Source organism: Balaenoptera ricei, chromosome 20 (genome assembly GCF_028023285.1).
Source record: "Balaenoptera ricei isolate mBalRic1 chromosome 20, mBalRic1.hap2, whole genome shotgun sequence".
Taxonomy (NCBI): Eukaryota; Metazoa; Chordata; class Mammalia; order Artiodactyla; family Balaenopteridae; genus Balaenoptera; species Balaenoptera ricei.
In genome coordinates this window covers 120,906-192,784 of record NC_082658.1, presented here as the reverse complement: position 1 = coordinate 192,784, position 71,879 = coordinate 120,906, and the positions used below count along the sequence as shown (strand labels likewise).

At 45.9% G+C, this 71,879-nt stretch overlaps 1 long non-coding RNA gene and 1 pseudogene across 2 annotated transcripts; one reads left to right on the top strand and one right to left on the bottom strand.

Moving 5' to 3' along the window:
• The first annotated feature begins 14,650 nt into the window (after positions 1-14,650).
• LOC132355557 (uncharacterized) lies at positions 14,651-50,573 on the top strand. Of its 2 annotated transcripts, none has more exons than XR_009499657.1 (4): positions 14,651-14,841; positions 36,385-36,504; positions 39,512-39,648; positions 45,663-50,573. It is a non-coding gene; the product is annotated as an uncharacterized LOC132355557 (long non-coding RNA). The 2 variants fall into 2 exon arrangements; XR_009499656.1 differs by having other exon boundaries at positions 39,512-39,657.
• Positions 50,574-50,736: 163 nt separating this feature from the next.
• Positions 50,737-66,264, bottom strand: LOC132355828 (transcription factor COE1-like; annotated as a pseudogene).
• Positions 66,265-71,879: the final 5,615 nt, after the last annotated feature.

Below are 71,879 nucleotides of genomic sequence, written 5' to 3'. Positions count from 1 at the left end.
AAAAAAGTAGACCTTACACTTTCTTTATTTAAACATATTTAAAATATCCTAACATTGGTTCCTTTTCTATTTTCTTTGAAATCAAAATTTAAAATTTCTAAAATTTGCTCATAGTAAGTGATCTCAGATGTTTCTTTTGACAGAGAAACTACTTTTGTTTAATTCTGTTTGAAAAAAATGTCAACACTATACCATTTACGGAGAGGGTGGCCTGAAGTCTCTTTTTTTGGTCATTTTTAATGCATCTTAGGTTGTTATCTAGCACGCATTATAATGGAACTAAAGTTCCTATAGGGAGGAAATGAATTTGGAGCGTTAATGGCGTAATTCGACATGGAAGTTAAAGCCACAAAGGAGTCTTATTAAAATGACTTGGTGTATTAAACTGTGTCAACACAATGTCAGTTGATTTAGTTTAACGACTGGTCAAGTCAAGGAAAGGGGGTAAAAATAAGCTACTGTGATTGAAACTAGTTTGACTCAAAAAAAAAAAAAGTCTGTAGCCTACTTGATAGCTCTGTACACCATCTAGAGACTTTCTGACACGATACTAAAATACAAATTCTTCACAAATCACAGCTTTATCCCAAATGTTCTTATAGATTCTGAGTTGCTTTTTAAATTCTACTAAATAATCAATAGCTTTAAACAAAATTTATTTACTTAAAAAACACTTAAATCACTATCCCACAAAATGTTTAGAAACACAGGTAACCCTAGAAAGTAAATATGCATATACTGCTTTTCTTTTTCTGTTAAGTAATTCAAACTTTAATGCAGAAAAAAATACATTACAGTCAAAATAAACCAATGAAAGTGATACAAATCATCTCACACTCACTGAATAAGTAGACATGAGAAGGACCATGCCCCATAATATATTCCTGGCAAAAACAAGATGACTGCTCTGAAGGGAGAAATTTGTACAATTCACAACAAATAGAGAACTGCAAGGACGAAAACGTGGTGACCCCTTCTCAAGGCACTCATGCTCACATACTGCTTTTATTATTATAATTTGGGTTGTTAGCTGAATGAAAACAAATAATAGGTAAAAAAAGGTTTCAAATGATAGAAAAACATATTTAGGTAAGGTTTGACAATTTTTTGAGTCCTCAGACAATAGAAATGTATTATATATTTTTGCACCAACTGCAAATGCAAAGTTAACAATGAAATCGAGGAATAGAAAGATTGAAAGGGGCCTCAAATATATTGACTATCTTTTAAATTTCAGACAAAAGAGCTGAGAATAGAAAAAAAAACAACCCCAACATATACATCATAAAAGCCTTTTTTAATATACGACTTCTGATTTTAAATCTTTTCTAAAAGCATTAAGGGCATGGAGACCCTTATTGTAGATTATGTATCATCTCCTCTTTGGCAATGAGGTGTGTAGTTTTGTTAACTAGAGACATCAGTGAGTTCAGTTTCTGAGACCATTAGTTTATTTTAATTTTTATTTATTTGATCATTTAATTTTTTTTAAAAAACTTTTTGTTTTATATTGGAGTATAGCCAATTAACAATGTTGTGATAGTTTCAGGTGCACAGCAAAGCGACTCAGCCATACATATACATGTATCCATTCTCCCCCAGACTCCCCTCCCATCCAGGCTGCCACATAACATTGAGCAGGGTTCCCTGTGCTATACAGTAGCTTCTTGTTGGTTATCCGTTTTGAATATAGCAGTGTGTACATGTCAATCCCAAACTCCCTAACTATCCCTTCCCTCCTCACTTCCCCCCTGGTAACCATAAGTTCGTTGAGACCAGTCATTTAAAAAATTATTTAAATCCTTGGGTCCCTGGAAATTGATGATTTCTGCTAACCTGTCTACTTTAGCAAAGATGGTCTTGCTAACTACTAGATTTAAGAGAAAAGCCTCTGAATCCTGCAAGAAAAACAAATTAAGACAAGATAATTTTAGACAATAAAATTTTAGAAAAGCATTTTCTAAACTGTTTATTCAAGAATACGCAAGGCTAAAATTCATTATTAATGTTAGAAAGGGCTGATTTCCTGCATTAATGTACTTATTTTATTGTGAGTCTAGGGAATGATTAAAATGAGTACACTCAGAGTCAAGGATCAGTTTGAATCTCCCCACAAACTTAATACTGTGGGTAAAGGACAAGAACCTGTTGCTAACAGCAACTTGGTCTGCCTTCTACAATGTTTCCCCCTAAAAGGAAGAATTATACAGGTTAGGGTTAGGGTTAGGGTTAGGGGTTTTTTTGGAAGTTGAGTTGTGTGAGTTCTTGGTCTGTTTTTGATATGAACCCCTTATCAGATACACTATTTGCAAATATTTTTGCACATTCAGTATGCTTTCTTTTGGTTTTGTGCATGGTTGGCTTTGCTGTTGAAAACCTTTTCGGTTGGATGGAGTCCTTTTGGTTTAGTTTGCTTTTGTTTCCCTTGCTTGAGGCGACCAATCCAAAAATATATTGCTAAGATTGATGTCAAAGAGTGTACTTCCTATGTTTTCTAATAGAAGTTTTATGGCTTCAGGATTGAAGTATTTGCAGTGTTGGATTTATTTTGAGGTTGTTTTTGTAGATGGTATGAGAAAGGAATCCAATGGTGATTCTTGTGTATGTAGCTGTCCAGTTTTCCCAACACCGTTTATTGAAGAGGCTGTCTTTTCCCCACAGTATATTCTCACCTCTTTTGTCATAGATGAATTGATCATATAAGCGTGGGTTTATTTCTGTGTTTTCAGTTCTGTTCCTTGTATCTATGTTTATTTCTTTTGTGCCAATACCATGCTGTCTTGATGATTCTAGGTTTGCAGTATAGTTTGAAATCAGGCAGTATGATATGTCCAAATTTGTGCTTCTTCTTAAGATTTTATTGACTCTTTAGGTTCTTTTGTGTTTCCATACACATTTTGAAATTTTTTGTTGTAGTTTTCTGAGAAAATCCACTGATATTTTGAGAGGAATGGCATCATATCTCTTGATTGCCTTGGTGGTGTGGAAGCATTTTAATGAATTCTTTCGTTCCATGAGCACAGCATATCATTCCATTTGTTTGCGTCATCTTCATTTTCTTTCATCAATGCCTTCCAGTTTTCTGAGTATAGGTCTTTTACCTCCTGGCTTAGATGTACCCCTAGGTATTTTACTTTTGTTAATGTCTTTGTCCATGGGATTGTTTTCTTAATTTCTCATTCTGATAGTTTGTTGTGAGTGTATAGAAATGCAACCAGTTTCTGTAGATTAATCTTGTATCCTGCAACTTAACTGTGTTTCCTGATGAGTTCTATTTGGTTTTGGGTATTGCCTTCAGCATTTTCTACATAGAGTGTCATGTCATCTACAAAGAGTGACAGTTTTACTTTTTCCTCTACCATCAGATTTCTCTTATTTCTTTTTATTTAATTATGTTGAATGAAAGTGGGGAGTGTGGTCAGGGTTAGAGTTATGTGTCAGCATATTGGCCCTCTTCCCCTTCCTCCCTCTCTATCTCTCTGACGCCTCCAGGAAGAACAGGACTAGTCCAGGGTCACACATTATTCAGGGAGTTGAGCTGGACCATTGTTTTTCTGCCCCTCAGTCCTGCGCATAATTTTGCGTGCTATCTGGGTAACTTTGGCCAGGTGTCCCTTCAGATCTTTTCCTATTTTTAAAGGGATTGTTTTTGTTAGCGTTCTTTGTCTATTTGGAGACAAATCCTTTATTACGTGTGTTTGCAAATATTTGTCTCCTAGTTCTTGACTTGTCTTTTGCTTTTCTGAATAAGATCTTTCACAGAGTAGAAATCTTTAATTTTATCAATCCACAGTATTCCTTGTTTTTTCTTTGTGGATTGCCTATTTGTATTGTGTGTTAAGACTCAAAGCTCATGTCAATTTTCTGCTATATTTTCTTCTATAATATTGAGAAGTTTGCATTTAAAATGTGTCTCTGAATAATTTTGAGTGATCTGGTGTAAGTTGCAAAGTTTGCATCTACATTCATTTCACCCTGTAGGGTTTCCAATTCATTGTTCCTTAACTGTTTTGGCGACCATATGGGATACTGGGTTCCATTTCAGATTGAATTTCCACAGTTTAATGGATTCAGCAGTTCTGCCAGCAGGGGGCGCTGTGTCCAGTGAACTGGAAATGAGGTGTGGCCTGCACTTCCCGCAGTGAACACAGGGGGCGCTGAGCCCACCTCTCTGACCCCCAGCACGTCCGCCCTCCGTGGTGGACTTGGCCGTGTGCACACCTGAAAGGAGTTCTGTCTCCTCAGGTACCACCAGGGCTGCAGCTTTGGGATGCTGAGGGTTGGCATCTAAGCTGACAGGAAAAATTGTGCAAGAATTGGAGTGGGATCCCCTCCAAGGATCCGCACTGCTAGTAAAGGGATGCACCTGCGGCACTGTGATGGGTCCTGCACACTGTTCCTCTGGGGAGGAGTGTCTGTTCACTCTTCCCTTTGGGGGATCTGCTGGGGCCTGTGGTCCCCAGGGCTGGTGGTCACCAGACTAAACACCTACCTCTGTGATGATGACCAGTGCCGTTTCCCCAGTGTTTACATTTGCGTGTGTCCTCGTCTGAGAGGTCAAGCAGTCTCTAAGCTACACTGGCCATGTGCATAGCCCCTCATTGCAACTGCATGTGTTTTTCTGTTTCTTTTCAGAACATTTGATTTTCGAGAGGGTTTTGGGGCCACAGGGATGTTAGGTCTTTCTCTGGCTCTGCGTTACGAGGAATGCTTTTCCAGTCTGTGTTGGGGTTTGTCTTTCCAGCTGTCTTTCTCGGTTTCATTTTGTTAGTTATTTTTGGGCCACAGGAAGAGCTCAGTGCTTCCCTTCTGTCTTCTGGCTGGGGTGTCACACTTAGAACAGCAGCGTGGACCCTGAGACTATGCACATATTTACTAAACGGGCTTCGTTTTGTACGTGACATCCTTAATCCACCTGGATTTCCCTTTCAAATACCAAAATGCTATTTCAGATGAAAAAAAAAAATACAAGAATTCACCAGTCCCCTCTTAAAATATGTGGGCAGAAACAAAAAGCCACCTTTTGTATGATATCATTGATAGGAAACACCCAAAATAGGTAAAGAAACAGAGAAAGAAAGAGGATTAAGGGTTGTCAGGGACTGGGGGAGAGAGGAACGGGGAGGGCATGATTTCAATACAGGGTTTTACTGGGGGGAGGGGGAATGAAAGGGTCCGAAACTAGACAGTGGTGATGGTTGCACAGCATTGTGAATGTACTTAATGCTCCTGAATTGCACAATTTAAAATGGAAAGAACATGAATTTTATTATTTTAAACTTAAAAAGAGAAGTGCAAAATGCCATAAACCATGTGAAAGAAAACAACAAAACTACAAAAAATAAAAAATAAAAATAACAACAGGGCAAGGGAAGTAAATTTCGGGTTGGGGAGCATATTGGTGGTGTACATCGGGAGCAGACCATCACCATCGGGTGATGATGGCTGCAGGGCCGGCTCCGCCCCTGGGGGTGATGTTTCCAGAAATGGCTCTGGGTCTCCTGCAGGCGCATGTGCCGGCTCTTCCTGCTGGGCTGGTAAATCCTCCCCTGGCGCGGGGTCTTTCGCAAGCTATTCCTTAGGCTGGGATTTCCCTTTCGTTGGTCCCTGGTCCTGCACCTGCGGCTAACACCTCCGGATAGACAGGTCTGGGAGTTGGAGCCAGGTTTAAGGTCCGGGGAAGTGGTGGAGCTGAGAGAGAAGGAAAGATGACCCACACGCCTGCCTTTCCATGTGCCCTTCCGAGGACAGAACTCTTCCCAGAGCTTCCCAGAGAATTCCCGGTCCAGGAACTCACAGCAGGATGTCCTCTCTGACGGCAGTCCATGAGATGGGCGGCCTCAGGCCAGCCTTGGCTCCGGGCCCAACCCCAGCCTCTGGGGACTCCCCCCCCCCCGTGTGGCCCAGCACTCACCCCTCCCCATGCCCTCACATGCACCCACTCCCGGCCTTCTCACCCTTGTGCTCTGCCTGGGTGGGCTCCGGGTCCTGCAGCTGACTCGGGGGAAGGTGCACGTGGTGCGCCAGGTCAGAGCCGGGTGTGCTGAGCTCCGTGGGAGCCCGGGGCTGGAGCCTGGGGAGTGGCCTGGGGGGCGTCTGGGCAGGAGGCCTTCCCCGCTTACCTCTGGGCCCCGGTTCCGCGGAACCCTCCACGGCCACACTCACCCGAGGCTGCGCCGGCCCTCGCGGGCAGCGTGGCGCCCCGGCCCCTCACTCGGGGAGATGGTGGGTCGGGTGTCCCCCTGGATGAGCTCGTCGCCGATCTCCAACGTGAGGCTCTGCCATGACAGGGACCAGCGGCCGGCCTGGCCCGGAGGTACCAGAGCCCCGCCCGGCCGTGATCGCCGCTGCCCCCGCCGCCCACTCGAACTTCTGCTCCCAGATCAGGCACAGACCTGTCTGCTCTCCCCCTACCCGGGAGGAGAGAGATCCACCTAGACGGCTTGGGGTGGACCTCGAGCAGAGGGCGCTGCCCTGGCTTTCCACATCCCGCCCAGCCAGCTTTGACTGGAGGTGTGGACATGACCGGCGCCCCTGGCCTCTGACCCCTCATCAGCCTGCTCTAGCGGCAGGCAGACCCAGCCCACAGAAGCCCCGACCTCCACACGTCCAGGGAGGGGGACATAGGGCTACTTGGATGGGATCAGAGCGGTGGCCTGGCCTGGGCTGGCCTGCCCTGGGCCTCCCAGTGTTACCTTTGGGTCCCTCTGGGCAGATGGCCAAAGGCGTCTGGGGTGAGACCTGACGCAAGGCCTGCAGCATCGGAAAATGCTCTTTCTGGGGCCGTTCCTGAGGCCACGGCCTCGGGATATCAGGACACAGCACAACATGTCCATTCGAATATTGCCAACCAAGTGAGCTGGGTAGGGAGCTCCTCTAGAAGTGGGCACCTGGTCACCCAGGTTCCAATTCTGCTTGGCTCTATGGCCAGGGAAGTGAGGTCCCTTCCTGGGGTCCCCTTACCCGGGCTTCCTCCTTACACACAGCTCCCCAAGGGCACCTCTGGGCTGCTGACCGCTCACCCCCACCCCGTGCCATGTCTAGGCACTGTGACACCAACACAACCCACCCCATAGCCTGAGGAGGCTTGGGTGCCGCCAGGGCCCCAGCTCTGAGGACACAGCTGGTTTCAGACCTGGCTCCTCCTCCTCACCAGTGATGCGGCCCTGGACAAGCCATGTGCCTCTCAGGGTCCCCCCAGTCCCCCATCTGCACAGTGGGGGTCATTCTGGCATCTACTTCCCAGGGAGGCCATCAGGTGTACAGACCCAGAAACACCCACAGTGCCTGTAAAACCCGTGGGCTGGTATCACGTGGAGCTCACGCACAGGCTTAGCAAAGGAAGGATTCCATGAAGGGCTGGCGTAGCACAGAACAGAACTGAACAGGCCTGGCTCTGCTCGGGATCTAGGGAGAGTCACTCCCTTTCCTGCCTGTTTCTGAGTCCCCCCATTGGGAGGATTGAAAGTAAATAAAATTCAGACATCGCCCCCTCCGGCAACAACCTTCCAGGTCCTCCTGCTGCGTTTAGACTCGGGTCCCCGAGTCTCATCTTGGCCCTGGGGTGGGCCGCCCCCACCATGGCTCCCGGCATTCATGCCTCCTGCTCACCTGTCCTTGTGCCATCCCCGCCCCTCCAAGGTGGGTGGACCTTGCGCCTGGGTTCTAACGTGCGGACTGATTGATGAAAATTGTGTGACTTCTACTCATTCCCTGTCTCCTGTGTTCATTGTCTCTCTGTCTATTTCTCTCTGCCTCTTTATGTTTCTGTCTGTCTCTATTTCTCTGTCCCTTCTCTCTCTGTCTCTTCTTTCTCTCTCTCTTTCTTGTATGTATGCATGTATATATTGTTAGGCTCCAGGGCAGGTCACTTCTAAATAGGCCTTAATGACATATTGATTATTTTGAATTAATGTTACTTAAGAAAAGACCCATGCAAAAGATCTCCTCTCTGTCTCCCTGCAAGGAGGAAATAAATCTCTCCTGTGAAAGGTACACCACCTGGGGGCTGAGGCCTGAGGTCTGAGGGGGGAGGGCTGCAGGTGTGCTGGCCCCTTCAAATCAGTTCATTCTGGGAACCCTCTGTTGTGACTACTGAGGTGCCAGCTAGCTTTGCCATGACCAAAGCCAACTCCTGTCTCTGCTTGTTTATGAGAAAAGGCCTGAGTCTGAACCACTCTAGATTCTCTAGATTTCATGGCACATGGACCCCCTCCCTCCCATCCTGCCAGACCCCTTGTACAAATGCCTGCACTTTAAGAGTTCTTTCGCTTTGTCCAGAAAATAAACAACACCCACCCGCCCCCACCCCCATATCCAACAAACAAGCAGACAGATATCCGGCTGCTCTCCTACCTCAGCCACTTCAGAGAGTCACTCTCTTGGAAATACCTTAAGTTCAATGACATACCGCCGTCTCCCTTTCTCTGGCACCATGCCATCCCTGGGTGAGCCCCGTCTTATGTGGGCACGACAGCACCACTCAGGTGAGCTGGAGACAGTACCCCAAAGTGGCCTGATGGTACCACCGTACATTGAAAATGACCTACACACCAAATCGGCCTTAAACACGGTGGTCCAGAGACCAGGGATGTGCATGCACCTCTGATGAAATCGTTGCTCAGGAGACCCCAGCATCTATATTCCATCTTCTCTACATTCTTCTGACCTCTGCTCTTCCTCTTTTCAGCTGATATCTTGCTAGATCGTTCATGGAGAAATTAGATCCCACCTGGCAAGAGCAGAATCATCTTCCCAACACATGAGAAGAGAACAGTCATGGGCCCGCACCCATCTTATCCTCCTCTGCCTGCCCAGCCCGTCATGTCAGAAACATGTGTCCCTCCTCCTGTCAGAAGCCTAACCCCAGGTAAAGGACTTAGATGTAAAGGGAACCAGAATATTGTCTTGAGCTACAGACACTTCAAAAAACAAAGCAAAACCAAAACAAACAAATAAACACCCCCCCGCCCCCCAGTAAAGCAGGTCCAAGAAGGGCGTGCTGAGCCTTCCCCTTCTTCTTCCTGGAAGCAGCAGGTAACATGTCCCCCCCCCGCCACTGCCCCACCCCTCCCCCCAGGAAGACGTCCCCCCTCTGCTGGAAGGAGAGTGACATTGTGATCATCAAGGGCAGAGAGTGGAGAATGAGAGAATTCTGTACAAACAGACCTTGTGCAGCAGAATTCTCACCCTCCTTAGCCTCCCCACATAGTGTGGTTCCTTTCCGCAATCGCCTCTCTGTTCAACCCAACAGAAAAGAATTTAGGTTTCGCCACTTCTCTGGGTCTTTCTTCATTTCCTTAGAGGGCACCCTGGGTCAGGTAAAACTTGTGGGAAATAAATGTGTATGGTTCCCTCCTGTGAGTCTGTTTCGTGTCCATTTAATTCTCAGGACCAGCCTTCAGCTCTAAGAGGGTGGAGGTCAGGTTCTGTCTCGGCCACATCTTCCTCGCCGGCATCTTTGAATTCTACCTCCTTCCTTGGCTTGATTCCTCAGCATGCTGACATGCTCTCAGCGACCATCTTCAGAAACTCTGTGAACGTGGGCTGTGTCTTTCAAAATGAAACACATTCTTACTATACGATCCAGCCCTCAAACTCCTTGGTATCAATGGACTCAAATGAGTCGAATGCTTACATCTACACAGAAGCCTGCACCCGGACGTTTACGGCAGCTTTATTCATAACTGCCAGAACTTGGAAGCAACCAAGATGTCCTTCAAGAGGTGATTGGACACATAGACTGGGCTCCATCCATGCAACAGAATGTTCTTTGCACTGAAAAGAAATAAGAGAGAAAGAGCCATGGGAGATGGGAGGGGCACCTTAAGTGCATATCAGTCACTGAAAGAAGCCAGTCTGGAAAGGTGGCATAGCTTAGGGTACCAACTACATATGACATTTGGGAAAAGGCAAACCACGGAGAGGGTGGGTTGCTAGGGGTTTGTGGCGGGGTTAAGGGGTGGGGTATGATAAATAGGTCAAGCACAGAGGATTTTTAAGGCAGTGAAACTATTCAGTGTGATACATTCACGGCGAGATACATTTGTCAAAACCCATAGACTGTGCAACACCAGGAGTGAACCCTAGTGTAAACTCTGGACTCTGGTGATCATGATGTGTCCATGTAGATTCATCGATAATGACCAACACCCAGAATGTTGATAGGATAGTTGGGGAGAGGGAAACTCTGAACACCTGTGTGGGTGGGAGGGAGGGGGTAGATGGGGAGAGCAGTAACAGCAGAGCAGGGGGCACGTGGCACCTCTCTGTACTCTGCCCAATTTTGCTGTGAACTCAAAACTTCTTTAAAAAAAAATAAACCCTATTTAAACAAAGAAACAAATGAACATTCCGGTAGCATCACATGGCTGCTTCTCTTCAAGTCCTGTTTGTCTGGGCCACTTGAGAGTCAAACTTCAGCAGACACTTTCGCAGATGGCCTTTCAACCCGCATCCTTTCATAGTTTCATCTGACATCCCCTCTTTATCTCACTACACTCTTTTTTTTTTTTGCCAGAGCCACACAGCTTGTGGGATCTTAGTTCCCTGACCAGGGATCGAATCTGCTCCCTCGGCAGTGAAAGCGCGGAGTCCTAACTACTGGACCGCTGGGGAATTCCCCAACACTCTTTTTTTTTTTTTTTTTTTTTAAGATAGTACCTTTTCTTCTTTTTAAAAATTGATGTATACTTGATGGCAATTATTATATATTAGTCTTCTGGTATACAACATAGTGACTTGATATTTTTATATACTACAAAATAATCACCAAGTCTAGCTACCGTTTGTCACCATACTGTGTTCTTACAGTATTATGGACTCTGTTCCCTATGCTGTACATCACACACAATGACGTTTGTTTTATAACTGGAATTTGGAACCTTTCAATCTTTCTCACCTATTGCACTCATCCCTCCACCCACCACCCATCTGGCAACCACCAGCATGTTCTTGGCATCTATGAGTCCATTTCTGTTTTGTTGTGTTTCTTCGTTTGTTTTGTTTTATAGATTCTACAAATAAGTGACATCATAAGGTAATTCTCTTTCTCTGTCTGCTATATCTCATTTAGCATAATGCCCTCTAGGTCCATTCATGTTCTTGCAAGATTTCATCTTTTTTTAAAAAATTTATTTGTTTTTATTTTTGGCTGTGTTGGGTCTTCGTTGCTGCGCGCAGGCTTTCTCTAGTTGTGGCGAGCAGGGGCTACTCTTCGTTGCGGTGGGTGGGCTTCTCATTGCGGTGGCTTCTCCTGTTGTGGAGCACGGGCTCTAGGCACACGGGCTTCAGTAGTTGTGGCACGTGGGCTCAGTAGTTATGGCTCACGGGCTCTAGAGCGCAGGCTCAGTAGTTGTGGCACACGGGCTTAGTTGCTCCGTGGCATGTGGTATCTCCCCGTGCCAGGGATCGAACTGTGTCCCCTGCATTGGCAGGTGGATACTTAACCACTGCGCCACCAGAGAAGCCCAAGATTTCATTCTTTTTTTATGGCTGAGTCATATTTCAGTGTGTGTATGTGTGTGTGTCCAGTTTTCATATATATATGTGTGTGTATATATATATATATATATATATATACATATATATATACATATATATAGGAAAGCTTCTTTATCCATTTGCCTATTGATGGATAGTTTGGTGGCTTCCATAACTTGACTATTGTCAATAAAGGCTTCATGAACATAAGGGTACGTATATATTTTTGAAGTCGTGTTTTTGTTTCCTTCAGAAAGATACCCCCAAGTATAATTCCTGCATCATATGGTAGTTCTATTTTTAATTTCTTGAGGAGCCTCCATACTGTTTTCCATAGTGGCTGTACCGATGAACATTCCCAACAAAAGTGAATGAGAGTTCCCTTTTCTCCACATCCTTGGCAATACTTGTTATGTGTTGTCTTTTGGATGATAGCCATTCTTTCAGGTGTGAGGTGATACTCTCATTGTGGTTTGAACGTGCATTTCCCTGATGATGAGTGATGTTGACCATCTTTTCATGTGTCTTTTGGCCATCTGTATATATTCTTTGGAAACATGTTCCATCTTCTGCCAATTTTTTAATTGGGTTTTTGTTTTTTTGGAGGTTGACTTGTGTGAATGAGTTCTTGGTCTATTTTGTGTATGAACCACTTACCAGATATATTGTTTGCAAATATTTCTCACATTCAGTAGGCTGCCTTTTCTTTTGTGGATGGTTTCCTCTGCTGCTGGAAAGCCTTTCAGTTGGATGGAGTCCCATTGATTTATTTTGCTTGAGGAGGCAGATCCAAAAATTATTGCTAAGACTGATGTCAAAGAGTGTACTGCCTATGTTTTCTTCTAGGAGTTTTATGGCTTCAGGTCTTACACTGAAGTATTTGATTCATTTTGAGGTTATTTTGTAGATGGTATAAGAAAGGATTCCAGGGCTTCCCTGGTGGCGCAGTGGTTGGGAGTCTGCCTGCCGATGCAGGAGACACGGGTTCGAGCCCTGGTCTGGGAGGATCCCACATGCTGCGGAGCGACTGGGCCCGTGGGCCACGACTGCTGGGCCTGCGCGTCTGGAGCCTGTGCTCCGCAGCAAGAGAGGCCGCGACGGTGAGAGGCCCGTGCACCGCGATGGGGAGTGGCCCCCACTTGCCACAACTGGAGAGGGCCCTAGTAGAGAGGCGAAGACCCAACACAGCCATAAATAAATAAATAAATAAATCAAATTTAAGAAGGGATTCCAGTTTGATTCTTGTGCATGTAGCTGTCCAGTTTTCTCAACACTATTTATCAAAGAGGCTATATTTTCCCCATTGTATATTCTCACCTCCTTTGTCATAGATAAATTGACTGTATAAGTGTGGGTTTATTTCTGGGCTCTCAATTCTGTTCCATGGCTCTATGCGTATTTCTTTTGTACCAATACCATACTGTCTTAATGATTCTAGATGTGCAGTATAGTTTGAAATCAGGGAGCGTGATATGTCCAGGTTTGTGCTTCTTTCTTAAGATTGTATTGACTATTCAGGTTCTTTCGTGTTTCTATACACATTTTAGAATTCTTTGTTCTAGTTCTCCAAAAAAATTCCATTGGTATTTTGATAGAAATGGCATCCAATCTCTAGATTGCCTTGGGGTGTGGAATCATTTTAACAATAAGGATTCTTTCAATCCATGAGCACGGTATATATTTCCATTTGTTTGTGTCATCTTCATTTCTTTCATCAATGTCTTCCAGTTTTCTGAGTATAGGTCTTTTACCTCCTGGGTTAGGTGTATTCCTAGGTATTTTATCTTTGTTAATGTCATTGCCCATGGGGTTGTTTCCTTAATTTCTCATTCTGACAGTTTGTTGTGAGTGTATAGAAATGCAACCAATTTCTGTAGATTAATTTTGTATCCTGCAACTTTACTGAATTTTCTGATGAGTTCTATTTGGTTTCGGGTGTCATCTTCAAGATTTTCTGTATAGAGTATCATGTCATCTACAAACAGTGACGGTTTTACTTTTTCCTCTGCCATGAGATTCCTTTTATTTCTTTTTAAAATCTAATTACTATGGCTAGGACTTCTTAGACCATGTCAAATGAAAGTGGTGAGAATGGGCAGGGTTAGAGTTAGGTTTAAGCATAACTGGCCCTCTTCCCCTTCCTCCTTCTCCATCCCTCTGAGGCCTCCAGGAAGGACAGGAGTAGTCCACCGTCACAAATGGCTCAGAAAGTTGAGCTGGACCATTGTTTTTCTGCCCCCTAGTCCTGGGCATAGTTTTGTGTACTGTCTGTGTATCTTCTTTGGCCAGGTGTCCAGTCAGATCTTTCCCTATTTTTCATGGGGTTGTTTGTGTTAGCGTTCTTTGTATGTTTTGAGACAAATCCTTCATTGGATGTGTGTTGGCAAACATTTTTCTCCCAGTTTGTGACTTGTCTTTTGATTTTCTGAATAAGGTCTTTCATGGAGTAGATATCTTTAATTTTATAAAGTCCAGAGTATTCCTTGTTTTTCTTTGTAGATTGCCTTTTTGTGTTGTGTGTTAAAACTCCAAAGCTCATGATCTACATGACCAAACTCAAGCTCATGTCAATTGTCTTCTACGTTTGCTTCCATAATTTTGAATAGTTTTGTATTTAAATTTTGTCTGTGAATAACTTTGAGTGAATTTGGTGTAAGTTGTAAAGTTTGCATCTATGTTCATTGCATTCCAAATGGTTTCCAACTTGTTGGAGTTATGGGGTGTCCAGTTTTCCCAGCACTGCTTACGTGGGGACTGTCCTTCCCCTCGGTGTGTCCTTGGCCCCTTTGTCATAAATTAACTGACCCCATCCGTGCGTGTTGAATTCTGGGCTCTCTGTCCGGTTCCTCTGGTCCCTGCGCCTGTTTCTGTTCCAATTCCACACTGTTTCGGCGACTGTAGCTTTTCAACAGTGTGTGAAGTCAAGTAGGGAGATGCCTCCAGCCTCTCCTCCTTTCTCAGTTAATTGTTCCCTGTTTTCTGAAAACTTTTGGGATATTTGTCTCCATTTCAGTTTGAATTTCCACGGTTTAACAGATTCAGCAGTTCCGCCAGCAGGGGGCGCTGTCTCCAGTGACCGACCACTTCCCGCACCGACCACAGGGTGGCGCTGAGCCCGCCTCTCTGACCCACAGCGCACGCGCGTTCCCCGCCGACTCGGCTCTGAGCGCAGCTGAGGGGAGTTGTGTCTCCTCAGGTACCGCTGGGGCTGCGGCTGGGACGCTGGGCTCAGCGTCTCTGCTGACAGGAGCTCGGTCTCCTCAGGACTCGTTGGGGTTTCGGCTTCAGGACAACGTGGGGCTGCTTCCTCGCTGACGGGAGCTGGGTTTCCTGAGGACGCAGGCGACGCCGGCGGATAAGGTGAGGAGACGGTGAGGAAAAGTGGGGAGAAGTTTCCTGGGGGCGACTGACGGCTGAGGGGGCCCGTCTTCGTGCGACCCGGAAGGGCTTGGCGTGCAAAGCTGGGTTTTCGGTCAGGCTGGTGCGCGGTGGAGCCGCGTGGGTTGTGGGGTGTGCAGTCTTCCCCGCACCGTTTACCGTGGGGCTGCCCTTCCGCTCGGTGTGTCCGTGGCCCCCTCGTCGTGAATTAACGGCGCCCCCGTGCGGGGTGGGTTCTGGGCTCTGCGTCCCGTCCCTCTGGTCTGTGCGCCTGTTTTGAGCCCGTTCCGCACTGTTTTGGTGGCTGTAGCTTCGCCATGTAGTGTGAAGTCAGGGAGGGAGGTGCCTCCGGCCCGTTCTCCTTCCTCAGGGTCGCCTTGGCTCTTCGGGGTCCTTTGTGGCTCCACACGCGCCTTAGGAGGATTTGCTCTGTTTCTGTGGAAAATACCATGGCGTTTCGGGAGGGCCTGCGCTCACCGCGCACCGCTCTGGGTAGAAGGCGTATTCTAACAACGTTCATTCTTCCGTTCCCTGAGAACAGGGTATCTTTCCATTTATTCGTGTGTCTTGTTCAATTTCTGCATCAACGTCTTAAAGTTTTCAGTGTGCAGGTCTTTCACCTCCTTGGTTAACTCTATTCCCAGGTATTTTGTTCTTTTTGATGCATTTGTAAATAGGGTTGCTTTCTTTCTCTTTCTGATGGTTCATTATTAGTGTTTAGAAATGCAACTGATTTCTGTGTATTGATTTTGCAACTTTACTGAATTGATTTATTAGTTCTAATAGCTTTTTTGTGGAATGAAGTGGAAAATTGGAATTCCAAAATCCCACTGTTTCTACCATATCCAGGTCGTCCACAACACGGAGGACAGCGGCTCCTAATGTAACCTTCCCACAGTGCCTCTAAGTGACATGTGGACTTTGGGTGAACTGGACCTGGGTAAAGCTTGGCTGCTCTATGGAAGCTTGATGTTTTCTCTGCTTTTCGGACATGCTATCGACATGGTGTTTTGAAAAGTAATTTACTTTCCAGTAATTTCAAACAGACAAATTTACACACATAAAACAAGTCTTGTATCTTGACTAAGTATATTCCTAAATATTGACGTTGACATTATTTACAGTGGAATTGTTACCATAAATGCTTTTTCAGGTTATTTATTGCTAGTGTATACATATATAAGATAGATTTTTGTGAATTGATATTTTGTTCTATAACTTTGCTGCATTAGTTGACTAGCTCAAATAATTTTTTGTTCATTATAGGTAGTTATATATATAAAATGATGTGATCTGTGTTCTGTGAAGAGACACAGTTTGAATTTTTCCATTCACACGTGGATGCTTTTTATTTCTTTCCTCAAGATTCTGGGTAGGACTTCCGGCATCCTATTGAGTAACAATGATGAAGACCAGCTTCCTGGCCTCGTTCCTGATTTCAGGAGTAAATCTTTCAGTCTTTAACATTGAGCATGGTGTTTGCTGTGGCTTTTTGTACTACTCTTTTCCATATTGAGCAAATTTCCTTTTACTCCTGCTTTCTTGAGTGTTTGTATCATGAAATAACACTGGTTTTTTATTTTTCTAATTTTTTAAATTTATTTATTTTTGGCTGTGTTGGGTCTTCGTTGCTAAGCACGGGCTTTGTCTAGTTGCGGCGAGCGGGGGGCCACTCTTCGTTGCGGTGCGCGCGCTTCTCACTGTGGTGGCCTCTCTTGTTGCGGAGCACGGGCCCTAGGCACGCAGGCTTCAGCAGTTGTGGCACACGGGCTTCAGCAGTTGTGGTGCGCAGGCTTAGTTGCTCCGCGGCATGTGGGATCTTCCCAGACCAGGGCTCGAACCCGTGTCCCCTGCATTGGCAGGCGGATTCTTAACCACTGCGCCACCAGGGAAGCCCCTAACACTGGTTTTTGATTGTAGCTTTTTCTGCATTAATTGATATGATCATGTGTTTTACTTCACACTTTTATTGTGGTTTATTACATTGCTTAAATTTAATATGTTGAACAACCTGAAATTTCTGGTGTAGAGATACTTGCTTATGGCATTATCCATTTAATGTTTTTCTGGTTTCATGTTGCTATTATTTTGTGATAGATGTTTACATTCATCTTTATAAGGTATCCTGGGGTAGTTTTCTTTTTCAAGATGTAGTTGTATAATCTGATTAGACTTGGCTTGGTGTAAGTGGTTTGGAGGGTTAGCATTAGGGCTGGGGCTGTGTTATGGCTTATGGCTACTGTTATGGTTTACGTCTTATGGTTATGTTTACAGTTATGACTTATTTATGCCTGTGGTTAATGAATACATTTTATGGTTTATGGTTTTGGTTATGGTTGTGGTTTTGTTTATTGCTTGAGGTTTATGGTTTTGGTCTCAGTGTGTTAGGGTCCTGTGTTAGAGTGGGTGTTAGGACATGGGCGAGAATTAGGGTACAGGTAGGATACGGGTAGAGTATGGGTTAGGGTAAGGTACAGGTTTAGGGTACGGGTTAGGGCTAAGGTTAGGTCAGGGCTTAGGGTCAGGATCAGAGTTTAGGGTTAGAGTCAATGTCAGGATTAGCATCAAGGTTGAGCTAGGCCATTGTTTTCTGCTCCTCCAGTCCTGGATTCTGATTGATAGATGAATGAAATGTCTGCTCTTGTCCCTCGCTGTTTCAAATTGAACTCAACCTCAGTCCAGTGTTCTTAGGGCCTCAGAGGTCATGCAGGGTTTCCCTACACCCTCCCTCCTGGGAAGGGTAATGCAGGGCTCACGTGGGCAGGCCCCTCCCCGGGTATGGAGCTCACCTGGGCAGGCACCCAGCAGCCCACGGGGCTCACGTGGGCAGGCCCCTCCCCGGGTATGGAGCTCACCTGGGCAGGCACCCAGCAGCCCACGGGGCTCACGTGGTCAGGCCCCTCCCCGGGTATGGAGCTCACCTGGGCAGGCACCCAGCAGCCCCCGGGGCTCTCGTGGTCAGGCCCCTCCCTGGATATGGAGCTCACGTGGGCAGGCACCCGGCAGGGCTGGGCACACAGGAACCGTGCACGTAGCCCTCATTGCAGAGCACCCCCAGCCCACCTGTTGGTCAGAGCTGACACAGAGCACCTCAGAGCAGGATCCGAACTAACAAACAGCAGCTCCGACAGGTCTGTGATCCTGGGCTTCACTCTGTGTGGCCTCCCTCCACTGGGTCTTCCAGAGGCTTCCATTGCAGCCGGGGCACCAGGCCTCTGTCTCCACCCAACACCCCTCATCTCCCTGACTTCTGGATTCCTCTTGTGAGGAGAGGGTCTTTTTGAAATTGTCTCCCACTCATGGACCAGACAAAATGATTAGAAAACAAGCCAGGGCTGCCGCCCCTTATCTATCCTGACTCTCGGGACCCCACACCTGTTCCTTGGACCTGGCGGGTGCAGCAAGGCCCATGTTCTGCACCTCTGAGTCCCTGATGGGCACGGATTGGCTGAGCTGGGAAGCCTGACCCTGCCGGCCAGCCCTCCCCAGGTGTGCCTGGGTTGAGGTCAATATAAACACCCCCTCCAGGCAGCAAGAGCCCCTGCAGCTGTGCCTGACGCCATATGCTCTGCCCCGTCAGCAGTCTCGGGGCTGGGCTGGTGGGAGGGAGTAGGGCCCACGGCTTTGTGGGTGGCCGGGTCTGAGCGGGGTTCTGCTGGACTTTCTGCAGGAGTTGCTGGGCTGCCACCTGCTAAAGAAGAGGATGTGTCACTAGTACCTGCCGTTGGAATTTCTCCCTGGTAGAGGTGAGGAAAGAAAAAAGCAGTGGGGGCCGGGACAGAAGGGGTACCTCAGGCAGGGAAATGGAACGCTTCCAGAAGAGTGCCTGGGGCCAGGACCATCCTGGCTGGCCTGCAGGCACCAAGTCGGCCTGCGTGTTGTCACTGGTGTGATTCCAAGCCCCTTCCTCTAGGCTTTCAAGTCCTTGCACACATTCAGGTGTTTTACCTGGGAAGGGTGGGAAAAGTTCAGCAGCAGCTGGCCTGGGGCTCAGCTCACGTTTACTCGGAGACGCCTGGGCACGGTCCCCCAGCTTTGCAATGACGACGCTCCTGGCGGGGGGGCTGCTGGCTGCATGGGAGACGATTCCCCACCTGTGACCAACTTCAGAATTGTTTACCACTGGAGCAAGTGTCCTGATAGGGTTTTCCTCTGTGTAACTAGTGGGTCCTTAATTAGCAATGTGAACAGTGATATCAGAAGTCCTGAATCAGGATGGAAATACTTATCCCCAACATGCACAGGCGTAAAAACCTGGGGAGGCCGTGTGCAGCCGGCACCCTTAGGGACGGGCTTCCGACTGACCCCTCAACGTTCTGGTGTCCAGCCACTGCTTTAGGATTTCTGGGGCCCAATGCTGACTCTAAGGGTTCTGCAATCCAGCCTCTGTCGGCCTTTAGTGAGACCCCCACTTCTAGCATCCTACAGAGCAGGGTCTGTGTGACTGTTCTGTGGCTTCTGTAACAAATGACCACAAGGTGGGTGGTTTAAAACAACAGGAATTGATCCTCCTCCAGTCCTGGAGACCAGACATCTGAGATCAAGGTGTTGCAGGGCGAAAGTCTCTCCAAAGGCTCCAGGATAGGGTTCTTCCTGCCTTTTCCAGCTTCTGGGGGCTCCAGGCGTCCCCAGGCTTGAGGCTGCATCCCTCCCGTCTCTGCCTTCGTCGTCACATGGCTTCTGCTCTGTGTCTGTGCCTCTCCTCTGTTGTCTCTCATAAGGACCCTCTCAATTGGATTGGGGGCCACCCTAACCCAAGATGACCTCACCTCGAGATCCTTAACTGCATATACAAAGACCCTTTTCCCGGACATGGTCCTGTTCACGTGTTCTGGGGGGACACATCTTTTGGGGCCAGTGTTCAACCCATTACCTGTGTATAAAATAACCCTCATTTTAGGAGATTACCAAGGTCCCGTATAGACTGGCACAGACAGCAGCCATGTGGGTGAGGGTCTGGGGAGAATGAGGGCCCTGGAATCACCTGGAAGGGATGAAGTCCTGGCTGCATTAGGTGAGCTCTTCCACCACGGGCCCCGTGGAAACAGCCACTCCAGTCTGTCCGTGGAAAGGGACCCAGTGCCGAGTCCAGAAGTGGTTACCTTGCAAAGCTGGCTCTTTTGGGATTTCGTCATCAGTAGCATCATGTAACCAGTAACTACGGGCTTGGAGGAGTCACTCTCTGGCACATGATGACAGCACTAGTCACTTTAGGCTCATCAAGCCTAGAATAGGAATGTTTGAAGGAGAAGAGTTTGGGAGATTGAAAAGCTTGGTTGTCAAGGAAACTGAGCAGGTTTGTCAAGGTTGTCAAGGAAACTTCCTCAAACTGAAGGCAGGGCTGGGAGAGCTGAACTCCAGGGATCTTGTAAAGGGGCTGCTCTGAAGCACCATCACCTGAGAGGTGGTCTCACCATGAGCTGGGGTTTAAGAAAAGTGTGATGAGATTAAGCCTTTCTGTGACAGCTGGGGAGGGGTTTGTAAAGCACCTTGGCTTTTAAGGCAAATGTTTGTTGCTGGAACAAAGTGTCTCCCAAAACTGGGCTGAAGCTCAAGATGTCTGTGTCCCCTTCTTGTGAGAGTCCAGGGCAGGTGGGTGTCAGGTGCCAGGCCCTGTCCCCCTTGTTTCTCTTCCCTGCTTCCAGGTGAGGGCTCCAACCAGCAGGGTGGGGTGACCAGGTGGGCATCATGCCCTCCGTCCTAGGATGCAGGATGCAGGCTGGGCAAGGCCCTCACCGCCTCCACCCCTTCCCCTTGGTAACACGAGACACTGTGCCCCAGCTGTAAGGGGTGGGAAGGCTGGGAGGCGCAGGGTAGCTGTGAACAGGAAAAAGGGAAATGGGATCTGGTGGGCATCTGTGCGGCCCTGCTGTGAGGGTCACCTGGACGGTAGCGCACAGACTCTGGGTCCTGTGAAGCTTCGATGCTTTGTGGTTCTGGAAATCCTATAGGAGACGGTCCACAGCAGGTGAAGCTAATGCTCTCAGTGGAGGTGGTGAAGCTAAAGATCTCAGTTCAGACCGAAGGTGCCGATGTACATACAGGACAAGACCATCTCGTGTGGATGGACTTCAGGCACGTTTAACATGAATGCAGTCATGTTAATGCCTAGCATCTTCTATCTTGTGCCTCTCCTCAGGGACCCCCTCCTCAGTTCCTGAGGATCCTGTAACTCCCGTACAGGGGGATGGAGAGTGGGCTCTGTCCAGTCTGAGCCCTGAGTTACCCTGCGTGTGAGTCTGCTCAGGACCGCCGTAACAAATACCACAGACTGGGCCGCTTGAATAACAGACCGATCTCCCAGTCCTGGATGCTGTCTGAGATCAAGGTGTGTGCAGGCTGGCTTCTCCTGAGGCCTCTCTCCTTGGTGCTTAGACAGCCATCTTCTCCCCAGGTCCTCACGTGGTCTCCCCCTGTGCCTATCTGTGTCCTAATCTCTTCTTGTAGGACCTCAATCCTATTGGATTAGGATCCACCCTAGTGACCTCATTTTTACCTTGATCGCCTCTTTAAAAATCCCATCTCCAAATACAGCCACATCCTGGGGTCCTGGGGGTTAGGGATTCAGCATGTGAATTTGGGGGGACATGGCTGAGCCTATCCCATCCTCCTTAGGAACAAGGTGTGCCTCAGTCCTTCCTTCCCTCAAGTCACACGAGGTGATGTAGTGGCTCAGGGAGAGGCCACTCGTGCAGAGTCTGTGTCCCAGCTGGGGAGCCCTTCTCTGCTCTCTCTGATCAGGCCGTGGCCGTGCCAGTCCCCTCCTGAGGTGAGCAGTTCTGGGGTTTCCTGCCGTGTCGCCTGGCCGGCTGAGGTGCTCATTGTCAGGGAACTCAGGAGCCAGCAGCCTAATGGGGATCCCGGGGACTCTCAGGGCCTTGGCAGATGTCTCTCCCAGCAGATACCCTAGCGAAGGTGGGGAAACATTTGGGGGATTACAGGTGGGAGAGAGTCACAGTCTCGTTTATGCTTCAGAAAGACCACGTTGGGGTGGGATGTGAGGTGCACGGTGCGGGCAGGGAGTTTTGTCAGGGCCTGATGGAGGAACCGGGCACAGGATCGGGCTTGGGCCAGCGCTGTGGGCGTAGAGGTGAATTAGTGTGGGAACTGGCCACAGACTGTTGTCGAAATCTCGGCTTCCCTGTGCACCGAGGCCGAATGGAAATACGGAGCCAGGGATTTTGGAGGAAGAGAGAGATGGTTTTATTCTTCTGCCAGGCAGAAGGGAAGAAACAGCCGGCTAGCGCCTCAAGAACTGGGCCCGCCCTCCTTGAGAATCAGGGAAGGTTTTATACGTGGGGCTCTCGCAGTCCGGGGTATAGGATGAGGATCGAAGTAGTGAAGGTCTTGCATTCCTCCTTTCCTTTGCATTATTTCAAAACAGTCATAGCTGGCATCAGGCCGCCCGGTAATCGGGGTCCAGCAGTCTGGTAATTGCGTCCGTTTGCCTCTGGTTTATCGGCCGGTGACCTTGTTTCTGAAATGCAAAAACTATAGGGGGTGATTTGTTATGAGGCGCGTATAGAATGTAAGTGCTGGACATAATAAGGTTAGGGAGTGAGAGGCAGGGGATGTAACTGACACAGAGTTAGGGGTGATGGGTGCCAGAGGTAAATTACATAGTGTCAGGGAGTGAGGTTAGCTTTGTAAAGTACAAATCTAGTTACTACAAATTAGTGACAAAGTAAAACAAGGCGTGATGAACTCTTTCAGGCCAGGTTATGTTTCTTCTCTAGGCTGTTCACTGTTCCCTTTGGTGGTGGTTTTAGCATCTGTAAAACAACTCAGGAAGCGTGCCTCAGATACTGTTATCCAGGTACTTCAGAGAGGAGCTACAGCAGAGGATGTGGGGGGGGGATCTGTCCTGGGAAGGCCCCGTAGGGTCCTGCTCGGTTACACCCCGTGCCTGGGCTCGGCAACCTGGGAAGGTGGGGCTGCTCCTGGGTGTGGGGAGCTGCAGGATCCCGGTCCCCTGAGGGCCCTGTTAGCCCCCAAGGTGAGATAGGGGTGCAGTGACTGGACAGAGGCGTCTGGCCTGCGAGAGGGGTCCAGGCTGGAAATGTCACGGGACTCATCGTAGGGAGGGAGAGGAAAGGCCAATGGCGGCAGGTAGGTCACAGCAGACTACGTGCAGGTGACTGCGGTCCTGTTGGAAGCAACTCAGAGCCAGAAAGGAATGGCCATCAGGGGCTGACCTTCATTCTCTTGTTCCTTTGTAAAACCGCTGTGTCAGAGTTTGAGACACTGCCAGGAGATGTCTGGGGCCAGTGTTGCCATGGCTTCATCAAAGGGGTCCAGGGGGAGCACAGAACCACTGCAGACCCCGCCCATGTCCTCACTGGGAATGAATCCCATCGGGGCTCCTGGGCTCACAGACTTGAGGGAACCTCTGTCCTCAGGACTGGTCTTCCTCCTTCCTCTCACCTGCTGGTCAGAGGCCCAGGAAGCCCCAACCTGGCTCCACCCCCAGGGCCTGGATTCTGGGACAGCTTCGGGGTAAGCAAGACCCTCATGCTCCTTTATCTGCCTGGGGGCGAGAATGTCTTAAACGCTGCAATTGACTGATTACGGAGGGCTGAGTGTTTCCAGCAGGTATGGGTGGAAAGATGGGGCGTGAAGTTCCTATGTCTGCAGGGTCTTCCCAGCGTGAAGATCTGTGTGTTTCCCCCGGCCAGTCAGCATCCTCCCAGGAAGCCCAGATCCAGGATTACGAGGGCAGAGGCTCTCCCCTTGCTTATCTGTAACTTCCCACTCCCACAGCAAGGAGCCTGGCTCCCACCATCTGCCGTTTATGTATGCATTGCTCCTTTCCAGGTTACATGTGCAGAGGTTTCAGAATTGTTAGCTACTACACCCTGGAGAGAACTTCATAAAATAAAGCCCACTGTTTATATACGGTCCAGTTTGCCTTTAGTCTACAGATTCCATTCATTTCCATAGGTAACTTAGGTCAGCACCTTTTACCCCATCCCCTACAGTGAGGTGTTTCCATATATTTCTAATACATTTAGACTCTGTCACATTATGTATTCCATCCTGCAACACTCCTACATCCTAAATAACTAAATTTGAATAGATTATGATTGACCCCTTGGGCTATACACATCTGAGGGCTTAGACAAATGCATAGTGACAGGTATCCATCCTAGAGTGTCACATGGAATACTTCAAACCCCCCACCGCATGATCTGCTTATCATCTGTGTAGCTTTGCCTTTCCCAGAATGTCACCAATGGGGTCATACTGTGTGCAGCCTCCTCAGCCTGGATGCTTTCACGTAGCAGTATATACTGAGGATTTATCCATGTCTTTCCATAGGCTGATGGTGCATTCCTTCCTGCTGAGTAGTATTCCACTGCATGTGTATGGGCGGAAAAACAATTTTCCCTCTACTTTTCTAGGTTCTTGGTTGAGGCCCCCCTGCCCCTGAAATAAAAGACAGATTACCAGGAGAAAAACAGAAATTTAATAACATGTATACCTTCTGAATACAGGGGGGATAGCAAGGAAAACTGAGTCACTCCCTGAAATGATCCTCTTAAATACTGTCTTCAGCTAAAAACAGAAGAAAGATGTTGGGGAAGGGGGGGAAGGCCAGTTATGTCAGGTTATCGTGCAAAGCACAGTAAACAATGTGATTGTTTGCACATTTAAGTCAGGACATCTCCATTGATAAGTGTTACTTGGGATTTCATTATCCTTCTATTTCTGGTGCAAAGCGGGACAGACCCTTATAAATGGAGATTTCTCTATTGTAAATGTCCTTCACAAAAGGGCAATCTCTACTCAGTTTTCTGAGATTCCTTTTTTTTCTTTTTTTTAAAAATCAGACTGAAATAATCCTCATGCCAGAGAGAGATATTCTGGGGTGGCATATTCTACTCGCCTTGACATGGATGCTTATGCATTCATCTTTTGAGGGCTATCCTGATTTCTTCAAGTTTTTAGCCATTATGAAAGTGCTGCTGTGCATAATTGCATCCTCGTTTGCATTTGGACATAGATTTTCAAAGCAGTTGCCTAAATACCGGAAGCACAATTGTTGGATCCCAAGGTGAGACTTGTTTAGCTTTGGAAAAAACTGCCAAATTGTCTTACAAAGTGGCTGCACATGCATCCCACTGGCAATGAGGGAGAGTTCTGTTGTTCCTCATCTTCTAGCCATTGGTATTGTCATATTTTTGGAGTTTAGCAGTGCTAATAGGTGTGCTGTGATATCTCATGATTTTAATTTGTAATTCCCTAATGGTATATGATGTTGAGCTTGTTTTTGTATGATTTTTACTATCTGTATATCTTTTTTGGCTGGGTGTCTGTTCAGATCCTCACCCATTTTTTTTATGGGGTTGTTTTAGAGGTCTTTGTCTATTTTGAGTCCAGATCCTTTATCAGATACAAGTTTTGCAAATATTTTTCTCCCAGTTTGTGTCTTGTCTTTTGATTTTCTGAATAACGTCTTTGAGAGTAGAAATCTTTAATTTTATAAAGTCCATAATATTACTTTTTTCTTTTGTGGATTGGCTTTTTGCGTTGTGTGTTAAAACTCAAAGCTCGTGATCTAGAGACTAAACCCAAGGTCATGTATTTCTGTGTTTATCTCTGTAATTTTGATAGTTTCACATTTTAAATGTCTGTTAATAAGTTTGAGTGAGTTTGGTGTAAGTTTAAAGTTTGTGTCTAGTCATTTCATTTCATACAGTTTCCAGTTAATTGTTTCTTAACTATTTCGGAGAAGTCATGGGATACTTGACTGTATTTCAGTTTGAATTTCCGCAGTTTAGTGGACGCAGTGGAAGCGCCCTCAGGGGGCGGGAGGTGAACTGGGAGGCGGCTTGGTCTGCACGTTCCCATTGGCTGGCAGGGAACGCGAGCCCGCCTCCCTGACCCTCGGCGGGATCGCGCATTCTGCCTGCGGACTTGGCGCCCGCGCGCAGCTGACGGGAGCCCCGCCTCCCCAGGACCCGCTGGGGCTTCGGCTTTTGGGACACGCGGGGCCGAGTCCATGCTGACGGCCGGGCTTCGGGACAAGCCGGGGTCGAGTCCACACTAACAGAAGCCGGGTCTCCTCAGGACCCTCTGGGGCTTCAGCTTTGGGACACTGTGGGGTCCAGTTCATGCTGACAGGAGCCTGGTCTCCTCAGGACCTGCCGGGAGGTGATGCCAATGGGGGAAAAGGTGAGGAAATGTGGGGAGAAGGTTCCTGTGCGTGGCTGACCGCTGCGGGTGTCTGTCTTCAGAGGAGCCAGGAGAGGAGGGGCTTGATGTGGAAAACTGGGTTTTTGGCCCCTTTTGTGTGCGGTGTAGACAGAGTTCAGTGTTCTTTGGCGAGTGGCATCCGGTTTTCCCAGCACCGTTTATTGAGGGGACTGTCCTTTCCCTGGTGTGTTCTTGGCTCCTTTCTTGTGAATTAACGACCACGTACCTGTAGGTTGATTCCTGGGCTCTCTGCTCTGTTCCTCTGGTCTGTGCGCCTGTTTTTGTGCCGATTCCACACTTTTTTGGGACTGTAGCTTCGTGATGAAGTGTGAAGTCAGGGAGCGAGATGCCTCCAGCCCGTTCTCCTTCCTCGGGGTCACTTTAGCTCTTCTGGGTCCTTTGTGGCTCCACACACATCTTAAGATGGTTTGCTCTGTTTCTATGGAAAATGTCATTGGACTTTTGGTAGGGATTGCGTTGAATGTGTACATTAATTTGGCTAGAATGCATATTTTTTTTAAATTAAAAAAAAATTTTGGGCCACACCATGTGGCATGCAGGATGCGGGATCTTAGTTCCCCAGCCAGGGATCGAACCTGTGCCCCCTGCAGTGGGAGCGCAGAGTCCCAACCCCTGGACGGCCAGGGAAGTCCCACCTTAGAATGCATATTTTCACAATATTCTTTTTACCCATGAGCACGGAGTATCTTTCCATTTATTTTTGTCTGTTCAGTTTCCTTTATCAGTGTCTTCCAGTTTTCAGTGTGCAGGTCCTTCACGTCCTTGGTTAAATTTACTCCTAGTTTTCTTTTTGGATGCAATTGTAAGTGAGATTTTTTTTTTTAATTCTTTTTCTGATGGTTCATTATCAGTGTATAGAATCACAAATGATTTTTGTGCATTGATTTTTCTTTTTTTTTGTATCCTGCAGCTTTACTGAATTCATTTTTTAGTTGTAACAGTTTTTTGGTGGTTGAATTTGGAAAACTAGAATTCAGAAATCCCACTGTTTCAACTACATCCAGGTCATCCACAGCACCCAAGACATAGTGGCTCCCAATATAATCTTCCCACGGTGCCTCTCGTAGTATGTGGACTCCTACGAGGGTGATTGGCATCCCCACTGCGGGTGAGCTGGATCTGGGTAGGGCTTGGCCTCTATAACAGAGTTTGATGTCTGTATTTCTGGCGTGGTATGACATGGTTGTTTTGATGAGTACTTTATTTTCTAGTAAATTTCAAGTGTATAAAAAACTTTAAGGGGCTTCCCTGGTGGCGCAGTGGTTAAGAATCTGCCTGCCAACGCAGGAGACAGGGTTCGAGCCCTGGTCTGGGAGGATCCCACATGCTGCGGAGCAACTGAGTCTGTGCACCACAACTACCGAGCCTGCGCTCTAGAAGCCCGTGAGCCACAACTACTGAGCCCGCGTGCCACAACTACTGAGCCCACGTGCCACAACTACTGAAGCCCGTGCGCCTAGAGCCCATGCTCTGCAACAAGAGAAGCCACTGCTATGAGAAGCCTGCGCACCACAACGAAGAGTAGCCCCCGCTCAGCGCAACTAGAGAAAGCCTGCGCGCAGCAACAAAGACCCAATGCAGCCAAAAATAAAAATAAATAAATTTATTAAAAAAACAAAACAAAACAAAAAAACTTTAAATAGCAGTATCAAGTTTTCCACATTCACAAAATACTCCAGTTTGTTTTTACCCTGTGAGCGTGGGAGGGCCACTCTCCCAGGGAACCCAGCACATAACCCCAAAATGAGGAATAATTATGGTTTCCACGTTATAATCCTATCCCCAGACCTGCTTCAACTTTCACCAGCTGCCCCAGCTTTGTGGAAATGTATTTTCCATTCGAATACAGTTTTCTTTTCCTGGAACCATCACTGGGGCTTTTCCTCACTTTAAAAACCTTGCTGGATTTAAAGTGTACAAGATGAGCATGATCTGGGTGGTTTTTCTGTGTGGCTTCTTTCACTTAGGATGTTTTCAGTGTTTATCCACATTGTAACATTGATCATTATTTCATTCATTTTTTCCATCGTGATTAAAAACACATAACATTTACCATTTAAACCATTTTTTAAAGCTTTTTTTAAATAAAATTTATTTTATTTTTAATTTTTTGGCTGTGTTGGGTCTTCATTGCTGTGCACGGGCTTTCTCTACTTGCGGTGAGCAGGGGCTACTACTCTTCGTTGTGGTGTGCAAGCTTCTCATTGCGGTGGCTTCTCTTGTTGCAGAGCAAGGGCTCTAGGCACACTGGCTTCAGTAGTTGTGGCGCACGGGCTTAGCTGCTCCACAGCATGTGGGATCTTCCAGGACCAGTGCTTGAACCCGTGTCCCCTGCATTGGCAGGTGGATTCTTAACCACTGCACCACCAGGGAAGCCCCATTTAAACCATTTTTAAGTATACAGTTCTATGGCGTTAACTACATTCACATTGTTGTAAAAATATCCTCACCATCCATCTCCAGAGCTTTTTTATTTTCCCCATGTGAAACCGTAGCCATTAAACACTAACTCACCTCAACCCCTGGCAACCTTATTCTACTTTGTCTTTGAATTTGACTTATCTGGATACCTCGTACTAGTGGAATCATAGAACGTTTGTCCTTTTGTGTCTGGCTTGTTTCACTTAGCATAATGACTTCAAGGTTCATCCACATTGTAGCAGGTGTGAGAATTACCTTAGTTTTAAAGGTTGAATCATATTTCATTGCGTATATACTACACTGTACTTATCCATTCATCTGTTGAAGGATGTGTTGTGTTACTTCCACCTTTTGGCTATTGTGAATAATGTTGCTATGAATATGGGATACAAATGTCTGTTCCAGTCCTTGCTTTCTAATATTTTGGGTGTACATCCTGGAGTGGAATCAAGGGATCATACGTTAATTCCATGTTTATGTTTTTGGGGAGCTACCACACTGTTTTCCACAGCAGCTGTATAATTTTATTTTATTCCTTTATATGACAGAATAATGCAGCTTATTGGTATCTTCCTTATTTTGCTTATCCATTTACCTGCTGATGGACGTTTAATCTTTTCTACCTTGGGCTATTGTGAATAGTGCTGCTATGAATAGTTGGTGTACAAGTTTTTGTTTGAATGCCTGTTTTCCATTGTTTAGGTATATATGTAGGAGTAGAGTTGTTGAACCACATGGTAATTATATTTTATATTTTTGAATAAATGCTAAAGTTTTGTATACATAGACTGCACCATTGTACATCTCCACAAGTGACTTTTAAGGGTTCCATTTTCTCTACATTGTTGCCAACATTTGTTACTTCTATTTATTTTTAAATTTATTTTTAAAATTATTTTTATTATTTTTATTTATTCTAGTGTGTGTGAAGGGGCATCACATTGTGGCTTTTATTTGCATTTTCATCATGACTACTGATGTTTGACATCTTTTCATGTCCTTGTTGACCATTTGTATGTCTTGCCTGGAGAGCAGTCCGTGCAAGTCATTTGTCCGTTTCAAAAATTGTATTGTTTGTCTTTTTGTTGATGAGTTGTAAAAGTCCTGGGTATATTCTAGATAAAGAGTCTTATGAGATATATAATGTGCCAATATTTTTTTCCATTCTGTGGGCTGTCTTTTTACTTTCTGGATAGCCTCTTTTGATGCACAAAGGTTTGTAATTTTGAGGAAATCCAATTTATCTATTTTTTTCTTTCATTTCTTATGCTTTACTGTCAAATCTAAGAAACCATTGCTAAATTCGTGGTCAGGAAGATTTAATTCCTTGGTTTATTTGAGAGTTCATAGAGTCCTTTCTCGGTACCCACTAGGCCAGGCTTTAGGCCTGGGGTTGAGTCAGTGTGAGGGTTCAGGGGTCACGGTTTAGGGTTATGGGTCATTGTTGGAGAGTCATGGTAGAGGGTTGTGGTTAAAGGTCATGGTCAAGGATTAGAGTTTGGGGGTCAGGGACGAGGGTCTAGGGGTCTGGGGCTAGGGTTGTTAGGGGGTTACAGTTAGAGGTTAGGGTTCTTAGGGTTAAGGTTAGAGTTAGGTTTAAGCACAATTGGCCCTCATTGCCCTCCCCTGTTCTTCTCTCTTAAGCCTCCAGAATGGATAGGATTTGCCCAGGGTCAAACAGGAGTCAGGGAGCTGAGGTCAGTAACTGTTTTTCTGGCCTCCCTTCCCCCAGTCCTGGGCTCTGAGAGAAGAATGAAATGTCTGTTCTTGTCTCGGACTGTTTCTTATCCAACTCGGCCTCTGTCAAGGATTGGGGAGGGTGTCAGAAGTCATGCATGGTTTCCTTCTGCCCTCCCACCTGGGAAGGGTGATGCTGGCCCTAGTCTGCCTGGGCAGCCCCAGGTTCCAGCACAGCCCAGACAGCAGGGCACTCAGTGGGCATGTGTGGATTTATACAGGACTGGGTGCAGTGACCTGCCAGCCCCCAGATGCTGCCTTCTTAAGGGCTGGTGGGGCCCTCCTGGCACTGGAGGCATCCTTTGTCCCATCTGAGTGGGCATGAATAGACGATCAAGTCTCAGGCAGGACAGCCCTTGACCTCTGACTAGCCAGGCAGGCATCTGTGGTCCTCTAGTTCAGTTCAGCCTGGGCATTGTCAGGCCCTCATGTATAGTTACTGAGCTGACCATGCTTCCGGGCAATTGAACAGCTACCTGGTCAGTGTAGACATTCCTTTGAGAAGTTTCAACTACCAACATCCATGTGGTTGAGAAAAAGGCCTCCCTCCCCTTCACAGCCTTGTAGCTTGCCAAGAGAGGTAATAATCCTCTAAACATTGGAGTGTGTCCCTGACACAACAACCATACAGCAGACCACGGCCCTGCAATCCTTTGTCCTTTCAGTCGTTAGAAACTTTTGACATTCATAGTCATTAAGAATCAAAGATATGGGGGCAACTGGACCTCCCAGTGGAAGGTTCACACTGACACTGCATTGTCTTGGAGAGCCGTATGCATCCATGTGGCCTCTGGAAAGCCTGCCAATTATGGGTGCCATGGCTTGGAATAATTCTTGAGCCTCCCATTACTTCACCGCACAAGAGTTTCCTTACCACCCTAGCATTTGGTTTCTTCCCTTAGTAAAGGAGAGAGAAGAAACTACAAAAGGAGCAGTATTGTTTTTCAGGGATGGGTAATTAATATGGCCAAGGAGATGGCATAGCTCAAGGGCTCCCACCTCTCAGGGGCAGGAATGAGGTCTGTGTGTCTTCTGAGGGCACATGGGCTGTTCTGGGCCACCCTCTGAGATGTGAGGACCTGATGCCCAAGGCAGGAGATTTGAGTTTACCATCAAGAATAATCCTACCTTTTCAGCAAGTGAAAGAACTTCTTGCAGTCTTGGGAGGACAGTAAAAGCACTGGATGAGCAGCTGCAGCCCCTGACCCTGAGTGAACCCCTTTCTTCCTTTTGTGTCAGATTCTATGCTGTGCAGTGAGCTGTCATTGACTTAGAATCTGCTGCTTTCTCCCAGCCAGCATCTGTTCTCAGGCCCAAGTGCCTCAGTTTTCCTTTGGGAATTACATCTCACCTGCTTCCAGTCCAAACAGTTGCAGAAGGATGAGCCCATGTTGCACCCAGCTCGAAGATGGGTTTACAACCCACATCTAGCCAGTCCCATTTTCCATCTTCTGGTGATGGGTGAAGTATGAGACTGTAACCCAAGCCAGACCAAAGGCATTTAAAACCATGACTTTCTTGGAGTCCAGGAAAAGGAGAAACTCTTTCTCGGAAAATGGATGGTGAGTGGTTGTCAGCTTAGAATAGCTGTTGGCCCAAGGGCAGTGAGAGAGCCTGTGCCTGTGAATGGGGTCCCCTAAAGGCACTGAACAGGACAAAGATTTGGAGAGAAGCAAGGTCACACTGAGACAGTGTGAGCCACTGGACCTGCCAGGTCCAAACCCATTCTTCAACTTGCCACTTGCAAGTATTAATGTATTTCTACCCTTACAATAAATACTAATTTATTTTACTCCAGTAAGTGTGTCCAGTTGCTGGGAATAAAAAAAAGTCCTAGTTGTCACATCTGAATCAATACTCCCTGATCCTTCCTCAGGTGTCCTCACTGGGTAGGCATGACTGGGGGAGATGAAGACACTGGGTGGGGTCAGATACTAGGGGAGCTGCCAAACAGCTCTGTCCCTGTTCCTTCCCTGTCCTGGGAGAGGGAAACCCTGCAACAGTGATAGGATAACCAGTAGGGGAAGAGGTTCCTCAGTGATTAATTGGTCTTTTTGTGTTTTCCTTAATTTAGGGTGCATTTTGGTAATGTGTTTTTACAAAGAAATCCCCCGTTTCCTCTAGATTTCCAGTTACAGTAGTTTTCTCTTATTTGACTTTTAATTTTTCCTGTTTAATTTTCTACAGAATCATCACAAATAATGAAGAAATATTGATACTTTATTATTAACTGAAGACCCTATTCACGTTCCCTTTGTTATACCTTTCCTTGTTCCAGGATCTCAAAGGACATGGAGTCATCATGTCTGTTTAGTGTCTTCTGGGCTTTGACAGTTGCTCAGACTCTCCTTGCTTCCATGACCTTGACAGTGTGGAGGAGGACTGGTCAGGTATTTTATAGACTGCCGGGCACTGGGATTTGCTTGGTGGTTTTGTCGTGGTTAGACTTGGCTTTGAAAAAGCAGACCACAGAGGTGAAGTGCTTCCTCTTCACTATATATCAAGAGGACAGGCTCTTAAGGGAACTTCTCACTTAATATTCTTAATTTTGGTCACCCAGCTGAGGTAATGTTTGTCAAGTTTTCCCATAGTGAGGTTAATTTTTTTCCCACGTCCATCCTGTGTGCCTTATTTAGGAGGAAGTCATAATGCAGAACCCACACTTGAGGAGAGAGGGGTTAGCTTCACATCCTTGATGGACAGCTGAGTGTATATATGAATTGTTCAGAAACTTTCTGCATAGGAGATTTCTATTTAACACCATTCATCAAAAACTATGTAATTTATTTTTACCAGTTTGGACACATGAAACTTTAACTCTTAACTTTTGGTTATAATCCAGCACTACATTATTAGACTGCTTAGTTCATTCTTGCTTTGGCTGTTGAGAGCTTTTTCCATTTGCTTCTGTTTTTATTTTACATAATTTTTCTTTTGTGGGTTTCTAAAATTTTTGGTACTTCTTTACTTTCTGATATTTTAAGATTATCCTGCTTTATATATTTACTGTCTCAGTCCTAGCATCAGCCCTTTCTTCAAAGAGCCCTTGTTCCTTTTATTAGAGAATGGTATTAAAAACTTACACGTGGGAGCTAAATATGCTCAGCTGACAGTGCACGGAAATATATGCATGTATCCCAGCCTATGCATATACACATAATTATAAAGATTTCCATGTGGAACTGTGTGTATCTCTATTAGGCTAAAGATAGTTTATACTGATATCTCCAACCTGATCTGTTATGACATGGATATTGTAACCTTCTCTCTTTGTTTGTCTGTGACTTCCCACTGCAGTGGTCAGAAACCTGGCTTCTACCATTTGTCGTTTATTAAATTCACTGCTTGTTCCATTCAATTTCTGATATAGTAGTTTCAGTACTGTTAGCTGCTGCCCCTCATGGGAAAGAACTTAGAGTCCACTGTGTATGTATGGCATATTTTGCCTTTGGCCTACAGAGTCTGCTCATTTCCAAAGTTAACTTAGGTCAGCCCATTTTGTCCCACCACCAACAGTGAGTTTTTTCATACATTTATAAATCAGTTAGATTCTTTGTTATATTCTGTATGCCAGTCTTTGACACTCCCATATCCTAAGTAGCTAAATTTGAATAGATTGTAAATTACTTGTTGGGTTGTAAAAATCTGTGGGTGTAGACTAATACATAGTGACAGCTATTCACCACTAAAGTATTATATGGACTGTTTCAACCACATATTCCATAAACTGTTTACCATGTCAGTTTTGCCTTTTCTAGAATGTCATATAAATGAGGTCATACAGTGTGTAGCACTTCAGACTGGATTCTTTCACTTAGCAATGTAAGTGTTAGATGCATCTATTTTTTTTTTTTTGCCCGGGTTGATGGTCCATTCCTTTCTATCGCTGAATACTATTGCATTGCATGTATATGAGAGAAAAAATAATTTTCCCTCTACTCTTCTGTGTTCTTCATTGAGATCTCCCTTGTAATGAAAAGGAGATGAACTGGAGAAAACAATCAGAAGTTTAATATATACCATGCTTACCTCCTGTATAGTTGAAAGATGCCCAGGAAAACTGAGTCACTCCCTGAAATGGCCCAAGCCATTACCTTAAATGCTATCTTCTGCTGAGAACAAAAAAGGATGTTAGGGAATGGAAGAAGCCATTTAAGGGAGGTTATTAGGCAAAGCACAGTAAACAGGGTATGGTTGTTACACAGATTTATATCCAGGCCTGTTTCATTGACAAGCTTTTTTTTTTTTTTTTAAACATTTATTTATTTAGCTGCGCTGGGTCTTAGTTGAGGCCTGTGGAATCTTTAGTTGCGGCATGCGGGCTCTTAGTTGCAGCATGCGGGATCTAGTTCCCTGACCGGAGATTGAACCCTGGTTCCCTGCATTGGGAGCATGGAGCCTTAACCACTGGACCAGCAGGGAAGTCCCAACAAGCTTTTCTTGATATTTAGTCATCATTCAATTCCTGGTCCAGAGAGGGACATACCCTTACAAATGGAGATATCCTTAATAATTGTAAATTTACCTCATAAAAGGGTATTTTCTACTTGGTTTTGAAAGATTCTCCTGGGTCTTCTGTTTCTTAAATTTATCAGTGCAAAATAATCCTTTTGTCAAATGGGCATATTTTGGGGTGGTGTATTCTGATCCCCTTGACATGTATGTGCCCTAATTTGCTTATGAATTCATCTACAGAAGGACATCCTGATACCTTTAAGTTTTTAGCCATTATGAATAGAGCTGCTGTGCAGTACTTGATGCTAGTTTTGGTTTGAACACAGTTTTTCAAAGCAGTTGTCTAAATACAGGAGGTACATTTCTTGGATCCTAAGGTGAGACTGTTTAGATTTGGAAAAAACTGCCAAACTGTCTTCCAAAGTTGGTTGTACATGCATTCCACCAGCATCTTGAGTATATTCTTGTATGCTTATTTACTGCCTGTTTATCTTCTTGGGCCAGGTGTGTGTTTCAATCTTTACCAAATTTTAATGGTGTTGTTGGCATAATTTGAGTACAGATCCTTTATCAGATACGTGTTTTGGAAATAGTTTCTTGGAGTTTGTGGTTTGTCTTTCGGTTTTCTGAATAAGGTCACCAGACACAAGGTCATGTAGATTTTCTTTTTTTTTCCTAGGATTTTTATAGTTTGGTAATTTAAATTTGTCTATGGGCAATTTTGAGTGAATTTTGGTTTAAGTTGTAAAGTTTGTGTCTACATTCATTTCATTACATATGGTTTCTGATTAATTGTTCCTTAACCATGTTTTGAGAAAATACAGTGAGATACTTGGCTCCATTTCAGCTTGGATTTCCAAACTTAGTATATACAGCAGAACTGCCTTCCGGATGAGGCCTCTGGGTTTGTGAGTGCGGCGCTCCCAGCACTTCTCTGATGTCCCACAGGGGGCGCCGAACCCACCTGTCTGACCCTGGGGGCACAGGTGCACCCTGCCCACAGACTTTGCTCCGTGACAAGCAGACAGGAGCTTTGTCTCCTGTCAGGGCTGAGGCTTCTGGACCATGAGGCATTGTCCACACTGACAGGAGCTGGGTTTTCTCAGGAGCCACTGGTGAGGAGACTCCACAAGAGGAAAAAATGAGCAAGTGTGGAGAATCTTCCTGTGCAGCTGACTGCTGGGTGGGTGGGGCGCATCTTCAGGGGCCTCAGGAGAGAAAGGATTTAATGTGGAATACTGTGCGCTTTTAGTTAGTTTTATGTGCCGTGTAGATGGTGACCAGTGTCGTTCTTCGGAATCTGGTGTCTAGTTTTCCTGGCACTGTTTGCTGATGGCTTTGGGTAGAATAAACATTTTAATAATAGTAATTTTTCTGATGCATGAGCATGGAATATTGTTTTCTATTGTGTCTTCAGTTTCTTTATCAATGCTTTACAGTTTTCTGAGTATAGGTCTTTCATGTCCTTGGTTAAATTTATTCCTAAATAGTTTGTTCTTTTTGATGGAATTGTAAATGGGATTGTTTTCTTGATTTTTCTTGCTGGTGGTTCATTATTAGTATGCAGAAATAAAACTGATTTGTGTATATTGATTCCATATTTTGCAACTTTACTGAATTTATTTTTTAACATATTTTTTGAAGTAATGTGAAAAATTGTAATACTAAAATCTCACTGTTTCTACTGCACCCCAGGTGATCCACAGGACCCACGACATGGTAGCTACTAATATACTCTTCCCACGGTGTCTCTTAATATCATGTGGACTCCTACAAGGGAAATAAGTATCACAACTTTGGTTGAACTTGGTCTGGGTAAGTCTTGGCCTCTATAACTAAGTTTGATGGCTGTCTTATCTGATTTTCTGGCATGGTACTGACATGGTTGTTTAGAAAAGTAATTTACTTTTCAGTAACTTAAAATGTACAGAAAAGTTTCAATAATGGCCAAAAGTAGTCACATTTGCCACTTCACACAAAATGCTCAGTGTGTTTTACCCAAGGACCCAGCACATAATCCCTAAATGATGAAATCATGATGTCCACATTATAATTTAATACACAGGCCCACTTCAACTTTCATCTGCTCTCCCAACTGTATGAAAATGTCTTTTTCCATCCTGATCCAGTTTTCTTTTTCTGGAACCATTACTGAGTTTTCCCCTCATTTGGACAACCTTGATGGATTTAAAGCAGACAAGATGAGTATGGGATCTGGGTGGCCTTTTCTGTATGGCTTTTTTCACTAAGGATGTTTTTAATGTTCGTTTTTGTAACAAATATCAGCACTACGCTTTTTTTTTCATTGCCATTACAAATACAAAACATGACTTTAGCATTTAATTCATTTTACGTATCCAGTTTTGTGGTATTAACTACCTTCATGTAGTTGCACAAACAAGTTAACTAACATGTGTACATCCTGTGTGCATGGGAGATACCCAGGAAATTGAGTAACACCTTGGAATGGCCCAAGACATCACCTTAAATACCGTCTTCATCTAAAATGAAAAAAAGGGAAGGGTATAGTTGTTTCTGTCTACATTCATTTGATTGCATATGGTTTCCAATTGATTGTTGTATAACTAGTTTTAGAGAAGTCATGGGATAGGTGGCTTCATTTCACTTTGAATTTCCAAATTTAGTGGATTCTGCAGGCTTGATACAAGGTTTACAAACTTCATATTGGATCAGGACATCCCATGGTGTAACTGGTATTCATGGTTTGTTCAACAATTAAGGTTCTGTGTGATATGAGTTCAGCCTGGAGTAATCCAGGTTAGTTTCTATCTGTTATACATTTGTCCCAGGATGAAAGGACAAGAGAAATAAGGCCTACTTTATAAAAGTGCCTTTAAGTTAATTGATGGTATAATCTCAACCTTATTTTTAAAAAAATTTATTTTATTGAAGTATAGTTGACCTACAAAGTTGTTAATTTCTGCTGTACAACAAAGTGATTCAGATATATATACACACACACACACATACACACATACATATATACATACTGTTTTTCATATTCTTTTGCATTATGGTTTATTACAGGGTATTGAATATAGTTCGCTGTGCTGGACAGTAAGACCTTGTTTATCCATCCTATATATAATAGTTTGCATCTACTAATCCCAAACTCCCGATCCATCCCTCTCCCCTGTCTTCCCCTTGACAACCACAAGTCTGTTTTCTATATTTGAGAGTCTGTTTTTGTTCTGTAGATAGGTTCATTTGGGTCTCATTTTAGATTCCACATATAAGTGATAGCATATGGTATTTGTCGTTCCCTGTCTGACTTACTTCTCTTTGTATGATAATCTCTAGGTCCATCCGTGCAGCTGCAGATGGCATTGTTTCATTCTGTTTTGTGGCTGAGTAGTATTCCATTGCATATATGTACCGCATCTTCTATGTCCGTTCATCTGCTGAGGGACACTCAGGCTGCTTCCATGTCTTGGCTGTTGTGCATAGTGCTGCTGTGAATGCTGGGGCGCGTGTATCGTTTCAAATTATACTTTTGTCTGGACGTGTGCCCAGGAGTGGGGTTGCTGGTTCATACGGTAATTCTAGTTTTAGTGTTTGAGGAACCTCCATACTGTTCTCCATAGTGGCTGCATCAATTTACATTCCCACCAGTAGTGTAGGAGGGTTCCCTTTTCTCCACACCCCCTCCAGCATTTATTTCTAGACAGTTTAATGATGGCCATTCTGACCACTATGAGGTGATAACTCACTGTAGTTTTGATTTGCATTCTCTAATAATTAGCGACGTGGAGCATCTTTTCATGTGCCTAATGGCCATCTGTATGTCTTTGCAGAAATGTCTATTTAGACCTTCTGCCTATTTTTTGATTTGTTTTCTTTTTTGAGTTGTATGAGCTGTTTGTATATTTTAGAATGAGGCCCTTGTTGGTCACATCGTTTGCGCGTATTTTCTCCCAAATAGTTAGCACAGGTTCTGGAACGACTGGATACCCACATGCAGAAGAATAAACTTGGACCCTTACCTCCCCTCACCCCGTATACAAAAATCAACGCAAAATGGACCAAAGGCCTAGATGCAAGAACCAAAATTATAAAACTCGTAGAAGAAAACATGAGAGTAAATCTTCATGACCTTGGATTTAGTCATGATTTCTTAGATCTGCTACCAAAAGCACAAGCAACAAAAGACAAAATAGATGAATTGGACTTCCTCAAAATGAAAAACAGTTGTGTATAAAAGGAGCAAGGAATAAGATAATCCACCATCCAAAATGGCACAAGATATTTGCAAACCATGTATCTGATAAAGGACTGTAGCCCACCAGTCAAGCCCCCGGTGGTCCAGTGGAGTGTCTGTGTGGTCCCTCCCGTCCTTGGTGATCAGGGGATCTCAGGCCCCACAGCACCCGAGGGGTGGACACTGGTCATCCTCAGCACCCTCAAGGAGTGAGCGCTGGATGGTCTTGAGCCCAGATGCACTCCCATTACTGCCCTCAAAGGCTGACGGCTTCAGCATGCCTCCAGAAGGACACAGAGTATTTGCAAGTCTTTGAGAACCAAGAGAACCGTCTTCACTTTTCTGAAAAGGGCATCTTATTATTTCACAGCATGACCATTTTCAACCTGGCTCTCAGGGGTGCCCTCCCACCTTCTTTATTTCTCTGAGAGTGGCCATGGTGGTTTGGCTGTCCCCAATCCCCACACCAGGTGACAAGGCCGGTGGGGCCAGATCCTGGTAGTCCTTAGCTTCATTGGAGACTAACTCAGACTCTCAGCATCCTGCTTCTCCCCATCACCAATCCTCATCTCCTCCCCTCTCTCTTTTCCTCTTGCTTTTCAGTCTCAGATTTACCTGATGGTCACCACTCACAGTTCCCGCAGAGCCCAGAGATTTCTCCTTGAAGGAAAGGTTCTGGAAAATCAGAGGGATAAATAAAGAATGCAGCTGATTCCCGCCTTGTGCTGACGCCCAAGAGGGTGAGGAGAGTGAGTGTTTTCTCATTAGAATTTTAAATCCTCCAAGTAATAGATCATGGTGGGGGGGGGCATCCGATATCTTCCTGCTCATTCTAATAATGTCATTCCTGAATTTTAATGTGGTAAATAATTTAAATCATAAATATGCTGAGGGGGAGATCCATTTAAAAAATGTTAGAGGTAACTCCAAGGGATTTACAACAAACAAGGACACAGAACCCTGTGTCCAGACACTGGCTGAGAGATTCCTACCCTGAGCTGCAGTCTCCTGGAGGGCGGAGTGGCCATGACTCTCCTCCCGCAGGTGAGCCTACACAGGCACATCCCATGTGGGACCAGTGCATCGCAGAATCTTAGAGTGGCCAATGGCAGGCAGCCGGCTAGAGATGCGGACAAGAGAAAACTGCCCAGCAGCCTGGGACAACCCTGGGGTGAGGCCTTAGGAAGGGCCAGTGTCAGAGCCTCAGAGATAACTTGAAGAGAGTTCAGGCTGTTAGGGACATATTCAGGGCTTTAGTTGTGGATAGGATCAGGGCATTATTTAGTGACAGCTTAGACTGTAAGGGACAGCGTCAGGGCCTAAGAGATAACGTGAGAGCCTTAGTTAGACAAAATTCAGGCTGTTACTTAGGGATATATTCAGGGCCTTAGAGCCAGCATCATGGTCATAATTAGAATCAGTGTCAGGGCGTTAGTCAGGGCCAAAACTAGGGTGTTAGTTAGGGAAAGAGTCAGGTCATTAGTTACAGACAGTGTCAGGGTTTTAGGTAGGGACAGCGGCAAGTCCTTTGTTAAGAAGAGTGTCAGGGCCTCACTTAGGGGCAGCGTCAAGATGTTAGTTAGGGAGAGTCAGGACATTAGAATGTCAGGTTCTGAGGTAGAGGCAGCATCAGGGCCTTAATTAGGGACAGCGTCAGAGACTTACCTAGGGACCTATTCAGGGCCTTAATTATGGACAGAATCAGGGTGATACTGAGGAACGCCTAAGGGTATTAGGGACATCTTCAGGGCCTCAATTAGGGATAGCATCAGGGTGTTAGTTAGGGAAGGAGTCAGGCCATTATTATAGATAGTGTCAGTGCCTTAGGTAGAGAGAGCATCAGGGCCTTAGTTAAGGACAGCGTCAGAGACATACTTAGGGACATATTCATGGCCTTAGTTATGGACAGGATTAGGGCGTTATTGAGAGATACATGAGGCTATTAGGGACAGCATCGGGGTGTTGGGGAAAGAGTTGGCCGTTATTATAGACAGTGTCAGTGCCTCAGGTAGAGACCTCATCACAGCCTTAGTTAGGAAGAGGGTCCGGGCCTTGGTTAGGGACAGGGCCAGGCCAACAGTGAGGGACATGTAAGGCTATTAGGGACATTGTCAAGACCTTAGATTGGGCCAGCATCGGGGCTGTAGTGTTGACCAGTGTCAGGGCATTAATGAGGGACAAAATTAGGGTGTTAGTTAGGGAAAGAGTCAGGTCATTAGTTACAGACAGTTTTAGGGCCTCAGGTAGAATCGGCATCAAGGCCTTAGTTAGGAAGAGCATCAGGGCCTCCTTAGGTTCAGCATCAGGACGTTAGTTAGGGCCAGCAACAGGGCCTTAGTTGGGGACAGTGTTGTCAGGACCTCAGAGATAACTTAGGGGCCTTAGTAAGAGACATTTCAGGCTGTTAGTTAGGGACACTTCAGAGACTTTCTTAGGGATATATTCAGGGCCTTAGTAATAGAATCAGGGTGTTATTTTGTGACCGCTTAGGTACTAAGGGACAGCATCAAAGCCTAAGTTAGGGTGTCAGGGTCTTGGGGATAGCGTTAGGGACTTTGTAAGTTATAGCTTAGGCTGTTAGCTAGGGACAGTGTCGTGGGCTTATTAAGGGCAGTGTCAGAGACTTAATGAGGGACAGCTTCAGGGCCTTACAGGATCAGGTCCATACTTAGGACCAGTGTCAGGCCGTTATTTAGGGGCAGTGTCAGGGCCTTCTGTAGAGACAGCATCAAGGCCCTTAGGAAGAGCGTCAGGGCCTTAGGACAGGGTCAGAGACTTACTTAGGCACATATTCAGGGCCTTAGTATTGGACAGGATCAGGACCACAGTGAGGGACATCCAAGTCTATTAGGGATCGTCAGGGCCTTAGATAGGTTCAGCATCAGGGCCGTAGTTAGGACCAGTGTCAGGGTGTTATTTAGGGGCAAAATTAGGATGTTAGTTAAGGAAAGAGTCAGGAAATTAGTTACAGACAGTGTCAGCTTCTCAGGTAGAGACTTCAGGGTCTTAGTGAGAGCATCAGCATCTCAGGTAGGAACTGCATCAGGCCATTACTTAAAGACAGTGTCAAGGCCTTAATTAGGGAGAGTGTCAGGGCCTCAGAGAAAACCTGAGGACCTTAGTAAGAGACACTTCAGGCTGTTCGTTAGGGACATCATCAGGGTGTTAGTTATGGACAGGGTCAGGGTATTAGTGAAAGACAGCTCAGGCAATTAGGCACACCATCAGGGCCTTGGTTAGGGGCAGCGTCAGGGCGTAGTTAGGGAAAGAGTGAGGCCATTAGGTAAAGACAGACTCAGGGCCTTAGTTAGAGACAGCATCAAGTCCTTTGTTAGGGACATTGTCATGGCCTCAGTTAAAGATAACTTGAGGGTCTTAGTTAGAGATAGTGTCAGGGACTTAGTTATGGACATCTTTAGGGCCTCAGTTAGAGGTCACTTGAGGGCCTTAGTAAGAGACATTTTGGGTCATTAGTGACATGGTCAGGACCTTAGTGCCATCTTTAGTACATCAGTTATGGGCCGCATCAGGGCGTTAATAAGGGACAGCTCATGTTCTTAGGGGCCGTGTCAGGGAGTGTGTCAGGGCCTTAGTTAGGGAAAGAGTGAGGCCATTAGTTAAAGACAGACTCAGGGCCTTAGTTAGAGACAGCCTCAGTCTTTAGTTAGGGAGAGTGTCAGGGCCTCAGTTAAAGATAAGTTGAGGGCCTTTGTTAAGGACAGGGCCTTAAAGGGATGTACGTAAGAGTATCTTTGGGCTCTTTACCAAACTAAAACCCCCACAAAATAGAAGATTTTAGCATTCTTCATTCCAGAGAAGCTCATCAAGAGACCATCTGAGGCCAGATTAAAGAGAGTTAAGGCCCTGTACACACACTAATCCTTAGGAGCAACTGTGTCCTTAAACCATTGCCATAAAACTCCTCACCACATCCTCCTGCATTGGGACACACAGTTTTTGAGGGCACGAGTTTTCTGTGTCCCCCTTTGGCTGGCAAAGCAGTAAAGCTATTCTTTTCTACTTCTTCCAAACCTCTGTCTCTGAGATTCTATTCGGCACTGGTGCACAGAGGTCAAGTTTTTGGCATCAAATTTAGTACCCAGTATGGGGCTGACTTGGGGATGGCCCCTGTGGGTCCCCTGACTTGATTGGACACTCTATGATTTTCTCCATGCCAGCCTGTTTTGAGAGAGTGTAGGGTTGGAGAATTCCTTTAGAGGCCAGACTGCCTGGGACCCTTGCCTGGAAAGGCCGAGCCTCAGTCATACCCCATCTGCCATCCCAGCAGTTGGAACTCTGGGGCAGGAGTAGATGGCGGAAGAGGGACCACCCTAGCAACTGCCAAGGCCGTCTTTGCCTTGAGGATGTGCCTCTCTTCCTCTTGACTGGACTGCCCCGAATGTCCTACTCCAAGGGATTATTTTGGGGAAGCAGAAAAGTAGCATTTGGGGTGTTGCGATACCTCAGCCAGCATGTGGTAACTCCCCTGGCATGCACTCTGAGGTCCTTGTAGCCCTGTACATTTGGGGGAACTTTGGTTCCCATTTGGATGACTTTTCATTCCAGGAAATCTCATTTGGAAGGTGCACCACTTGGACAGAGGTCACAGGCTAAGTTGAGACTTGGAAGCTGATTTGAGTCTTGTGCTGTTTGGTTTTTGGTTTCTGTTTGATTTTTGGTTCCTTTGGTTTGAGGCTTCCATTAGTGGTGAGGATTTTGTTTTGTTCTTAGTCCGTGTATGAGTGTTCTATGGTTCAAACATAGGAAGTGCTTCTTCTTCAACTCCATCTGATAGCCAATGGGCAAAATCCTGGCAGACTGGTCAACCTGTAGTTGTAAACCTAAGACTAAGAAAAGAATGAAATTCTATTGTAATTTTGTCTGGCCAACGTATGGATACATTCTTGAAAATGAGGAAAGATGGTCTTTGAATGGTATAGCCTAAATGACTATACTATCCTTCAGGTAGAGTTATTTTGTCACAGGAAGAGAAAGACAAAAGAAGTTCCATATGTTCAAGCGTTTATGAAGCTACGTAATGAAGTGAGCAGCTAGGTAACAGGCTGATAGTACAAAGAGAAAAGAAAGTCACTTTGTACTAGAGCTGGTTGTTTCTGAATGTGGAAGAAAATAAGGGGCAAAATAAGATGGATACAGAAGGTGATGAAAATTTGTGAAAAGGGAACACTGAGGAAACAAGTTGTGCATGATCAGGATTTTCTAAGATTGGATTAAATTTAGTTGGGTAAATGGATTTTGTTGGAAGTGGGTTAGGGCAAGACTGGATTTGGTTTCTCCCTCCAAAGTCTTCTTGGAAGCTGCTTTTGATAACAGCTTGTGAGTTCCTTTGCCTGTGTCTGTGATCTGTATTTTTGTTTGAAATCTCCTTACTTTGGTTAAGTGAATAGGTGTTGTTTGGTCAATTCTAACAGTTCTTTTGATCTCCAGCTAACTTTGAGATGCTTTAGAAGGCCTCTGAGCCATCTCAGAGAGAAATGTTTGATTAGAATGTTAAATTACATGGAATTCCTAAAAATCTAGTATGTCCTGGTAAAATGTTATCAGTCATAATTCTAGTTATTTTTAAATGTTTCATGTAACAGCAATAATTGTTTCTTTTGTCATTTACATTGTGATCAAATGTTTAACAGTGACCTTTTAAGTCTTTATGTGATTTATAGATAGTTATTGTTGTGCTCTAACACTTTGCAAAAGTGCTCCATCTTCAAGAAGATTTATGTGAAGGACCTTTTGGCAAACACAGGTCTCTGATAAATTTCGTATCATAATGCCAAACTGGGTAAGAAATGAAAAATCTTAATGGAGAATCTGATGGCTTCATAAAAAGTTAACAAAAGGATTGGTTACTGGGTGAACTGGTGAATATAGTTACAGTGTTTTTGTTTTTTTGTTACTGGCTTTGACCTGTGTTTTCCAGTCACAGGGAAGTCCTTCCCCTCAAGCTACTTAGGACTTTGAGCAGTTGGGTAAATGACACCTCTGTATTGAAGTCTGTATTTATGAAAGTTACTGTGTTGGCTTTACTTTTGCCCTGATGTTTAGGAGAAAAGGAAAATTACCTAGTGAAGTTATCAGAATGTAATTACTCATGATGTATCACTGTTTGCTTTAGGTCTACTGCTAAAAGCACATGTACAATGCTTGTGTGACAATTGGGTATGAATAATAAAATGTATGGCCTATATAAAGCATTTTCTCATTAACATTACCTCTGAGCATGTTCATGATACCTGATCAGTATTCCCCCAATGTGGATTAACTAGGCAAATATAAAGGAGGCCTAGCACTGAAGGACATGATCTACACCTGTGCCAAACAGCTGAATCACTCTGGCATTGAGGGATTGATATTTTGATCATGAATGCTCTCTATTGAAAGACTTGTAATCAAAAGGGAAAAAAACTTCACGTATTGAGGTGTGAGGAAGTCACTCTGGCTTATACATGGTTTAACTTAAATTTTATTGACCAAAGTGGGCTGTTTTGTAGCCTTTCGGACATGCATTGTACATCTGCTTTGGCATCGAGGAGGGGAATGCATTTGACAGTCAAAAAGGAGTTAACTATGCTTCAGACATCCAAGGTAAAGCTAAGTGACCATTGTAGATGTGATTTTAGATGCATTCCTGTGTTGTTTTTTTGTTTTTTAAGATTTTTTTTTTGATGTGGACCATTTTTTAAGTCTTTATTGAATTTGTTACGATATTGTTTCTGTTTCATGTTTTGGTTTTTAGGCCATGAGGCATGTGGGATCTTAGCTCCCTGCCCAGGGATCAAACTGGCATCCTCTGCATTGGAAGACAAAGTCTTAACCACTGGACTGCCAGGGAAGTCCCCACATTCCTGTATTGCTGAACTTGAATTTCTGAGCTATGTCAGACTCGAAATGCCACTAGCCATTCTCAAAACAATGTCTGCTGGTAGCTGCAACTGTACGTTTTCAAGGACTCCTCTCTTAACTATTAAATTTTAAACAATGACGTTAGATCAGATACTAATAGAAAGATGAGACATATGTGTAGTGGTCAATAGCTCCTGTTATGGATATGTTAATACTACATCAGAAGTTAAAACCTACTTAGGTAAAATTAGACAACTGGCTACAAAGTCTCTCCGAAGTGCCAGTTCCAGACTGGGTTTCAGACTTATTCTCCTGAATTCCTAAGGAAATGAGATCTACTTTTACTATTAAAGTTTCAGTTGTTACCCCTCCTATTTTAACTGGGTTGGTTGCACCAAAATGGCAGACCAAGGGATTGAGATCTTAATCATACGAGTCTCAGATCCAGGACTTGGAACTCAAATATTTGTAATTTGGTATCCATTCCCCCAGATTTAGGCAGGACGACCCCCTGCCCCCAATTTCAGCAGGAAGTAGCCAGAGCAGTTGTTGCCCCGTTGCCTGAAAGATGTGGGGAAAGATAAAACTGAAGTGGGGATTAAAACTGAGTCCCCTTAAAACCGAGGAGGAGTTAAACTGAGCGGGACTTTGTGGGTCTCCTGGGCACAGAAGCCTTTCTGCGTGCCTCCGAAGTTGTTTGTAGGGAATAGACTAGACACTCCAGGACCTTCCCTGAGTTCCAAAGGGCAGATTCGAACAGTTGCTAATCAGGGAAGGGAGGGGATGCAAAGACAGGGAGGAACAGTCAAGAAACAATAGTGCAGCCTTGAGGCAGGGTCCTGCTTCTGCCTCAAGGGATACACATAACAATATTTTTGAGCTCCTTAAGGAACTAAAACCCCCAACAAATGGAAGATGTTAGCATTCTTCATTCCAGAGAAGCTCATCAAGAGACTATCTGAGGCCAGATTAAAGGAGTGCAGGCCCTGTATACACCCTGATCCTTATCAGCAACCACACCCTTGAACCATTGCTATAAAACACCTCACCAAATCCTCCTGCACTGGGACTCACAGTTGTTGAGGGCACAAGCCTGCTATGTCCTCCATTGGCTGGCAGAGTGATCAAACTAATCTTTTCTATTTCTTCCAAAACACTGTTCTTGAGATTCGGTTCAAAACCGGTGCAGAGAGGCTGCTTATTCAGTATCAGTTAGGTACAGAGTCAGGCAGTTTGTTAGAAACAGTGTCAGGTCTTTAGTTATGGAAAGCCTCAGGGAATTAGGGAGGGACAGACCAAGATATTATGGACAGTGTCAGAGCCTTAGTTAGGGAGAGTGTCAGGGCATGACGTAGGACCAGCATCAGGACCGTAGTTAGGATCAGCATCAGGGTCTTAGTTAAAGACATTGCCAGGACCTGAGTTAAGCACAGCATCAGGGCCTCCATTAGGGACAGGGTCAGTGCTTGAGTTAGGGACAGCCTCAGGGCCTGAGTTAGCGATGGCCTCAGGGCTTACTTAGGGACAGTGTTCGGACTTTGGTGAGAGTTGCCTCATGACATTACCTAAGGGTAGTGTCAGGACTTTAGTTATTGACGGCATCAGGGCCTATGTTAGGGACAGCTTCAGGGCCTTAGTTAGGACCAGTGTCAGGGCTTGAGTTAGGGACAACATCAGGGCTTGAGTCAGGGACAACATCAGGGCCTGAGTTAGGGACAGCATCATTGCCTGAGTTAGGGACAGCATCATGGCCTCTGTTAGGGACAGCATCAGGGTCTTAGTTAAAGACATTGTCAGGTCCTGAGTTAGGCACAGTGTGAGGGTTTACTTAGGAACAGTGACAGGACTTTGGTAAGAGATGCGTCCCGACATTAGCTAAGGATAGTGTCAGGACCTTAGTTACTGATGGTACCAGGGCCTATGTTAGAAACAGCTTCAGGGCCTTAGTTAGGACCAGTGTCAGGGTCTTAGTTAAAGACATTGTCAGGGTCTGAGTTAGGCACAGTGTGAGGGCTTACGTAGGGACATTGACAGGACATTGGTAAGAGATGTGTCAGACATTAGCTAAGGATAGTGTCAGGACCTTAGTTATTGAAGGCACCAGGGCCTATGTTAGGACCAGCTTCAGGGCCTTACTTAGGGACAGTGTCAGGACCTTAGTTCAGAACATCAACAGGGCTTAAAGCACAGCGTCGGGGCCTTACTTAGGGACAATGTCAGGGCCTAGTTAGGACTAGCGTCAGGGCCTTAGTTAGGGACAGCAGCAGGGTCTTAATTAAAGACATTGTCAGGGCCTGAGTTAGGGACAGGGTCAGGGCCTGAGTTAGGGACTGTCAGGGCCTGAGTCATGGACAGCTTCAAAGCCTCAGTTAGGGACAGTGTCAGGGCTTACATAGGGACAGTGTCAGGACCTTGGTAAGAGATGCATCAGGATATTAGGTAAGGATAGTGTCAGGACTTTAGTTATTGACAGCATCAGGGCCAATGTTAGGGACAGCTTCAGGGCCTTAGTTAGGACCAGTATCAGAGCCTGAGTTAGGCCTAGCATCAGGGTTTGCGTTAGGACTAGCATTAAGGCCTTAGGTAGGGACAGGCAGGGCCTGAGTTAGGAGTAGCTTCAGGGCCTTTGTTAGGGAAAGCATCAGGGCTTTTGTTAGGATCAGAGTCATGACATTAGCTAGGGACAGAGTCTGGGAAAGAGCTAGGGATAGTGTCAGGAAGTGAGCTAGGAATAGTGTCAAGATGTTAGTTATTGAGAGCATCAGGGCCTGAGTTAGGACCAGCATCAGGGCTTGAGGTAGGGACAGAGTCAGAGCCTGAGTTAGGGACAGCCTCAGGGCCTGTGTTAGGGACAGCCTCAGGGCCTTAGTTAGAGACAGAGTCAGGACCTGAGTTAGGGACAATGTCAGGGCCTCAGTGAGGCCTAGCGTCAGGGCCTTAGCTAGGATCAGCATCAGGGTCTTAGTTAAAGACATTATCAGGGCCTGACTTAGGCAGAGCGTCAGGGCCTCAGTTAGGGACAGCTTCAGAGCCTGTGTTAGGTACAGCATCAGGGCCTCACTTTGGGACGGCATCAGGACTTTATTAGGGACAGTGTCAGGACCTTGGTAAAAGATGCATCAGGACATTAGCTAACGATAGCGTCGGGACTTTGTGACAACAGCAGGGCCTATGTTAGGGAGAGTCTCAGGACCTTATAGGGACAGCGTCAGGGCATGAGTTAGGACTAGTGTCAGGGCCTGAGTTAGGACTAGCATCAAGGCTTTAGTTAGGGACAGTGTCAGGGCCTGAGTTAGGACTAGCATAAGGGCCATATTTAGGGACAGCATCAGGGCTTTAGTTAGGATAAGAAGCAGGACATTAGCTAGGGACAGCATCAGGTTAAGGGCTAGGGATAGTGTCAGGAAATGAGCTAGGGATAGTGTCAAGACCTTAGTTATTGAGAGCATCAGGGCCTTAATTAGGACCAGCGACAGGGCTGATGTAGGGACAGTGTCAGAGCCTGACTTAGGGAGAGCAACAGGGCCTGATTTAGGGACTTCGTCAGAGCCTGGGTTAGGGACCATGTCAGAACCTGAGTGAAGCCGAGTGTCAGGGCCTGAGTTAAAACTAGCATCAAGGCCTTCGTTAGGGACAGTGTCAGGGCATGTCATAGGAGCAGCATCAGGGCCTTTTTTAGGAGCAGCATCAGGGTCTTAGTTAAAGACATTATCAGGGCCTCAGTTAGGGACAGCTTAAGGGCCTGTGTTAGGTACAGAGTCAGGACCTCTATTAGGAACCTCCTCAGGGCTGTACCTAGGGACAGCGTGAGGGCTTACTTAGGGACAGTGTCAGGACCTTGGTAAGAGATGGGTCAGGATATACGCCCAGGATAGTGTCAGGACTTTAGTTATGATGGCAGCAGGTCTTTTGTTAGTGACAGCTTCAGGGCCTTAGTTAGGGACAGTGTCAGGGCCTGAGTTAGGAGTAGCATCAAGGCCTTAGTTAGGGACAGTATCAGGGCATGACTTAGGAGCAGCATCAGGGCTTTCATAGGATCAGCATTAGGGTCTTAGTTAAAGACATTATCAGGGCCTGAGTTAGGCACAGCGTCAGGGCCTCAGTTAGGGATAGCTTCAGGGCCTGTTAGGGACAGCGTCAGGGCTTACTTAGGGACAATATCAGGATCTTGGTTAGAGATGGGTCAGGATATTAGCTCAGGATAGTGTCAGGAATTTAGTTATTGCCGGCAGCAGGGCCTATACTAGGGATAGCTTCCAGGCTTAGAGACAGTGTCAGGGCCTTAGTTAGGACTAGGCAGGGCCTGAGTTAGGAGTAGCATCAGGGCCTTAGTTAGGGACAGTTCAGACAAAAATAAAGATACTCATTTGTGGACAACATGAATGTTTATACCTTTCAGTGACTCATCTTTGCCATCCTTCCAAAAGCTTGCTACATTTAAGAAATGTTAGCTACATTGTCATAGTTATGTAAAAGGTAACTAAGATTAAGAGATCAGATGCAGAGTTGGTGTGGGGAGGAATGATGCCTATGTACGGATGGTCACATTTTTAAGTGGAAGAATTAAAAAGGGGAACTGTAACTTTCACGTCTTATCCAAACAGAGGTTTCTGCTGACATCAATAGAACCCTTATTTTACCAGCAATGCAGTTGAGCACATATACTAACAGTAAAAGGGTTATATTGTATTTTACTCGATTGAAAGGAAAAAGGGGACAGCACTGCTTCGCACCCGTTAACAATGTGATATCAAAATGGAAACACGTCTTTTAGGATGAAGTCTAATAAATAATTGAGAACCACTGTGATGCCTGACACTTGACTACCAAATACTCACATCTAACAGTTTTTAGACTGTCTAACAGAAGATAAACATATACCCAAAAATAGACCTGTATTCACCTAGATTTGAGATACAAATTCTTCTTCTCTCTTTGCTAATTAAAGGGAAAGAACAAGGTATTTCTTACCTGCACATGATTTCGTGTGTGAGCAAGACTTGGCACATTTCTGGGTTCTTGTCTTGGCCTTCAATATACTATGGCCTGTAAACAAAGGCACAATTTGAGCTAAGAATGTAACCAAGTAGCAGAGGACAAACTACCACAATCGAGTTCTTGACCATTCACCACTGCTGCAAGGCCAACTGGCTTTCAGAGCCAAAGGCCTCACTGGGCTGATTGTTTTAAGACAGTTGTTAAGGATCAACCCAAATTGAGTGGAAGGGGATATGTTCCTCTTTGTCCCATCAACCACCTTATTATAACGCACATCTTTGGATCCTTGTATGAGATGGGCTTCTGCCGTCAAGACAACCGCAATTCTCTCTTCAATTCAGAATAAAAATAAATCTAACCAATGGGGAAGGAAAAACCCAGAAGGCTTAGCAGACTGAGATACTAGTGATTTAAAATATAGAAAAGCACATGGATTTTATTTTTAAATGATTCGTATTTGTCGCCTCATTTTACTACTTCCAACTCCAACATGTAATATTCTAGAGGTAAGTAGTAGAAAACAAGTGAGGGTATGGTTAATGAGTCCACTCACTGTCTTGAGATGATCCATCAGTCGGGAAATCCTTCCTGCCTACAGGTTGAAAACATGTGCTCTCGGGGGTGTATAACCACCCAAACAGTAATACTCGCCCGCATATGCTGGGGGAAGGGCAGGGTTGGGCGGGGAGTTAAGCCATAGTTATCTCCCTCAACTAAGAAGAATTATATCTGACTCTTAATATTTGGAGTCCCAAACCACCTCCCCAGCCAAGATGTTTTTTGTCTGTTTTTAGTAATATGTGTACAAACATGTTACTTAAGGTCACCGGAAGTTTCCTTGAGACCTCTGCTTACTGGAAGATCTACATGCTGATACCTGGGCCAAAGAAAAGCTCACAGCTATGGGTAGAGCAGTGCTCTGCATGGGGATACATTTTAACTAACTTAACAATGTAGTACTGCGTAATACTAATGTAACACAGCTTCAGACTGTTAATAAAATTACTTTCACACAGTCAGATAACTCCCAATTTCTTGGTGACGAAACTACTTAAATTAACCAGAGACCATCCTTTTTTTAGGACACACAAAAACTGCAGTAACTAACTTATAGTTATCTGGAATGTGCTTGTTTATGAACCTGAGACTTTTAGAACTGTAAATGATGGAGGACAGCTTATGACACTATGTGTGCAGACCCTCAGAGCAGGCTCTGGCTTTGTTACCTAACTCCATTACAAAACAAAAATTGCAACAAATTAAAAAATGAAAAACCTGTATAAGGAGAAAACATTTCTCTACCATTGGCCCATCAAAAGCATTTTTTATGGTTAGCCTGTTATAACCCTATATTTTTTAATGTTTTATTTTGCCATAATTTTAGATGTATAGAAAAGTTGTAAGGATATATAAAGAATTCCAAGATACTCTTTTTTTTTTAAAGACACCAATTGTATTTGAATATTTGTTACTTTTTTAAAATAATTAATTAATTAATTAGTTTTTGGCTATGTTGGGTCTTTGTTTCTGTGCGAGGGCTTTCTCTAGTTGTGGCAAGCGGGGGCCACTCTTCATTGCAGTGTGCGGGCCTCTCACTATCATGGCCTCTCTTGTTGCAGAGCACAGGCTCCAGACGCGCAGGCTCAGTAGTTGTGGCTCACGGGCCTAGTTGCTCCGCAGCATGTGGGATCTTCCCAGATCAGGGCTCGAACCCGTGTCCCCTGCATTAGCAGGCAGATTCTCAACCACTGCGCCACCAGGGAAGCCCCCAAGATACTCTTTACCCAGATGCCTCAAGTGTTTACATTTTAGTAAATTGGCTTTATTCTTCTTTCTTTCTCTATTTTCTTTTCCTGAACCATTTATTAGTTAACTGCAGACATGCCCTAAATACTTCAGAATGTATTTCCTTAAAACAAGGAATTCTCTTACATAACCATAGCACACTTATCTGAATCAGAAAATTAACATTGATACAATACAATAATCTAATCAACACCTGAGATTCACCAAATACCCAATAATGTCCTTTATAGCAAACAACAAAACCAATACCAATCACAGCATTCAGTTGTCATATCTCCTTTAAAAAGGAATATTCCTGAGTCTTTGTATTTCATGACACTGACATTTTTGAAGAACACAGGCCATTTTGTAGAACATCCTCAATTTGGGTTTGTCTAATGTTTCCTCAGGCTTGGACTAAAGTTCTGTAATTCAGGGCCGGAATACCACAGACATGCTGCTGAGTTCTTCTCCCTGTATCACATCACACTGTCAACTCGTTCCACTAATGCCAGTAAACTCTGACCATTTGGTTAAGGGGGTGCCTGCCACCCATCAGAGAGCACAGCCAGATTTGTGTACTGTAAAGTTACTACTTCACTTTAAGTAATTCATAACTATCTTCTGGGGAAATCATCTAGATTATGTTAACATCATATTATGACTTAAATTTTCACCCATTAGTTTTAGCATGCACTGATGATGCATTCCTGCAATCTTAAAAGACCTTTTAAATACCCAAGAAGTTGCTTTACTCAAGAAAATGCATTAAGTAAATTGAAAATGTTTTAAAAACCAAAACTTACATCTGCCTGCTTTATTTACTGCAATCACTGCTTTAAAAAATCAAAGAAACACTGTAAATAACTGATTAGATCTCATACATGGTACTAAAAAATTCTATCATGCATTTCTGCGAAATCCTATTATCACTACATGTTTTCTATGTTCTCTTAATACCCCTGAAAACCTCTGGTTCAACTTTAGTTTTCTGTCGTGCTAAACTAATACAAGTAACTTGGTAAATAAAATTCACAGGTATTAATGGGGTTTTCCTTCCTGTTTAAAAAAAAATTGGTTTTGGGAGGAGAAAGGAGTATCAATTACATCAGACCTCATTTTGAGTCTTTCTAGATAATACCAATATTATTTTTTACTGAGGCTGCTGGTTCCACTGAAATCAGTGGGCCTGTGATGATACTCAGTTAAAGATATGCTGCAGTGAAAATATGTTGACGACCCCCCCAGACAGTAGATGATCCATGGTCTCCCAGGTATTCCATGTTTTTGTCTTTGGTGACTGAACATCATTCGTTGAAGGCCCAGGGCCTCCGTAATACATCTCTACCAAATGTCAACCTGCCACTTCGCTTCTGGCAGCGGAGTCAAAATGGAGAATCTTTCTCTACATCAATCATAGAAAAGTGAAAGCATGAGTTTGGATTTGCTCAGAAATAGTTAAACTCTGGGTATGGAGGAAGCATGAAGTTTCTTCTGTCCCTTTCCTTGGGGCCTCAGCAGAACAATACTTTTCAGCACATAAACACAGACAAAGAAGTGCTTGCTGCTTCTGTGACTTCTGAAATAAAAACAAGTGAAACAGAGAGTCTTTTCTCTCTCCTAAGGAGTAGAACTAAAATCCTGGAAAATAGAGTAATAATCTAGAACCTCAGTGTAATAGAGTTAGCTATACAGTGAAACTCTGTCAAAGGCAGCTCCACCTCCAACCTCGCCTAAGGAGTTTTTGTTACTGAAAACGCTTGTTAAAACACACACACCCGGGCTTCCCTGGTGGCGCAGTGGTTGAGAATCTGCCTGCCAATGCAGGGGACACGGGTTCGAGCCCTGGTCTGGGAGGATCCCACATGCCGCGGAGCAACTGGGCCCGTGAGCCACAACTACTGAGTCTGCGCGTCTGGAGCCTGTGCTTCGCAACAAAAGAGGCCGCGATAGCGAGAGGCACGCGCACTGCGATGAAGAGTGGCCCCCGCTCGCCGCATCTAGAGAAAGCCCTCGCACAGAAACGAAGACCCAACACAGCCAAAAATAAATAAATAAATAAATAAATTTATAAAAACACACACACACACACACCCACACACACATACCACACTATCATATAAAAGTATGGTCCAAGAAATTGACATTCTGATGAGATCCAACATATGAAAACAGGATAAATCTATTTTGATGAATGTCTCCGATGTAGAGTGTCAACAATAAAACAGACTTTTAAAATATGTCAACAAGGGCTTCCCTGGTGGCGCAGTGGTTGAGAATCTGCCTGCCAATGCAGGGGACACGGGTTCAAGCCCTGGTCTGGGAAGATCCCACGTGCCGCGGAGCAACTGGGCCCGTGAGCCACAACTACTGAGCCTGCGCATCTGGAGTCTGTGCTCCGCAACAAGAAAGGCCGCGATAGTGAGAGGCCCGCGCACCGCGATGAAGAGTGGCCCCCGCTCGCCGCAACTAGAGAAAGCCCTCGCACAGAAACGAAGACCCAACACAGCCAAAAATAAATAAATAAATAAATAAAATTAAAAAAAAAAAATGTCAACAAGTTCTCCCTCCAGCTTTCACACACATCAAATCTCTACCATGTACATTTAGTATACACGTCAAGACTGGTTCACAGTTCAGCAAACACAGACTTCGAGCCTAAAAGGAAAGGGGTCCTCTAACCAGCTTAGGGAGAAGTTTCTGCTTGTTTTCCCAATTTAATATGTGCCTCTGTGGGGTGTGAGTGAAGCTTGTTGAGGCGGGGTCAGTTGGGAGATCACAGAAGCATATAAACAGCATTGACTACTTTAAGTGAAACCATTTTAACAGACAGCTGGTTCAGGACCCAGACAATGGAACACCAAGAAGAAGGCTTATCTTCGTCCTCCATAGTAAGCCACGCGTCTGCTCACTGGGAGGAAGGTCGGTCTGCCGTGAGAGCGACAAAGACAACAGTGGTTTGAAGAAATCAGTGTGTTCATCAGGAGTAAGGATGGGAGGCCTGTTACAGAGATGGGCGGGAGGGGGAGAGAAAGCATATCAAATATATTATTTAAATAAATGAATTGATGGTGAAGCAAGTTGAGGTTTTAACCTAAGAAACAACAACAACAACAAAATACAATATCAAATAGAAAACGATGTTTACATTAATCCTGCCAATGCAAATAAATCCCTTAAGGTGGCAGGAATGCTTGTACAGGAAAAAAGTAAAAGAATAAACAGCACGAACTTCATGTCAACTTTAAAAACCTAGTGAAATTGATAAACAAGTTGTCAAAACTTGACATATTTGGAGCAGATTTATTCTTCTGATATACCAGCCTCCCTTAATGTTCTCCTCTAATGAGCATAATGAAAATATCACAATTATTTTTAATTGTTGACTTTCTGATTGAGGGTTTTTTCAAGCATAATTTTTTATAATTAACAAAAATGAAGGAAAAAATAGGAATTGTTAAACTTTCACATTCTTACACAACAATAGTGCCAGAAGGTTTGCTGTGAGAGGATGAAATGCCATCAGTTTCAAATGCCCAATTACACATTAACCTATACCATCTTTGAAAAGAAATCAATCAATAGAAAAAATCTGCCTCTGTTACCACTGTTTTAGAAGGCATCTTGTGAACTGTGGTTCATCTCCACCTTTCTAAAATATCACTGGGTCTTAAAAGTTAATTGAAACTTACTATGGATAAAGAGCACACAGTAAAACAAAAAATACAGGGTGAACTTACACAGGGATCACACTTCAATGGCATGCCAAAAGAAATACAGAGAATTGAGCACAGTTTTCTTTGTTTACTTTTCAAATAATTTTAACTCTTCGTGTTCCATGCAAAAATAAAGTGGGCAAAGAGAATACTTTTGACTTTGGTTCATTAAAATCTGAAAGGTTTTTAGGAACAAAATGTTTTCATTAGGAGTCTTTCTTGGTTTACAAACCAACAATCGGAGACTTGTCCTCATTAATTTAGAAAGACAGAAAGAGAGAATGAAAGGAAAGAAAGAAAGGAAGGAAGAAAGGGAGGGAGGGAAGAAGGACGGAAGGAAGGAAGGGAGGAAGGAACGGGTAGATAGGTTACCTATAACTAACAAAAACTCCTAATTTTCCATTTAAATCAAAACAGTAACCTTGAAAATACATCACTCTTTTTTCCAAATACAAAATAAAACGCCAAACCTAATTTGTCACCTTAAAGAATACATTCATGAATGTACAAAGTATCTCCTTCAACCAGAAGTAAAGTGTCCTCTAAATACAGACTGTCAACACGACTTTGGCAGCAAATTACCAAGAATCAAAACTAATAAAAAAAATATGAACACCTACATTATCAACATGCTGTAATATTAATCATTACTTTCAACCACCAAGTTCCACTGCTCGTCATTAAAAAAAAAAAAAGTGTTAGCTAATGCAGTTTGAGAAATTTCCAGTAGGTGAGGGAGCCTTAGTTAAAAATTAACCTGTGCCAAAGAAAACACTACAAATTTGACGTTTCATAAACAACTGTGTCAAACAGCGATCCAAAATTAATAGTGAAATAAAAAATTATTTTGCTTCAATTAGCAGCTTGGCTACTGGTGAACAAATTACAAAGATGTAATTTAAGCTCAGCAGCTAAGCAGGCCTGTTTGCAGAACTGAATTAGGAAAGTTGCAAAGGAATGACATCATATTCAGTATGCTGTTCAGTTACATCACAGCCCTGAATAAAAAGAGAATGTGTACCAAAAGCAGTTAGCTTCAGAATGCATCTTTTGTGTCTCAAAGAAATAAAATCTCTCATATTATTCAAACACCAAGATAAAAACTGAATCATTCTAACAATATCATGCAATATTTCTCTTTCTAGCAGTAATAAAAGATATTTCACTCATATGATAACTACATTTACATTTATATTAGTAGATACAACTGGCTTTCTCAACTCAATGGGGTAATAATAGTAATAATAATAAAATAATAAAAGCAGCTAATTTATTAAGCACTTAATGTATGCTAGTCACTGTTCTAAGCACTTTCCATGTATGAATTCATTTAATTTTCACAACTGAGCTTCCAGGTAGGTGCTACCATTACTTCAGTTAGTTTCCAAATGCTTACATATTTTAATAACTAAGACCAAATCATTCTTGCTCAACAACTATATAAACAATTCACCAACATCGAGATACTCCTTCATTCCTCTCAGCAATATAAGACACAAGAACAGACTATCCGTGTAGTCATACAAATTCGATAAATGCATCACTACTAATACGTTCGTTTTAAATGCTGTTCAAACATTCACATGGAAACAGCTCTAGTGTAAATATCCCCAAACAAATGGCTGTATATTATCCAGGAGGCAGCAGTTGGACCGCCAGACTGGGAAAGTACTAGGCCATCTGGCTCCAGCAATCTCTCCAAAACCATCAGCTTTGTTTTCACCCCCAGACTCCAAACAACACATTTTCCACTGTGATGAGTTTACATTTTCCCAAACACAGGTCCTGATCATGCATAAAAATTCCAAACTTCTTCATTCCTCTATGTGCAAGGAAATTCAAATCACCTGCATTTTTGACATGTTACCAAAGAAGAGAGACAGCTGCTAAAATATGGCTCCTAACTATAAACTTGCCGTGTCATTTTTTGTTTGTTTGTTTCCCCAAATATATGAAAGAACCTCTCTGCTGGCCTAGTTGAATTCCTTAGGAACTTATTGATAAACTAAAAATGTGCTTATCTACCAATGAAGAACCATGAACAGAAAGGGCTGTTAATCAAATCTATGTAGCTGTGGCAGGATATGATGAAACAATCAATAGGAAAAAATGCACTTGCATCAATAACTTAAAGTACCAGGAACATCAAAACAAATATATAAAGATTAGCTGGAAAGAGAACTATGACAGCAGTTCTGATTATTGTACCTTAGACTTCCCACTGTGCTGGGACTTTTTAGGGGTCCCCTCACAATATCACCTACCTTCAAATCCATACACACAAGGATTATGTGACTTACTATTTTTCCCTTTCCAAAAAAGAGCTTTGGTTTGGGGGCAGGGAATGTTTTGTTTTTGATAACTTTATGGAATTTGGTACTCTCGTTGAATTGTAAAAATGTCCCTTTTTTCAAAGCAAGATGGTAAGAGGGCAGATAAGTTAAAGGTTTTTTAAAAAAAAAAACTAAAGATAACTCACTGAAGCAATCACAGAATGTAATTATATCTCAAATACTACAGGAAAATCTGAACTGAGGCACATTAAAACTCACACCTCTCCCACTGAGTTCATTTGAGTTTCTGCAGTAGATACTGTTTCCGGATGCAACAGCCATAAACTTCTGGATCCTACAGGCCTTTCTGCATGCTCACTAATGGAATACCAAAAACAGCAATGACAAAAAACAAAAAAAAACCCTATTTTTAGTCCAGCTAAACTTGGTTTTGAAAAACCCTTCCCAAAAGCAAGCTTCTTATTTTCTAGTTGGTGGACAAATATTTTAAATATAATTATATCCTTAGTGTTTTATAAGAAAAGCATAGGGATAAGAGGGCTCAGATCCTTACACATTCACTTCTAATAAAGCTTTCCCTTTCCTGGTAGAGTCCAAAATTAAGAGTCATTACCCCAAATAGTGTAAAGAGACACTTTGAAAAGGTGTGAAATACTGTGTCCTACCAATACATCTTGGTTGACTGAGTACATTTCTGTTTGATCTCAATGCTGCTAACTCCACCCAAGATCACAAACATTCTATGAAAATATAAAGTGCACAGTTAGTTTTGAATTTTGCTTGCCAAAGATTCCCTTCAAGTTTTAACCCCAACTTGTGAGTCAAAGATATGACATCACATACATAAAGCTGCATCTCTGATGTGAAAAATGTTATGATAAATAAGCAGCTAAGAGAAGACACTTGAACTATGCTTAGATATTCCCACTGAAATTTATGATGTTATTAGAACTCATCACATCACTGAAATTATTCCATTCTGCACTCTAAATTCAAAATCCTGAGTCAATCTACCTGGAAGAATTTCACAGGGGAAAAAAAAAAGTAACCATTTAATCGGTCACCTTATGTCAAGACTTACTTCTGATTGAAGGGGTCACTGCACACTTAACTAAAATAAAAAATTTAAGAAATTTAAAAATCAGACTTGGCATTTAATTATCACAGAATAATTTCAAGCTAGATGAGAATCCACTGTTTTACTCATCAAAGCTAAAACATAATAATTATGTCACAGCTAAGGGCTTCCCTGGTGGCGCAGTGGTTGGGGGTGTGCCTGCTAATACAGGGGACACGGGTTCGAGCCCTGGTCTGGGAGGATCCCACATGCCGCGGAGCGACTGGGCCCGTGAGCCACAATTACTGAGCCTGCGCGTCTGGAGCCTGTGCTCCGCAACGGGAGGGGCCGCGATGGTGAGAGGCCCGCGCACCGCGATGAGGAGTGGCCCCCGCTCGCCGCAACTAGGGAAAGCCCTCGCACAGAAACGAAGACCCAACACAGCCATAAATAAATAAATAAATAAATAAATAAAATTAAAAAAAAAATTATGTCACAGCTAAGGAAAGTCACGCTCTTCACGCTGACCTGCTTTTTGAAGACTATTGTATTAGCTGTGTACACAAGAAGCTAACCTACTTCCCAAACTCTTACAGCACATAATCAAGGAACAAGCAACCGGATAACAGGCAGGGATTGCCTTTCAAAGTAAAAGCTACAGAGAAGGCATTAGACAACTATTATGAAAGCAAACAGGTATGCCTGGAAAAATCTTTTTTCTTGATATTTTTAGACTAAATTCAGATAATTACTAAGCCTTTTGTTCAGGTCACTCCCCACCAAAATATATAATTGCCTACATTTATAATTTTAACTTTCAGTGAGATGTCACAGTATGGCAAGTAACTCTCTTATACCTGCTATTACTACACTGTATCTTATTCTGGTCCCATCCCCACCACGATAGAATTTATGAAACCAAGCAGTCAAAGAATGCCTTAAGCTATAGTTTTTCTTAAGCTCTATGACCTTGTTAGTAAAATGATATTAGATGTATTGCTTTATAAAAATCAAGATTATTCTTCCTCCTTAGAAGGGTGTGTAAAGTCAGTTCATTTCATAATGGGAAGATCAATTCTTGCGGCGCTCTTTGTTTACGGGGCCTAAAATAAAGTTTTGAGAGAAGTTATCACTTCAAACGTGTCCTAATTTTGTGCACCTTACAGCTGTTCACTTCATAGAGTTGCCGATAATTTAATATTTAAGTGGCCAATGTTTCACAAGCAGACAGGTCTTACATACTGGTTTGTGGGGAGTTTTTATTCTTTAAAAAATAAACTCTAATAAGCACATAAGGAATATGTATTAGAAATCATACTTTCCCTCTCCCCCTCCCATCTTTTCTTTCCTCTGATGGGAATGGCAGGAAAAGATATCCAGGGTATCAAAGACAACTTTTTAAAAACAAAACTCCACTTAAGACATTTTTGTTTTGCTATCATTTGTTTTAAAAGTTACTGAAATCAGGCTTTTGCATTTTTTTGCTTGGCAGGAAAAAAATTTAACAAAATACAGAGCGTCCAAATCAAAAGGAATTATCCTATGTGATGATCAAAACCAGTATAGTAATAATAATAAAAAACTAGTAATACCAAGAGTAAAAGTATAAATGTACGTTTACTCTGAACAATCAACTAAGGAATAAAACAGATCTTCAAGAAAGTCAAATATTTTAGGCTAACAACTTGAAATAGATTTCAAGAGATATGTATTTATCATTTTAAAAAATACATGTCATACCCTCATGTTTTTCACTTGGTTCACAATGAAATATGAAGGTAATAATTACAATTAGCTGTTATTAAATTGGTTCTTGCTGAGTAGATTTTAAAACTCCCAACAGGTTATTAACGTGCATTTTGTACAACATATTTAAGCCATGGGTAACTAAAAACAATTTTTAAATATGCATGTATACTCTAATTTGAAACCTTCCAAGCCAGTATGTATGAAAACTACCTCCCTTATTTTAAAGGGAATGTTTTAGAACCGCCACCAAGCGAACCAGTCTTAACCCTCTCACTGAATTGGTGGTTAGTACACAATGGTTAACTTTTCTCTTTGTTCTGATTTCTGTCCCCCACCCAATAAAACTGTCTTCTTTTTTGTAACTAAATCCTCCAACTACCTAACCAGATATTTAATTCCTAAACTTTTTCTTAAAATTAAAAAATGTTCCTGCGCCTCGTAACAATGTCAGACCTCTTTTCTGACTCGCCTCATAATTGTGTCTTTTAAACCATAACTCAACCTTAATGTATACTGCTCGGCACCCGCGTGCTGGGAGCGTAAGAAAATGCCGTCTATATACCTTTAAGACCACAAGCTCGCTCACGCTGCCTGGCTTCTTGCCAAACTTGGAGGCAAAAGCAGGGGGATTTTTGCAAGATAGCTTCTAACAATTGCCGCTCCGTCTTCCAGCACTACCACCACCACCATCTCTTCTTTAAAAAATGTGTAGAGTGGGGCAAGCGCGCTCTCAGACCACCGCACCGTTCCCGGGGAAGCTGCCTTTGCCCCTCACCCGCTTCCTCTACCTCTGCCCCCCGGGCGAGGCCCTGAAGGTTTGGGTTTCACAGTTCAGCCCGGTCTGCACCAGGGTCTCTGGGCACCTTTGCGCCCCCTGGGGCCCCCCGGCCGGGTCAAAGGAAGTTCAGCCCGTACTCTGCCCGAGCAGCACCCCGCAGCCTCAAATCGCAAGGTCTGAAGTTCCCTCGTAAAGAAGGAGCCGCCGAGCCGCCTCCCCCGCGCGGCGCGTCCACGCGCTTCGGGGCGCTTGCAAGGCTGCGCTGAGCGCGCGGGCCGCCCTGGCATTGAGAGTTCGAGCCCCAGCCCTCCCGCTAAGGAGTAGCCGGCTTCTTGACTCTCCCAAATTCCCCGCGGCGCGAACTTAAGGAACTTACTTGTTTTGTCATGGAGTCAATGAGGCGAACGTAGAAATCCCGCTGCGTCCTCATTCCTGGGGGAGGGGAGGGGCGGGGAACGAAGGAGAATTAAGTGAGAGCGGATCTGCATGAAACAAACACACAAAGAATGGGGCTCCGAGGCCGATGGAAGGCCGACTGTCCCGGAGAAGCACAGCCAGGACCCCCTTCCCCAGTTCCCGGACGAGGGCCTCTGGCCCAGCGCGAGCGCGTTGGAAGGCAGCCCCGCCCCCAAGCACAGCAGCTGGGAATCGGGCGGACCCCGCCCCCCCCCACCCCCATGTTCTCTCCCTTCCCACGGCTGGAGTCCCTCCGCGTGCTCTCCGGGAGCCACCAAGGCCCTGATCGCTCTAGCCCCCTGAACGCAAGGGACCTGGGCGTGAAGACTATGCTAAGCGGAGGAACCCGGCCTTAGGACGGGGAAGAGGAAAGAAAGCGGCCCAGCGGGGCCAAGGCGCCACACCTGGGCCCAGGTACGCGCTCGCTGATGCGGCCGCCCTCGAGCCACTCAGGTGAAACCTCTTCTGGCGGAACTTAGGAGACGCCGGTTTACCCCGAGGATGGCGGATGACTGAGATTTGCTCCCGGTCCTCGTCCACCGGAAGCTCCCCGCGCCCCCCACCCTCACCCGGAGCCCCGGGGTGCCGGCGCAGCCCCGACGGGAGCCTCACCACTGCTGTGGAGGAGCTGGAGCCGGTGGTGAATCCCGTTATCGGTCTTTTCGCTGCTGGCGTCCTGGGTCGCAGCAGGACGCACAGACACAAGAGGCGCGGGAGGGAGGTCGGCGTGAGCTAGTGGACCGACTTCGAGGCAACTTTCCCCACGCGGGGACCCCTGGCCTGGGAGCCGGACAGGCCCGGAGCAGCAGAAATTGCGGCCAGCTGGGACCCCTCTGCCGCCCTCCGACCCTTACTGCTCCAACTTTCCAAAAAAGTCCGTGGGGCGCGCACGGGCGATCCCGTTCCTGGGGCCTGGGGGCTCGAGCCCGCGCCAGCAGAGGCAGGAGCCGCGCGTGGGCGCGCGGCCGAGGGCGGGTTCGTCCCGGCGCCCTTGACTCTGGAGTGCGAAGCCGGGCTCGCCTCTCTCCATCCTTCGGGACTCAGCACGAACTTTTCTGCAGCAGAACCTCAGGAGCTAGGAGCCCGGGTTCGCCCGGAACGGGAAGCGGCTTGGGGGACCCCGCGCGGGGGCGTGTTACCGATGCTTTGCACTCGCGGGGGAGCGCGCCCCCCGAGGCGCCTGGGCCTGCTCCCCGGCCGGGGGCGAGGGGCAGCGGCGCTGCGCCCACTTACTTCTTCCTTCTCCACGAACCCCACCAAGGCTGTCCCCTCGATCTCCGCGGGCTGGCCCTGTCTGTCGTAGAGGGCCAGGACGAAGCGGAATAAGGTGGATTTCCGCAGATTGGAAGCGGCTGCTTCTCAAAGTGAGCCCGGGCCAGACCCACCCCGCTGCGGCCAAAGACGCAGTTAGACGGCTCAGCGGGACCACAACCGCGACGCCTTGCCACCCCTTACACACGCGCGTACCCTCCAACACCCGCCTCCTCTCCCCCAAAACGCCCCGTGGGCCCCCTACACGCCCCCTCAGGCGCCCCGGGCCCAGCCGGCGACGGGACATGCGCGCTCTCGCCTGGCCAGTCCTCCCCGCCGAGGACCTGCGCGCCCCCCGAGCCCGACGAAGAGGTGTGAAAGTTTTGCTTGGGTTTTGTGCAAGAGACAATACGCTGTACGCGTTTACTCCGACCTGAAGCGCGGTGCGTGGGGAGGAAGAAAAGTAGCGGTGGATGAGGTGACGCGCGATCGTGGAACAAAGCCGGCCGTTTACAACGTAGACGGAGGGTGGGCATGGGAGTTGGTTCTCGCCACCCCCTCGAATCTCCCGTGGGCAGGTGAGAATGGATGGGGAAAATGCTCAGCTCCTCGCTGCAGCAGCCATCCTCCGGGAAACCTCATGCGCCCCCCCCGCCCCCGGCCAGCCGCGGGTGCCCGGCCTCGGGGAGCCCTCTGTCCCCCCCGCCCCCAAATAAAGCATGTGGAGAAAAAGGATCTGCGGGTGGAATTCAGAGCAGTCAGGAGTGGTCGCTGGGGGAAAGGGAATTGGGGATTTTTCTTAAAAGACCTGTCCTGACAAAGTTTCGCTGTTCCGCAGAAATCCTCACACCCTTTCCAGAAATCCTATGGATAAGGGCTGACGGCTGAGCGCGCCCTCCCGGGGGCTGGCGCCGGGGGCGCAGGGAGGCCACTGACAGCCCGACCTGCCCAACGCAAGGGCGCGCGCACACACACGCACACACACACACACTTTCGTTTCTAGCCCAGTTACCCAACTCACTCTCACTACCAACCACCCCCATCCTTATTATCATCGGGGATGGGAACAGTGTTGTGGACACTTGTCCCCAGCCCGGAGAAGATGAGGGTGATGTAATTAGTCATCTTCATTCTTCCCCTTCCGCCCTCTCTGGGCCGGAGAGAGCATGGAGCCACCAGATCTCCCATTCCCCCAAGCCCAGCTGGTGGCCTAAAAAGGGGGGGGGGACACCATTTCTCACTTGGGACCAGGAGTCCCCAGAAAGGGTACCGAGGGTGCCCAGGAAAGTTCCCCCAGGTCAATCTCCAAAGGCAGTGCCTCTAGGCCATACAGCCTAGCATCCAGGAGCTGAGAGCGGCAGAGGGGCTAGAAGGGGCCATGGTCATAGACGGTGGGGAAGACTTTCAGGAGACATCAGAATTAAAGTTAGGAGTTGCTCTTCTTCCGGTGGACCAAGAAAAACTGAAAGCTAAAGGGAGAGGGAGGGAGAACCAGAGACGAGAAATAAGAGATGATTCTAAGGGGACATGGAAAGAGAAAAGGGGAGAAAAAGGAGGTAAGAGAAGGAAAAAGAGGAAAGAGGAAGAAAGAGTGAAGAAAGAAGAGGAAGGAAAGAAGGAAGGGAAGGAGAAGAAAGGGGGAAAGAAAGGAAGTAAAGAAAGAAGGAAGAAAGGAAGGAAAAGGAGGAAGGAAGAAAAAGGAAGGAGAAGGAAGAAAAGAAGAAAGGAAGGAGAAGGAAAGTTTTTTAAAGGGGGAAAAGGAAAGAAAGGAGGAAGGAAAAGAAGAACGAAGGAGAGGAAGGAGGAAGGAAAGAAATAGAGAAGAAAAGGCAAGGAAAAGAACGAAGAAAGAAAGAAAGAAAAGAAAGAAAAAAAGAAAGAAAGAAAACAGAAAAAAATAGGAAAGGAAAGGAAAAGGAAGGAAAGAAAGAAAAGACAGGCGGCCTGAAAAGAAACAGCAATCACAGAAAAACACAGATATCCAACATCATACTGGTGAGACGCCTCTTCAGGCTTAAAACAAAATGAAAACACTCACAGACCAGGCAGGGAAAAGTGCCGGTAAAGCGCGGGCTCCTCGCAGGCAGCTTTTGGCTCTGCGGCCGCAGGCAACCAAGACAGAGCGGCCGGGGAGCGCGGAGCCCCGGAGACGAGCAGAGCCGAGCGGCAGACGCGCGAGCGCGGCCCGGCCCCGGGGCGGCGGCTTCCGCTACCACCTCCGGGCTCTGCTGCTCGCGGCTTGCCTCCCGGCCGCGGTCCCCGAGCGGTACTCACTCACCTCCGCGTCGCCGTGTGGCGTCCAGCACCCCGGCGCCCTGCATCCACGTCCGCGCCGCGTTCCTGCCGCTGCCCAGCGGCTCTTCCTTCATGCTGCTTCCACTCCGTTGGATCCGTTCCTGAATCCCAAACATGAAAACAACCTTTTCTTGTGGAAAATCTCCTCCCCCTTGAAAATTTGAAAAAAAAAAAAAAAAGGAAAGAAAAACGCCAGCCAGAGATTTTTTTTTTTTTTTTTTTTGAGTCGTTGAACTCGTGCTAGAAGATCAAGGCCGGCTGGAAAGCAAATTTTTAAAAAATGTAAACCTTCGCTCAAAACTGAGCGATAACCCGAAGGAAAAAAAAAAAAGGAGAGAAAAAAGGAAGAGGAAATCCAACAAAAAGACCAAAATTTAAAAAACAGAGATGTATGCTTGGCTGTTGGGGGTTGTTTGGTTGGTTAATTTTTGGTTTAGGTGCTCTTTTTTTTTTCTTTTTCTTTTTGTAATGATCACAGGCCGGTGGAAGACAGGAGGGGCTGGAGTTTCCTTTTGTAGAGGTACCGTTCACTTGAAGAAGCAGGAAGAAAAAAAAAAAACTCTGATGGCAATTTAAGAAATAATAGACTCAACTCGCGCTGCCGGCTTTGCTACTTCAAGTGTCATTTTCCGCTACCAGGCAAGTTTTTCCTCTCTCTCTCTTTTTTTGTTTTTTTCCTCCTTCTCTCCCAACCAAAGATGTTTCTTTCCCTTCAGTGCGTATAGATGAGGAGGACGCTGGTTGCCCTAGACAGATACACCAGAGAGGGAGAGTGGGGTGGGGGGAAGGGGGAGGGGGGTAGGGAAAGACAGAGAGGAAAGGAGAGGAGAGGAGAGGGAGAGAGAGAGGTGGACCCTGCTGAATGGAGATTGTTTTCTCCTTGCTAAAACAGAAGTGATTTGCAGGCTTTCCCTATGGAATCCAGTTTGGCTCTCCCCAGAGCTAAACACAAGCACACTAACCCCAAAGGGAGGAGGCGGGGCCCGCGCGGCAAGGGCCCGCCCTTTCATTTGCATAACGCCATCCTTCCGCCTCGCCGCAGCCAATCGCGGCGCAGGAGCCTGGGGCTCTCTGCGCAGGGCCACGCCCCCTCATTAACATCCCTCTCCGGCTGGCGCAGGGGAGCTGGCCAAAGTTCCTCGCAAAGTGGCGCGCGAAGGATCGCTTAGTGCCCGTGTCCGAGCTGGAGAGGAGCGGGGCTGAGCTGGGCAGAGCCGGGCAGGAGAAGGGAGGCAGAAGGAAGGGGAGGAGGATATTCTTCTCAGGGATTTGAGCTGGGGTCTGTCTGCATCCCGGCCACTGCAGTCCGTTAAGCATCCTCGCCGAGCCCTGAGCGCGCTCGAGGCGCACAGGCTGCGCCCTCCCGGAGTCGTGTCCTGCTCCGCTGTTCTGGGACGTCGGGGGCAAAAGTGGAGGAGCCGGGAGAGCCCGGGCGGAAGCAGCAGGACGCGCATGCCAGGCGCCCACCTCTTCGCTTGAGGAGGGTTGGTGGGTTGGAAAAATGGGTGTGTGAGATCGGCGCTGGGAGCTCGCGGACGGCACTGCCTCCACGCTGGGAGGGAGGGGTGGACCCTGGGCCCCGGCAAGCAAGGCGCCGTGGATCCCCAGGGAGTGGGGGACCCGGGCTCTGCCCCTAGTCAAGCCACTGAAACACCTCTCGTTCCGCCGCTAGCCTGGAGACCGCCGGCGTTAGGCACCGTCCTCACATGCTCACTTCTCTGGAGCATCCCGCGGGATACGTAAACCACCGTTTACCTAACGAATGCTCGCACTGGAGCTGTGCCAGGCTGCGTTTTAAAATTTGCTCGGATTCAATCCCCACCCCCTCATCCCCGCCCCCCAAACAGTTTTTCCCTTAGAGTAACTACCAAAGCAAAAACAACGTCTCTGATTAGTTATCTGGTGTAGAGTTTCTCTCTTCCTCCTTCTTTCTGTTAAAATGGGGGGCTTGAACAAACCTTCCCCCCAACTTCGGCCTCTGCCACCTGTCAAGAAAGAGAGAGATTGGGGAAGGAGGGAATGAAGGGAGGGAGAGAGGAAAGAAGGGAGGAAGGAAGGGAAGACGAAATGATCTCCTTCCTCAGACTTTTCAGCATATACGCTTGTGGCTGGCAAAGGAAATAGGTAGATGTTTCTGGGTAACATGCCCCATCATTTTAAAGCAGGCTGTAACCTCTAATAAGCACATGGTGAACTTCTGTTTCATTGCCCTCAAAGGAACTCCCTGACTGCAGCCAAGTCTGCTAAGGGCTCCTTCGGGGAAATTGTCTGCCAGAAATCCAGGTCCCCTTTCTGCCGGCCTTTCTTGGCCCTTTGATTTAGGGAGCTCGTGGGGTCAGTGATGGAAAAGTACACATGCCCATGTTGAATGGAACGGAGACAGGCAGAAGTTAAACTTAGTACTCTTGGCAGAGCAGGAAAGTGGGAGCCACTTCCAGATTCGTAACCTAGTTGAAAGACTGTGTTTCAGGCCTGAGGATACATGGCCACTGTCTTCAACACTGCTTTATCTCTTGTGCACAAAGCCTGCCCAGTCTCATACCATTTAATTTGGACCACTTCATGTGCTGAGCTCTTCCTCCCTGGTACCAGAATTAATGCCATTTCCTCCAAGATGCTCTCGAAGAGATCTGTTTGATCCATCAGGATCCCCACACCACCCGCCAGAGTTCCTGGCACCCAGTATACGTTCATGAGAGGTACGTTGGTGGAAACACTGGAAGGACTATAGGTTTGTGAAGAGGGGAAGGGGAAGCCGGACACTCTCCATCTCTATAGAACTTAAGTGCACAGCTGAATCTTGGCCTGCTGAAAATTTCCCAAAGCTCCAAGTTTAACCTCCAAGGCCCAAAGGGTCCCCAGAGCCAATCCCTTCCCCTTCCTGGACCATCCCCTGCCTTCTCTGAGGGGCTCCTTCAGAGAAGGGGGACCAGGAAGCAGAGGCCACCCTCCTATCAAAGAGTCCCAGGGAGCACCGGGCGTAAGACCGAGATCTCCCTCTCTTTAATTGCCTGAGCCTCCATTTCACGCTCCAGTAAACAGTGTTAGGGCTCCCAAGTTGTCTGGTGAGGTACATACCCCAGTGATGGGGCATCTGGTCACTGCCAAAGGTGACAGAGAAAGGAGAGACACAGCCACTCTGAGGACCAGCATCAGTGAGAGTAACACAACAGCTGGATTTCTAGGGGGTCAAGCAAATCTAGAAGCACTCTGCAAATGATGTGTTTGTGGAGGGGCCTGAAGCTGCGTGATCCAAAAGAGAAACTGGCCCAGAGAAAGAAGCTTCAGCAGCCCAGTTCCTGCCCCAGAGCCAGTAATCTCCAGGAACTAAATAAGAGGAAGGCAACCTCCACATCCTCCAGGCCATGGGAAGAAAAACAAAAGGGGGCAGGTGTCCTTTGCTACGACCAAGTCCATTTGGCTATGCAGAGGCAGCAGGTGCTTCACCTGGGATGGTGAGTGCACGTTATTTTAATCAAGCCGAGCGTACTCGTAGCTTTTCTTCTGGGCATCCTAGTGCTGTCAACCTTGCTCTCCTACCCAGTAAGAAATGTTTAAGTAGGAAGGAAGCTAAAGAGAAGGTGGAAAAGAGACGAAGAGGGTGATAGAAAACTGGGAACAACACCCAGGCCAGCCGAATGGTACCTTTTTGTGGATTTCCTCTGGTGGATAATGAACTAGCACGGACAGTTTTAAACTTTGAAAAATCCCTTAAACGCTTTTCAGTCTTCCCTCATGTAAGGTTTGCACCACCTGCAGAAAGCAAAACATGTGTGTACAGGGGTGACTATAAAGTATGTACTGAGACTGTCTTCAACCTTTTTACATTATAGTCACATCCTCTGTAGAGAGACAAACTTGTATGTATAGCATTGCCCAGGCTTTATAGCATATCTGTGATATGACTTTAGGGTAACTTATAACGGGAATCACTTATAAGGTAAACCCTGCTTATCGGCTTAATCAAATAGGGGAAGGAGGAATTTTGTTAGAAATGCAGATTTCCAGGCCTTGTCCAGACCTGCAGAATTAGGGAGGAAGAAAGTGAGGGTTAAAGAACACGTACATGAGGAAAATATACAGCAGAATGAGCTTAGATGTTGAAGGAGCAATTGGAAAGGCTTGATATTTCCCCTGGAGTGAAGACTCCCTCGGGGCTTCTCAGAGTTTCTTCCAGCTGGTGGTGGGCGCGATTTAGCATCCACCCACTTCCTCTCAGTTGCTCGCAACAGTAGACAAGGCTGCCCAGCCCTCGGGGTCTCCCCGCGCTGCGGGCAACTCAGGCCCTGTGAGCCAGCCCTTCTCCCCACCCCGGCCTTTGAAACCCTCTCACTCTTGGCTATCCCGACCCTCTTAAGGCACAAAGAGCTCAATTCCGGCTCCTGACGAGCGTCAGTCGCCGCGGTGACTTCCGGGGAGAGCAAATGGAAACACATCCGCCCCCCAAAAGAGCGGAGACAAGACAGACACTGCCCAGCTAAGACTAGGGGGACGTCCCAGGGAAAGAGGGCATCTTCTCCGCTAGTCCGCCCCCAGGAGGCCAGACTTGGGACCCGTCATTTAGAAAATTCCCTCGTTTTGGTCCCCCTTGTGAAGACACGCTCCCGAAGGGCCGCCTGCCTGTCGGGGAAATGCCCCCTGCCTTTTGCCGCTAGCCAGAGACCAGAGTGAAACCGGAGGAGACACGCCTCCTCCAAAGCTGGGAAGAAGGGAAGAGGGAAAGATGGGGCGATGAAGGCCAAAGGCGCAAAGTCCTGCCGCACGCGGCCGGCTCCGAAGGCGTCCCTCCACGGCCTGGAGTCACGGGCAGGGTTGGACAGAGGCCAAGGCACTGCCCCAGAGAGGAGAGGGATGGGTGGGTGGAGGGTGGGGGCCCGCGGCCCTGGGAAAGAGAGGACCTGAGCGGGGCGCAGCTCCGCAGCGGCCCCTGAGCAGCACCCAGACGCCGGCGGGGGTGGTCAAACAACGGACCCCGGTCGCCCGCGGCAAAACCCTGCCCCTGCCCTCCTAATACCTCTACCCGCTGCCCTCGAGGAATGCGCAGGAGCAGGAGGCCACGGTTCCTCCGGAGATCCATCTGTCCTCCCTCCTTGCTCTCAGTCCGCTCCGGCAAGCGGCAAAGGGAAGGGGGCATTTCCCTGGACCATGAACCCTGATTCCGACCCGCAGCGCTGCAGAGAAGTCCCGGTTTGCTCGCCCAGCCTGGCTGATACTTCCAGACCCTGGGGCCGTGCCTCTTCCCACAGCGCGGACAGGGAAACTGGGGCCTAGAGAGGGACGAAGTCACCCACAGAGAGCTAGGAGGCGGAAGTCAGGCAAATAACACCGCTGGGGCTCTGGCTTGGGAGCGCTTAGTCTGCCTGGGACGAGGGCTTGAGGCCAGGGGTTCGAAAGAACCTTTCCCAGATCGAGCCTGCAGACTCTCGGGTTTCCTCTGGGGTGGTCCCCAGATAAGAGTAGATCCCATTTGTTGAAGGTTTTATGGGCATAAACTCACTGAATTCCCACAACAGACAAACAAGGCAGGTAAGATCACCCCTATTTTACAGGTGAGAAAACTGACGCTCTGTGATTAAAATGAAACTTGTCCACAGCCGCACTGCTAATAAACTCGCCGAGCCGAAATTTCTCCAGAGCCTATGTGTGCTCTGAACCTTGGATCCAAACCACTCACCCAGCTTCGGCGCTTATCTCCCGCATTCGCCTTGGTGCGTGCCCCCCATGGCTCGAA